General features: G+C 35.7%; 5 protein-coding genes, 3 long non-coding RNA genes and 1 other non-coding gene across 10 annotated transcripts; 4 read left to right on the forward strand and 5 right to left on the reverse strand.

Annotated features, from left to right (window-relative positions):
- The first annotated feature begins 6069 nt into the window (after window positions 1-6069).
- Window positions 6070-11189, forward strand: LOC110864652 (protein DETOXIFICATION 24). Its single transcript, XM_022113766.2, has 9 exons — window positions 6070-6223; window positions 7868-8118; window positions 8227-8768; window positions 8887-8973; window positions 9064-9120; window positions 9504-9742; window positions 10604-10722; window positions 10799-10885; window positions 10974-11189. Exons 2-9 carry the CDS (start codon window positions 7873-7875, stop codon window positions 11034-11036), a joined length of 1440 nt encoding a protein of 479 aa, XP_021969458.1. The 5' UTR covers window positions 6070-6223; window positions 7868-7872; the 3' UTR covers window positions 11037-11189.
- A 6922-nt stretch (window positions 11190-18111) lies between these two features.
- Window positions 18112-21682, forward strand: LOC110864651 (protein SSUH2 homolog). Its single transcript, XM_022113765.2, has 4 exons — window positions 18112-18338; window positions 20723-20819; window positions 21116-21170; window positions 21284-21682. The coding sequence occupies exons 1-4, from the start codon at window positions 18150-18152 to the stop codon at window positions 21474-21476; spliced, it is 534 nt and encodes a 177-aa protein (XP_021969457.1). The 5' UTR covers window positions 18112-18149; the 3' UTR covers window positions 21477-21682.
- A 1351-nt stretch (window positions 21683-23033) lies between these two features.
- On the forward strand, window positions 23034-25257 carry LOC110864650 (protein BOLA1, chloroplastic). Its single transcript, XM_022113763.2, has 2 exons — window positions 23034-23149; window positions 24659-25257. Exons 1-2 carry the CDS (start codon window positions 23084-23086, stop codon window positions 24980-24982), a joined length of 390 nt encoding a protein of 129 aa, XP_021969455.1. The 5' UTR covers window positions 23034-23083; the 3' UTR covers window positions 24983-25257.
- Window positions 25258-26484: 1227 nt separating this feature from the next.
- Window positions 26485-27924, reverse strand: LOC110863735 (E3 ubiquitin-protein ligase PUB23). The gene has a single exon (XM_022113064.2). It carries the CDS (start codon window positions 27919-27921, stop codon window positions 26617-26619), a length of 1305 nt encoding a protein of 434 aa, XP_021968756.2. The 5' UTR covers window positions 27922-27924; the 3' UTR covers window positions 26485-26616.
- Window positions 27925-37136: 9212 nt separating this feature from the next.
- On the forward strand, window positions 37137-39907 carry LOC110864649. Its single transcript, XR_002549987.2, has 3 exons — window positions 37137-37588; window positions 38993-39554; window positions 39674-39907. It is a non-coding gene; the product is annotated as an uncharacterized LOC110864649 (long non-coding RNA).
- A 3160-nt stretch (window positions 39908-43067) lies between these two features.
- On the reverse strand, window positions 43068-43141 carry TRNAR-ACG. Its single transcript has one exon. It is a non-coding gene; the product is annotated as a tRNA-Arg (tRNA).
- Window positions 43142-44932: 1791 nt separating this feature from the next.
- Window positions 44933-50119, reverse strand: LOC110864647 (3-hydroxyisobutyryl-CoA hydrolase 1). Of its 2 annotated transcripts, none has more exons than XM_022113761.2 (14): window positions 49853-50119; window positions 48229-48309; window positions 47996-48064; window positions 47823-47874; window positions 47659-47738; window positions 47429-47512; window positions 46988-47072; window positions 46718-46803; window positions 46463-46587; window positions 46202-46262; window positions 45912-46010; window positions 45684-45785; window positions 45479-45520; window positions 44933-45242 (listed from the first exon to the last, which is right to left on the reverse strand). In XM_022113761.2, exons 1-14 carry the CDS (start codon window positions 49868-49870, stop codon window positions 45105-45107), a joined length of 1122 nt encoding a protein of 373 aa, XP_021969453.1. In that variant the 5' UTR covers window positions 49871-50119; the 3' UTR covers window positions 44933-45104. The 2 variants fall into 2 exon arrangements, with proteins under 2 accessions (XP_021969453.1, XP_035830280.1); XM_035974387.1 differs by lacking the exon at window positions 49853-50119 and adding an exon at window positions 48399-49777.
- A 5801-nt stretch (window positions 50120-55920) lies between these two features.
- On the reverse strand, window positions 55921-57443 carry LOC110863734. The gene is made up of 3 exons (XR_002549327.1): window positions 57305-57443; window positions 56593-56680; window positions 55921-56121 (listed from the first exon to the last, which is right to left on the reverse strand). It is a non-coding gene; the product is annotated as an uncharacterized LOC110863734 (long non-coding RNA).
- Window positions 57444-62111: 4668 nt separating this feature from the next.
- Window positions 62112-63622, reverse strand: LOC110863733. Its single transcript, XR_002549326.2, has 3 exons — window positions 63495-63622; window positions 62783-62870; window positions 62112-62311 (listed from the first exon to the last, which is right to left on the reverse strand). It is a non-coding gene; the product is annotated as an uncharacterized LOC110863733 (long non-coding RNA).
- Between the last annotated feature and the right edge of the window lie 8467 nt (window positions 63623-72089).

The following is a 72089-nucleotide window of genomic DNA, read 5'->3' on the forward strand; positions in this document are numbered from 1 at the left end:
GTACATTAGCCTGATTTGGTCCGGACTTATCAGCATCAAACCTGCCCCAGACCCTTTACCACTAGACGATCCATCTGTGTGCAACTTCCAAGTCTGCCTCGCTGTGCTCGTTTCTGGTATGTCTTGGACAACCGGGTCCGTGACTACCTCTCCTTCTGGTATTTCGGCTAAGAAATCGGCGATAACTTGTCCCTTGACTGCTGTGCGTTTCTGATATTCGATATCCAGGGCTCCCAACTCGATAGCCCATTTAGCCAACCGACCCGAGACCTCAGGTTTGTGCAGGATCTGCTGTAGCGGGTAATTAGTTAAGATCTGTACGCGGTGTGCCTGGAAGTATCTTCTTAATCGCCTGGTGGCGTGTACTAATGCTAATACCAGCTTTTCCAGTGTAGGGTAACGCGTTTCAGGCCCCGCCAACACCCGGCTTATGTAGTATATGGGTGTTTGTTTCCCTTCTCGTTCAACCATGAGCACCGCGCTTACCGCTGTGTGGGCCGCCGCCAGATACATTTTTAGCACTTCGCCGTGTCTGGGCGCGGTCAACGTGGGTAGTTTTTCTATGAACCGCTTCATTTCCTGCAAAGCTCGTTCCGCTTCTGCCGTCCATTTAAAATTCTTTTTGTCGAGGCAATCTTTCAGCGTTTTTATAAACGGCAGTGATTTTTCAGCGTGCCTTGCAAGGAACCTGTTGATTGCTACCAGTCGTCCATTTAGGGCTTGAGCTTCCTTCAACGTTCGGGGGGATGGCATCCGCGATATGGCGGTTATTTTTTCTGGGTTGGCTTTAAAACCGTCGTGGGTAACTACTACCCCCAGAAATTTTCCCTCTTCAACCCCAAAAGAGCACTTCTTTGGGTTTAACTTTATGTTATGCTTTCTGAGCCGCTGGAAAGTTTCTTCTATGTCTGCCAACATTTGTTTCTCTTCGCTGCTTTTTATGACCAGGTCGTCTACGTAAACTTCCAAGTTCCGCCCGATCTGTGTTTCGAAAACCTTATCCATGAGGCGCTGGTAGGTGGCTCCCGCATTCCGTAGCCCAAAAGGCATTTTGGTGTAACAAAAGATGCCGACGTCGGTGTGAAAGGCTGTTTTTTCTTCGTCTTCTTTGGCCATCTTGATCTGGTGGTATCCCTTATATGCGTCTAGAAAACACTTGTATCGATACGGTACCAGGGAGTCAACTTTTAAATCAATTTCCGGCAACGGGTATGCGTCTTTCGGGCACGCCTTGTTCAGATCCTTGAAGTCAATGCACATCCGCCATGTGCCATCTGGCTTTTTAACCATGACCGGGTTAGACACCCAGGTATGATACTGTGTTTCTCTGAGGATTCCAGCTTCCACTAACTTGCGTACTTCCTTAACGACCGCTGCCCGGCGATCCGGGGCCATACTGCGTTTACCCTGGGCGACTGGCTTAATGCCTGGGAGCGTGGAGAGCTTATGTTCTGCTTTATCGCGAGGGACTCCGGTCATATCGGCGTGCTCGAAAGCGAATATGTCTACGTTTCTTTTTAGCAATTGTTTCAAATTGCTCTTTACCTCTGGGGACAGAGTATCGCCGATGGTGACCATTTGATCCGGGTGGCGTGTGCTCAGTACCCACCTCTCTGGCCCTGTAACCCCTGCGGGGCCTTGACGGCATCGTTTGGTGTCCAATACTTCTCCAACTCTATCTCGAAACACCGTGGCAATACCTTGCGGTGTTGGGAACTTCATAAAACCTCTTGCCGTGGAGACTATGGCGTCTAGCTTCCCCAAAGTGAACCTTCCGATGATTACATTGTGATATGACTCGGCGCGGACCACGAGGAAAGTTAGTAGTATTGTTCTTTCCTTGGGTGCTTGCCCGAAGGTTACCGGGAAGGTGATTTGACCAATGGGATCCACCTTTTCCCCTGTAAAACCCTTAATGGGAGCATGTACCGATTCGAGCAGCTTTTTATCCTCCGGTTGCATTCTATCGAAACAGTGCTCGTATATGATATCCTCTGAGCTTCCGGTGTCAACCAAAATTCGCCTCATTCGGTAATCTCCTACTGCCGCGGAAACGATCAGGGCGTCCGTGGTAAGATGCAAATCTTCCATTCGTGGTTCGATGGTCATTGTTGCCAACATCCAAGGCTCGAGGGTGGAGAAACTCCGTTTAGCCCCTCTTCCTATACCAGCATGGACCATGTTTAACTCTCGCGGCCTTTTTCCTGCCGCCTTGTCATTTTCCTCCTTGACCACCGGCGGACCCTGCTTGATATCTCGCACCAGATGTGCCAACTTTCCTGACTTTACGAAGTACTCGATTTGTTTTTTAAGCTGGAAACAATCGTTGGTGTCGTGTCCACTTCCCTTGTGGTATTCGCAGTACTTGCTCGTATCCTTGTTCGGGTTATCTTTCAGCGGCTTTGGTGGGTTGAGCCTGAGGTTTTCCGAGGCCAGAATTTCTGCCGGGGTCTTGCTTAGATTGGGATATTCAGAACGGGGTTTTGACGTTTCATTTCTTGAGTATGAGCTCCGATGCTTATCGTAACGCGAGTCTCTGTCGTTCCGCTGATATCGGTCTCCCCTGTGTTTACTTTTAGACCCCCGATTGTCTTTTTCTTCTTGGTTCTTCAAGGCTTCTTTCTTTCTGTTAGCCGCGTGGCTGGCCGCTACCGCTTTTTCTTGTATAACGTATACTTTGGCAATCCGCAGTATCTCGTCTATGGTCGGGGGTACCCCGTCCCTTCCATGCAACGTTCTTAGTAATTCGTCATCATTAACCCCCTGGAGGAAAGCTCCGCATGCCAAATCGTTAGTGACACCTGGTATCGCCAGGCTTTCTTTATTGAACCTGATGATAAAATTCTCTACCGTTTCGTTGTCTCGACGACGGATATGGAGTAGTTCATTCCTATCTTTCGTATGTCGGCGCTGTTGACTGAACTGTAGGATAAACTTTGATTCCAGATCCTCGAAACTGTCTATCTCGCCTGTGGGTAAGCTGTCCCACCATACTCGCGCTGCTCCTACTAAGGTTTGTACGAACATTTTGCACCAAAGGGGCATGGGCCAACAAGCCACCTCACCCGCACTCTTAAATAGATTAAGGTGATCATCCGGGTCGGTGAGGCCGTCGTACTTGCCGACTGTTTGGGGCATCTTTGGTTTTTCTTTAATAGGGGCTTCGGCGATACGGCGTGTAAATTTAGATCGGAATGTTGCATCTACTGGCTTGTATGGCTTGGTTAACTCGTCCTCTTCTAAGTTCACTGTTTGTGCCGGTGGGTTGTTTGCACCCGGGGCGGGACCTGTTCCTGGACCGGAGTTTTCAAAAGGAGTAAACCGGGGTCGGACCGCGTTTTCCCTGTCGTGTACGGGTTCAGTTGACGCCTGAGTATACATTGGTTGTGGACTCGGAAAGTTCCACCACGGCGGCATGTAAGCCGCGTAGGGCGACTGTGACATCCCTTGTGTCATTCCCTGAGGGGGATAGGCTGTTCCCCCGTATGAGGGTAAGTACCCGAAAGGGGGCGCGTAGCAATATCCCGGGAAATACATCTGATTGCCTGGCGTGACAGGGGCATTCATTACTCCCGTTGGCATGATGACCGGCTGATGAGGCGGGGTGGACAATGCTGCCGTGAGTGCGGCTGAATACAACGGTGGCATTGGGCTGGAGATCAACGGTTGGTAGTATTGAGGAGTGTTGGTTCCAGGTGCTAAGATGCTAGGACTCGCCGAGGTGATGACTGGGGTGGAGAAAAGATGCGAAGTCTGTGAAGAAATAGCAGCCCCTGGGGCTGAGGTGCCGCTGCCTGCTCCCTCCACCCTTCCGGGTTGTGTTTGTGAGGGCATGTAAAAGTAAGGGTTTGTAACCACGGCCTGGGAAAAGACGGTGGTAACGTTACCAAACCCTGGTGGTGGCCCCTCCGCCTCGAACTCCAAATCTAACGATCTGGTAACGGCCGGTGATGATACTGGGGCGGTTACGCCTCCCGCCCCTAGCGTCAGATTATCATTCGTAGCTCTTTGACCAGCCATGTTCTGATCACTTGCCATGAAGCTCTTTGTTGTTCTTGCTTGGTCCCACGGATGGCGCCAATGAAGAAACACTGACCTTAACAACTCGGGAAACTTCAACGATCAATGACCCGAACGTGTGGCTGCAAAACAGAAACACCGTTAGGACTCGTTACAGGAATGGGGTTATTCCTGTAACCACCCTCCGGCGTGAGAATAAGTATTCGTTCTTTTGGAGAAGTATATGAAGGGAAAAGTGTAGGGGAATTAGATGATCGTACCTTACGTATTTGTCTTTATTTATAGGTTCTCAATTAGGGTTTCCCTTATTTTAGGATGTGCTCCGATAAGGTGGAGATTTACATGATCTTCCCGAAAAGTGGGAGATTTAGTTATGCACCTTCCTTATAGATATGGAAGGTTCTAGAATAATTCTGGGTATTTATGTAAATATAAAAGGTTGTAACCGGGTCGGGTGAGCGACGCGGGTCACACCTCGTCAATAGTAACTTGCACTACGTTTAGTTTCGTGGCCCTTACAAACAACCAAAACCAAACACATAATAACAACGTATCCCATTTCATTGAATGAGATGTGTATGTGTACGTAGTTATAGACGGATGGCGGATTTTCAATGATATGGAGGTGTGAGACCAACTCAAATATTCGTCTTTGTGACCAACCGACCTGCGTGTCAAACTCTAATTCACCAATTTCAATTCTCACAAAATGAGAAAAAAATATCTATTCCATTAACTTGTTGCCGATTCTTGTATTTTTTATAAGAATTTATATATCTCAAACTAACCGTTCCAATTGGCCCGAACTGGAAAATTTTAGATGGATCCGAACCCGAAAATCGTGTCTTACATATAATCCCGAAGACGACCCGAATATTCGTGGGTTGACCTTAATACGACCCATTTAACCCGAATTTTTTTATTTTTAATTTTTTCGGCAAATTAATAATATTAAATTATAATTAAATTTTATTATAAAAAATACAAATGTATATAATAAAATTACATTTAAATTATAAAATCTTTTAACAATTTCTCTATTAAAGTTATAATTAAAATATAGGGTTAAGTTCACGTACAAAGTGCATTATCGTACAAAATGTACGAAAGACATGAAAAAGCAAAAAAAAAAAAAAAAAACATGGTGATATTTTCGTAGTTACTTACTCGTAGAGTAATTATCAAAATTACTCTACAAATGATCTAGGGTAATTTTGATCTTGTATAGTAATTTTGTAAAATGTTCTTGTAGAGTAATTTTGATCTTGTATAGTAATTTTGTAAAATGTTCTTGTAGGGTAATTTTGATCTTGTACAGTATCGTAATTACTCTACAAATGATCTTATATGGTAATTTTGATCTTCTAAGGTAATTTGTAGAGTATCATAATTACTCTACAAAAGATTTTGTAGAGTAATTTTGAATTGTATGTTGTTTGATAAATTTGCAGAGTAATTTTGATACACTTATAGAATAATTTTGATACACTTGTAGGGTAATTTTGATAATTACTTTATAAGATCAAAATTACCCTACAAGATCATTTGTAGAGTAATTTTGATAATTACTCTACGAGTAAATAATTATGAAAATGCCACCACATTTTTTTACATTTTCACCCTATTTGTATGTTTTGTATAATAAAAGTATTTGTATTTGATTTTTTGTCTTAATATATAACATAAAATATACACCCAATCTATCTAATTTGTTACACAAAAGATATCTTAAAAATATAAATATAATATAAATGGTTCAACCGGCCAATCCGATCGAGTTGACCCGAATCCGATCTATTTAGCTAAACGGATTTGCGGATTCAACCTCAAACTGACCCGAACACATTTAAACTAAACTCAAACCCACGAATTTTTCATGTTATGATCATTTCGTGTTTTCGAGTCGTGTCAGAAATTGTCAACCAATTACGAAGAGACTAAAGTGACAGTTAAACAAATTCAAAGGACTAAAGTTGCAACTAATGAGCAAGGGCGGAGGGCCCATACTGGACTATAAAAGTTGCTTTGAAAGTTAGGTGTCACACACCCTAACCCCCACCTGTCAATATAAATACCGATTCAACCCACTACTCAACGCGTGACGCCAGCATCCTCATATTTCACAACATCTTTTCTGCACTCTGTTTTTGCTACCGGAGTGACGTAATCATCGCCTGCATTCTTTCATCGGAAAATCATTTTCGTAAGTCTCTATTCGTCGTATATTCAATTCTTCATCATAGACATGCTGATATTGATTCAATTGACGTTTTAATTTGATATAATTGGAACTTAGAACCGATTCGATGTTCTTCACCGTCTATATACACAATTGAATGATATGTTCATGTGTTGTAGAGAATCGCAATAGAATTTTAGGTTTTCGTGACGATAAACTGTTAGTGATTGCTAGTTTTCACTGTAACGGATCTACTAAAACGATATATGTTCGTGTATTAAGTTGAGTTTAATTAATTAATTAACAATTGAATAAGGAGTTAATTTATAGTGATAATGAATTAATGATCGACGTTGATCTTCAGTGTCTACACAGTTCAAATGATGTGTTAATTGAGAGTTGAAATTTTGCTGTTTGTTATGTTATATGAGATTTGATCGTTACATAGCTTATTGGTTTCCGTTTTTCCGGTGGGTGTTGTTAGGATAGGGAGAGTAAAGAGATGATGAGTAGGAGGTTGTTTAGAAATTATAACAGACGTACGTAGACACGTGACACGTTAATAGCAGTGAGCCAGTGACTGAGAAACGTCCACCTAACCTAACTAAAATTATTAAATTTTTGTTCCTAACTAAAATTATTAAATTTTTGTTTACCTTTAACACGTATTTTAATTAATATTTAGTAATAAATAAATTATTTAATTAGTCAAAAACAAATATGTGTTTTACTCCGTACTTTTAGTAGTGACTCCGGGGTGTTGAGAATTCGATTCGGATTCGAAAAATTCGAATTCCACTCAATTCGAAAAATTATCAAGGTTCGAATTCGAGTTGATTCGTATTCGAGTCCAGTAATCAATTTCGAATCGAATACGAATTTATGATTTTCAATTCGATTCGAAATATGAATTCAATTTATATATAACCTTTTAATATATTATACATACACATGTAATTTCTAAATTTGGGCCAAAGTATGAATTACTTATTTATAAATTTTTACCTAGCTTAAATCGCTACTAGTAAACCAACTTATTTCCTAAATTTTGGTGTTTTGACATATTGATAGTTAAATAATTTTGCAAATTATTATATTTTATGTAAAATATAATTAGTTTGTAGTAGTTTTAAGAAATGAAAGTAAAATAATTTATTGTTTAAGGTGAATTTGAATTAAATCGAATTTATTCGAAACTCAAGTTTCAAATACAAATCGAATCGAATATGAATTCAGGTAAAAAGAATAAAAATGCGATTCGATTTCGTTATTCGATTCGATGAACAACCCTACTCTATGATGTGAATCTTTTAGATGGTAGTTGTAGATTTTTTTACAAAGAATACTTGAATTAATTAGTTAAAACATTAATTTCTACATTGCAAGGTGTGGCTGGACTAAAAACAAAATACGGTATATGTTTATAGACAAAATTGGAAACAAAAGTGAGTTTTTGTGTCCTAGGCATAGGAAGGAACGTGAGGCTCAGAAAATGACAAGATTCTAAATCTAATATAGTAAATTACAAATGTTTGAACTTACACATGGTTATTTTTGTTCTTTTTTTGGCCTACAATTTGTCATTTTATAAAAGTTTCAATCAGGAAAAGAATAGGCACATGTATCAGCTTGTACGGTTAAACAAATATAACAGATATTTTTAAACAGCAATTATGGAAGATGGAATTCAAGCAAAGTTACTTCGACGCGAAGAAGAGGAAGAAGGGGACTTGAAAGGGAGGATATGGGACGAATCAAGAAAGATATGGAGGGTCGCATTGCCAGGTGTCATATCAAGAGTATGTGCATTTGGAACCATTGTTGTTACACAATCATTTATCGGCCATATTAGTGACATGGATCTTGCTGCCTACGCCCTTGTTCAAACGCTCAGTGTCCGCTTTGTCAATGGAATCCTTGTAAGTTCATTACTTCAGTTATTTAATATTTAAGTTGAGATAGTTTCGACATTTGTGGGACCCACATGGGATCGCTAGAGCTTATAAAAAACACCCTTTGACCTGCAGTTGGGAATGTCGAGTGCAACTGAAACTCTTTGTGGTCAAGCGTTTGGAGCAGGGCAACACCACATGATGGGCATTTACTTGCAAAGATCATGGATAGTTGACTTAATTACTTTAACCGTCTTACTCCCAATTTTCATCTTTGCTACACAAATTTTCAAACTTCTAGGGGAAGACGAGGCGGTAGCAAATAGTGGCGGTCCCATCTCTCTATGGTTCATCCCTTTTGTCTACAATTTCGTCTTCAGCTTGACCATACAAATGTTCCTACAAGCACAGCTAAAGAACATGGTGATTGCATGGCTTTCAATCTTCCAATTCGGGATCCACATCCCTTTGTCTTTGCTTCTTGTGTATAAGCTAGACCTCGGGGTTGCTGGTGCAATGATTGCACTGTCCATGTCATCATGGTTTCTTGTGATTGGAGAATTCATTTACATATTTGGTGGTTGGTGTCCATATTCTTGGAAAGGATTTACGGTAGCTGCGTTTAAGGATCTGTTTCCTGTTGTGAAGCTTTCCATATCTTCTGGTGTGATGGTCTGGTAAGTAAGGCACAAACTTAGGGTTGTATCATTGTTCTGTCCCTAAAATGTGTTTTTTTCCGCTCACTAAAAGGTTTGCAACCCTACATATAATCAATCATATATATTGTATATGCAGCTTGGAGTTATGGTACAATGCGGTGTTGGTCTTGCTTGCGGGGTATATGGCAGATGCAGAGGTTGCTATATCTGCTTTCTCGATATGGTATCAAAATCGTTTTACGAGTTTTTGTATCCATTTAAGTTAAATTTTAAATCTCTCCTGAGAAATTTGCTATGTTGTTAATATTTTCAGCTTGAATATCAATGCATGGGAATTCATGATCAGCCTCGGGTTCTTAGGTGCTGCATGGTAAATGGATATGTTAAATTCTTCGTATAAAATTCATACTTTTTCATCAACATTACATGTGCTTTTAATTAACTTTGTTGGATGTAGCAGATTTGACCAGTTTACTTGAAAATTGAAATGGGGTCAAATTTCGGTTGGTTATTTTGAAACAAAATGTACAGGTCACTCAGGGTCAAAAGTATTTCGAAGTGTTTTCAAATGCTTACCTCCTAATCGCTTTATAATAAAAGGATCATTTTTTTTTAAATCCTATATAATGTGTTGCTTATTTGTAAAGTTTAAAGAAAAATGAATGTAAAGTGTTTTTTTGTGTTTTGTGCATTGGTCCAAGCCGATTCGAGCGGGGCTCCGTTTGGCACCCTAAAGTATATCGTATTGTGCAGTGTCCGGGTTGCAAATGAATTAGGGAGAGGAAATGCCAAAGCAGCAAAGTTCTCAATTAAAGTCTTGTTGGGGACTTCTATTGCAATTGGATTGTTTTTCTTTGTTCTCTGTCTGATTTTTGGAAGAAAACTTGCCTACGTGTTCACCACTGATGAAAGAGTTGCAGATACAGTATCAGACCTTTCTTTGCTCCTTTCTTTTTCGGTTTTACTCAACAGCATTTACCCTGTTCTCTCAGGTAACTATTGCGACCCATTTTTGGGTTTAGTTTTGTTCCAAACGGGTCAAATAAGAAAGTTTAGACAAAATGAAATGGGTAAAAGGGTTCAGGTGTGTTAACGGGCGCTTTTCAGAGTTTAGGACACGCAAGCATTTTTAGATAGGGATAATTGCATATTTCCCCTTAAAAAACTGCTTAATTGCGTATTTACCTGACTTAAAATTAAAATTGCATATATCCCCTTCCTTAACTATTAAAATTGCATATATCCCCTTCCTTAACTATTAAAATTGCATATATATCCCCTTTCCTTACCTAATATAATTGCAGATTTACCCATTTTGATTTATTTTATTAAAAACAAGTTATATAATGACTTTTTTACCCTTATTTTTACTAAAACTAAAAAAAAAAAAAAAAATTATTCATTTTTACTAGTCTTTGTGGATTTTTCACAATTCTTTAAAAAAAATACATACTTATTCATTTTTACTATTTTTACTAAAACTTAAACACTGAAATAAACCGCTAAACTAGTAAAAATCTACAAAAACTAGTAAAAATGAATAAATATTTATTTTTTTAAGTTTTAGTAAAAATAAGGGTAAAAAAGTCATTATATAACTTGTTTTTAATGAAATAAATCAAAATGGGTAAATTTGCAATTTTATTAGTTAAGGAAGGAGATATATGCAATTTTAATTTTAAGTTGGGTAAATACGCAATTAAGCAGTTTTTTAAGGGGAAATATGCAATTTTAATTTTAAGTTTTGACCTGTTACCCAACCCGCCTGATTTGACTTGTCTATTTTGACGTCTAGTCAACGCTGATATAAAGAATGCTTTGTGTCTTGAATATACAAATTTTGTTGTCATCAGGGGTGGCGGTTGGAGCCGGGATGCAGGGTACTGTAGCAATCGTGAACCTCGTTTGCTTCTATCTAATTGGTATTCCAATTGGGGCATTGCTTGGTTACTTGACTAACCTTCAAGTAAAGGTATACAATGTTTGGATGAAATATCTTTTCAAGTGTTCTTAGTAGTTTCAGTTATGAAAAGCGGGTTATTTGACAGGGCATATGGATCGGAATGATCGGTGGTGTTGTGACACAGACGATTGCGCTTATATATATGGCATGGGCAACTGACTGGGACGATCAGGTAAATGTGTCGCGTATCTATTTGTGTTCATGTGTTTTAGAGTTGGAGTTTATTGCGGTTAACGAGTGATGTGCTTCGGGTATTGTAGGTTAAGAAGGCTTCAGAACGGTTAAATCGGTTTTATGTTAAGTCGTCGGAAAATCCAGAGTAAATACATTACTTCTATTGTTCTATGAGATGGTTAGCTACTTTGGTATTTGATGTCACGAGATTTTGTAGTTATTCACTTATTTGGGTATTAGCATTGTTTTCTAATAAAATGGGATTTTTTAAATATCTTTATTAGACGAAATCCAGTTAGTAATTGTTGTTAGCTTTCTAATTGTAGTGTCTTGTTGTTTAATATCCCTACATATAAGGTTTTCATTGTATTCATTCGAATCATTAATTTAGAATGTGGTTTTCTCTAAATATACTGGGTTTGCTATGGTCTTGTGACATTATCTTAATGTGACAATTACTAAACAAATAAAATAAGTCAAAACTAATGTGAACGAAGCCATTCATTATGTTATATAAAATGACTAGCTTATGACCCGTATATGACACGGGTTTGTTTTAGACCAGAAGAACAATCTTTTCATCAAATCAATCATAAGTACATAATTCTTTAACCATAATTCATTAATCGATACAAATACGAAAGGTCATATGCTAAACATTATAAATTTGCTAAAAAATTACAACGATAAACATTAATCGATAAAAAATACAAAATAATTACGAAGCATTTGCTCACAAGTTATTCATATGCTCTACATTAAAAAGTTATTATCTATACAAAATGTGAAACAGAATCATTATTTTTTATAATAGATTCAAACCAAAAACTATGACACATTAATATCTAAATAGAATACTTTGTTGGCAAACACTGTCGAGTCTTTTTTGTCGTTTAACAAATTATCAAACAGTATGTGGCAGTAATGCCCAAATGGTCCACGATGTCACTTTTCAAATGATTTGTTAGTTTGTTAATCTCATGATAATGCTTTTTTTATGTTTTCTTTGCTTTGTAGGGGGAAAATGAGTGTTTCTTTCCATAGGGCATACAAAACACAGGCTATTGGCACCATGTTTAAAATAAAAAGTTTATTTATATGTTAAATATGGCGAGTTGTCGCCAATAACTCGTGTTTTGTATCACCTATGGAGAGAAGCACCCATCTTACCCCTACAAAACAAAGAAAACATATCAAAAAGCATAATCGTGAGAGTAAGAAACAAAGAAACTGCTTTTTACCATCTTTGTCTTGGATGGATAAAACTATTTTTGGTTTTTCTAAAGCGAGTTTTGAAGGCTTCTCAATAGGACTTCAACAATCAGAATTCGTTGAGGTTTTAAATCATAACGAATTCAGATTGTTAAAGTCCTACTGAGAAGCCTTCAAAACCCGCTGTAGAAAGACCAAAAATAGTTATATCAATCAAAGACAAAAATGGTAAAATCAACATTTTGGTATGATAAAATAAGAATGCATCTTTAGCCAGGAAATCTATGGTGAGAAGTCCTTGTAGTAGACTATTTTCTTTACCGTTCACACGCCACACCTGCACAATGAATATCAAACAATAAGATCGAAATATGGAACAATAATAAAACTATTATTTTAACTCACGTTAGTTGGTTAATTGGTTGGATAGCTGGTTTTTGGCGACAGGCCTCTACTCTTAACACCTTTAAGCGTTTTTTTCACCTGAAATTTAATTACCATACAATAAACTATGAATCTTTTCTAGTTGTTTAAAATTTAATAAAAAAACAATGCATAAAAATGTAATATAATAACAAAGAAAATGTTTGTATGCATAAGGTTAGTAAACCAACACAATATAAGTGAATATCTTGATACGTTCTTGGTCTGTTAGTTGTCTGACTAAGGGTGTAAGGAGTGGTTAAACACTTTGGAGTGGTAAACCAAAAAACCGACTAATTAGAGCGTGCCATGTCAATCAGTCAAAAATGTTTAAACTTTGCTGAAAAGTGTTGGCAATGGTTTAAACATTTGGTGAAGGGGTAAACTTTTTAAATAAAAAAAAGAAAAAAAATGTGATTGGTTGAGATTGGAATGGACACCCCCCACACCCCCCCTCTCTTTCCTTTCTCCTTTCCCGCATCGGTAAAGCATCACCGAATCCGGTGAAAATTTGATCGGTAAACACTTTGGCATTGGTTTGCCACTTGTAAACAATTCGGGGAAGTGGGTTTGCCGCTCCCCACTCCCTATCCCCTAAATCTTTGTTAAGCAATTCCCCAATAAAATCAAAGACCAACATTGGTTCATAATAAGCCCTAGCCGACACATATGCAAAAGAGAAATTTCTGAATAGATCAGTTAAAACTTCTATTATGTTCCCAACAACACAAGCAATCGTTAAACTACGCCATGGCTAAAGAGTATAATTTACTACAAAAAGAAATAAAAGCACATTGAACAACAATTGTTATACTAACCATTTGTAACATCTGTTAGAGATGTTCTAAGCCGACTGGAACCAGGTTCGTTAGGAGCCCCAGATCGACATAGACCAGTTGCAACAAAAGAACTTGGTGTCTCAAATGCTGGATTTCTTAGACATCTGATGTTTCATATAGATTGACAGTAATTATATTGAAAAAAATAAAATGTTATTGACTATTACAAAAATGTAAACATACCATTTGTAGAGCACGTTGACTGTTTAACAGATATTACAAATTAGAATAACTTCCGTTCACACGCCAGACCTGCACAACCATATTTGTTGTACGTTAGTAAATTACAAAACTACCCCTCTAATAAGTCAAAGATAAATTAAAAAAAAAAAACTTGTGCAAAACCTGCAAAGTTGCAATGCAATCAATATACGGTTGAGGCTCTTCCTCAACTTCCTTTTTCAGAGCAGCTTTAAGAATACCATTAACATCAACCCCTTGTCTTTTTAAAAGTGCTACAAATGCAAAACAATCATTATCAAAATGTGAAATAATAACAAAACTTAGTTATAAAAATAGTATGACATAACTAACCATCCACCTTGCATCTAGCCTCTTTAGATGTTACCACATGAGTGGGTTGAGGCCACCGGTCAAACTTTGACTGAAGAGATACCCTTTCAAAATTTTTGATCATGCGAGTTATTGTAGATGTTTCATCTTTAAAATTTAAACTATTAAAACAGTAATTTGAAACAATAAGTAAAACTAAACTGTTAAAAGAAAGATGTCTCGTCTTTAAAATTTAAACTGTTAAAACACTAACAATTACATAGGAAATTGAAAACTAATAAAACATTCAAAATCTAATAAAAGGAATTAAGAAATTAAAACTTTAACTCCATCGAGTACTGAACTTCTCGGTGTATATTCTTGAACTTTGTCATGAACTACAAGTCTTTATCACCAAATTCAATGTTACTCGCAACACATAAGTCACGAACTGAAGTGGTTGGCATTGCCATCAAATTTCTCAAAATCTGGTCTCTTGTCAGCAATCCAAGTTGTAATCCATCAAAACACCTCTTCAACTCTTGAAGAGTAGCCTTGTCTGCATAAACTTACTCCTCGATTTGTTTAATAAATCCCTGCTTCAAATCATCAGATTGTACAGAGGTTGATGCCATACTTATCTTTTGAATGATACAGTAAATGAATCAATGTATGATGTACAATTATATATAAGAATGGTATTATATAGAGAAATAAAAAGTAAATATCTAACAACCCAAAGGTCCAAACTAAATGCAAATATTAAATTAAAATTTAAAATGTAAAACACATAAATAAATTTTGAAATCAGTGTATTGGTAATGATTTAGAATTACACTTTTCGTCCTTTATGTTTGTAGCACCCCCCCCCCTAACAATCACCTCTGGGACTAAACACCATCAAAAAAATAATTAAAAAGAATCAAAACCCTAAAACAATTACAAACCCTTTATCTTCGGTTTTATCCACAGATCTGTCTCGTAAACAACGCTTGGAGACGACGGAGCCGGTGAAACGAGAGTTTCGGCAACAGTTTTTGCTCCGAACACCGTTACTCCGATCGACATGACTGCAGTTACGACTACAAATCCGCCGGACGTGAAGCTATCGCTCGGGAATATCCAGTTGTTCGAGCTGCGAAGATTTTCTCTAAAACCTCTCTCTCTCTCTCCCATCCAAACAGCCATCGTTAAAGGATATGTGACAGCTAACAGGGTAGATGACGGGATGAAATTTCTTGAAGATATGTGAAGGAAAACTTTTGGGAGGAAAGTGGATGTTAATTTGTGTCTCGGTCTATTGAAAGAGGATTGTGATGTTGAGAAAATGTCTGAAACGCAGAGAAATGTATTACAGGAGGTGGAAGATTATGTAGAGAGGGTGGATCTTTATGCTGTTTTAGGGTTTCAGAATTGGGGAAGATGATTGAATTGGGGAAGCTGATGTTATATATATGTCGATTTTTTGGTTTTATTTATTAATGAACATTTTAAATAAAAACATGAAATGACCAGAATACCCTTAAGTGGATTGATATAATTGAAAATTTTAACTTGGTTAGTGCTAAAGGACGAAAGGTGTAATGCGTTTTCCAAATAAAGGATTATGACTGTAATTATTGAAGTTAAAGGGTATCCATTGCAACCCGCTACAAACATAAAGGACGAAAAATGTAATTTAATACGCGTAAATTTACTTTGAAAAATGATTTTCATTGGAAAGCAACTAGAATTAAACATATACTGAGTAGAATGATTATTTACAAACCCAATGGGCGAAATTTAAAGTTTAGAAAACACGTTATCATAATTAGGGCTGGCAAATCGTGTCTTAGCGGGTTTAACGGGTATCTAATAACGCGAACAGCAAAAATTTTAAACATGAATACGACTTGTTTAACTACTTTATATCTAATGTCTATATGACATATGTATATTTTATGCACCAAGAAGGAGAAATGATGGATCCTAACTTTCAAATTTTGATTATTTTTATAAAAGTAAAAAATCACATGGTGTACTTTTCAGTAAACAGTTCTAATCGTGTTTTATACAGGTTACCTATTACCAGCCCTAATCATAATTATGGATTGTCTCTTCGTTTACCGTATTATACATTGTAAAAACTATAAAAGGGGATCATTAATTTAATACAAATCCTCAACAAATTAAAAACCAAGGAAATAGAACAAGAAATGAAAATCCACCCAAATACAAAGGTTTTGTAAAAATCCACCCTAACACAAATTTTTTCTAATGTAAAGGAAGGAATTATTCAATCTAGGATTCACGTTGTTATGAAATTTAATTTTATGTTCTGAGTGACTGTAAGTTTTATAAATTTGAATTTTAAGATCAACTCATTTAATTTTTATGTTCTGAGTGATTGTAAGTTTTATAAAGAGTAAATTACGTTTTTGACCCCTGTGGTTATATCACTTTTACCATATTAGCCTAAAATAAGAAATTTTAACGTATCTGCCCCTAGGGTTTCTATAACTAACTAATTTGGCCCCTAAGTCTAGAGATCGGGGGGGGGGGGCAAAATGGTTAGTTATAGAGACCATGGGGGCTAAAATGGTTAGACTTAGGGGCCAAAATGGTTAGTTATAGAGACCATGGGGGCAGATATGTTAAAAATTCTTATTTTGGGCTAATATAGTAAAAGTGATATAACCACATGGGCCAAAAACGTAATTTACTCTTTTATAAATTTAAATTTTAAGATTAACACATACTTTGTAAATAATTTAAAAAAAATAATAATAAAAACATGATCTGTTCTTTTAAATAGTTATATTTTATTTTTACTTGAGTAAATTGCCATTTTGGTCCCTATGGTTTGGGCACTTTTATCATTTTACTCCAAATCTCACACTTTTTAAATATGGGTCCCTGTGGTTTCACTTTTATTGTCATTTTAGTCCAAAATTCAAAATTCAAAAATCCTCATTTTTTACTGTTCCAACATGCCTATTTTGTCTTTTTGTGCAGGGGCATTTTGGTCATTCTGATTTTAATATAACATATTAATAATTAATAAACTAAATTAATTATTAATAAGATTTTTATAAAAGCTCTCCCCTCTCTCTCTACAATCACTCTTTCTCTCTCTCTCTGCAATCATTTCTCTCTCTTACAAGACCCCCACCACCGTCACCATCAAGTTCACCACCACCTCATCAGTCATCCCTTCTCACCACAACCTCCTCCCCTTCTCACCACCTATTTACAGCTGTACAAACCCTAAAACCTTCACAAAAATCTATTCATTTCTTCATCGCCAATCCAAAAATTACGCGGATGTACAAACCGTACCTTACAGACACTTTACTCACTTCAAACTCCCTTCTCACCACCTATTTACAGCTGTACAAACCGTACCTTAGATCAATCGGCGGTAAACCATCATTCATCTCTTCTTGACTCACTGTTTCATCATGATACGCAGATCTGAAAGACGCTTTACTCACTTCAAACTGAAACTTACTCATTGTGAACGATGATGATGATTCAGTGTTGATGTTGATGTTGATGTAGTGGCGGTGGTGTGGCATTGACGGCAAAGGGAAGGTGAGTGGATGACATCTTTTGTCCACGACAAAATTACAATCAAAGAATGAATCCAATTACAAATTGAATTCATTTCTACAAGAATCTTATATGACATCTTTTGTCATTCATAACGACATATATATGACATTTTTATCCACGACAAAATTACAATAAAAATGAATCCAATTACAAATTGAATTCAATTCTACAAGAAACTTACTCACTGTGAACGATGATGATGATCATTCATGATTCAGTGTTGATGTTGATGTAGTGTCGGTGGTGTGGCATTGACGACAAGGGGAAGGTGAGTGTTGATGGTGGCGGTGAGGTGGGTGTTGCTGGTGGCGGTGGTGAGAAGGGGGAGGAGGTGGCGGTGGTGGTCTCTGCATTTATGGAATTAGGGTTTGACATTTGGGGAAGATGGCAACTGATTTATTTAGAAGGGTATTTATTTGGGGGTTTTTAATTAAGAAAATGTTTTAATGAAATGTACTTGGACAAAACTACCACTGCACAAAGACAAAAAAGGTATGTTGGAACAGTAAAAAATGAGAGTTTTTGAGATTTGAACTAAAATGACAACAAAATGCAAACCACAGGGACCCAGCTTTAAAAAGTTTTGAGATTTAAACTAAAATGACAAAACTGCGCAAACCACAATGACCAAAATAACAGTTTACTCTTTTTACTTTTTATAAGTTTCATCATACCAAATATATTATTAAACAGGTGAGTGAAATGATAACCTCCACCGGAGCACTCTTCAAGCTAACAGCCGTCAGATTTCCGGTCACAAATTCAAGCAACGGTGCACCACCGCCGGACTCTCACAACAATCCACCACCACCACCACCATCACCGTCTCCACCGCCGCCTCGAACGCCGTTGCTATCAGTCCCGAAGCCATCGTGGATTGTTAGAACAGAGGTAACACTTAAACTGTTTTTTTTTTTTAATTTATTTATTCTGATACTTTGCTTCTTTAGTTGCCACTGATTACTTTCAATTATATCTACTTTGATAATTAGAAACAGATATAATAATAGTTGGACCAAATCGAGTTGGGGAAGTTGAAATATTTATCAGTAATGTTAGGGTAATCTGGATGTTTGATTAATTCTTTAAGTACATAAATTGCAACTTTAATAGTCGAGAATTCATATTCGTCTAAACTATCATTATTAACATTGGTAACAATTAGTCAATGACTAAGTGTGAATTTTTCCAAAGAGTGAACTATTATAAATTTTACCGGACGTGTGAGGGTAAGAAATGCAGTAGTTTCTGAAAGTGTGTATATCTTGTGTTCATTATTTCATATACAATGCATATGTTGGAACTGGAGGGGGTCACGCGTTAAAACTGGAAGTATAATAGTGATGAGGAGGGTAACATGAAGAATATGCAATTGGACCATAGTGGAAATCGATTTCAGTATGCTTGGCAGTGGCGGCTTTGATGGTGTGCGGGGAGGACCTCCGCACAAGGCCCGTGATTTCGAGGGGCACACGATTTAAAAAAAAAATCCGATATATATATATGTTATTATTTTTAGATAGTAAACCAATACCAATTCCAATATAGGCCCATTTACAAATAATTTTTTATGGTTTAGAATTTAGCCCACTTGGCATTAGGTTCGTTGAGCCCAATAATAATTTGATCGTTTTTAATAATAATAAAATATTACGGAAGGGCACACTTTTTCAAGCTCGAACAGGGTACGTGAATTCTCAGAGACGCCTCTGATGCTTGGTATGCTGGTGTTGAAATGGATTGGTAGAAAGATATACAACACTGACATTGCCACAATAGACAATAGTGCTGTAGAGTAGGGGACAACGAAACTCAAGCAACAAATACCGAAGCCAAAATATTTGTGCCACTTTATTAGCATCTCCCATGATACTTTGGCGTTTCAAAAACCAAGACCATAAGTTATCCTCAATGACCACACAATAGCTAGACGCCAATTTTCATGTGAACACCCCATGTTAGAATATATGGTTTGTGAGGAGGTAGTTGAGACATACAACAACCAACAACAACTATACCCAGTAAATCCTACAAATAGCAAAGCTACTTATAGGGTATGGGAAGGGTGAGATGTAGACAAACCTTGCCTCTATCCATAGGGATAGAAAGGCTGCTTCCAGAGAGACCCTCGGCTCGAAAACGAACGGCATACCAACACACCAAGTCAAAGAATGTAGAAATAAGAAGTCACCCATACTAAGAAAGTGATCAGAGTGACACAATATAATGTAAATCATGTATAATAGCATACAACATCATTTGGGCATAAACACAAGAAGGCAATCACCGGAAAAGTCCCTTAAAGAATAAGAAAAACCTACGTCCCTAAAATATACCTAAGACCTTATTGCAATATCCTCTAGAAGTCCTTAACCCTAATCCTACGCCTCCACGAAGTCCTATCTTGGACCATGTTCTCAGAAAGATGCAACTCTAGTAAATCATGCCTAATCTGCTCATCCCATGTCAGTTTGGGTCCACCTCTTCCTCTCCTCCCCTCCACAGTAAGAGTTTCCACTACTCTAACTGGTGCCGTCGTTTGTCTCCGCTTCACATGCCCAAACCATCTCAATCTCCCCTCCTTAATCTTCTCCGATATACTAGCCACTCCTAATCTTTCCCTAAAAAACTCATTTCTTATCCGATCTAACCTCGTGTGTTCACACATCCACCTCAGCATCCTCATCTCTGCTACCTCCATCTTGCGCGCTTGTGTCTTCTTGATAGCCCAACAGTCTGTTCCATATAACATAGCGGGCCTAACTGCTACCCTGTAAAATTTCCTCTTTAGTTTAGTTGGGAACCTCCTACATATAGATGTAAATCATGATCTAGCGTGCCACAAAGGTAGCGGAGACTGCGCTTGAGAGCATTAAGTTGTGGCTCTTGAGTATTGTACATGTATAATAAACAAATTTTTTGAACTGCATAAGCTCTGTGGGACATCTTAGAATGATTTTTAAGTCACTCGTGGAAAACTCAAAGCTGCGGGAGGCGATTTTGCGACGGAGCATATGGATTAGTGAATTTCCACGTTCTAAAGCACACTTTTTTTTCACATAGCATACGTATTTCTTGTAGAATTGAAGTGATTCTTGCTGAGAATTTATGCAGTAACTGTTATCCTTCCAGTTCCACTCTCTTGTAGGATTTCAGTAAGTTAGCTCAAACAGTGCTTGTGTTTTGTTGGTGTGTGTTATGTTATGATCTGATTATGCTGTTTGGGTAATTTTCAAGAGTAATCAGTATTTGATTTACCTTTTTTCGTTTGGCAGTCAAATGTTAGAATAGAGAAAAGACGAACACCAGATCCTCCTTGCGTTGTTTGCAGAGGCAGTGGCAGAGTCGATTGTTTTGATTGTTCTGGAAAAGGTCACCCTTCCACTCAAATCAAGTTTTATAAACTAGTTAAATATACCAAAAGAAAAGCTAAAAGTCAAACGGGTCAAAAGTCGCCTAACATGTTTTAAATGTTTACAACGTCATAAAGTGAGCTCTTTTTGAGTCGTGGATTCTGACCCATGGAAACAAATATAAGCTTTGAAGTGGTCAAAACTTGCAAATCGTTTATAAATTTTACTGTGGGTGGACAGGGAAGCTTTATTATATGATTATTATAGTAAAAAGTTTAAACATTATCATTTGGTCAAAATCGACATCTCTTGCAGGTAGGACGAATGGTGTTGACTTAGCTATGCTACCGAATGGCGAGTGGCCAAAATGGTGAGGTATCTCCTAACCTCAAGTTTTTTTTTTTTTTTTTTTTTTTTTTTTTTTTTTTTTTTTTTTTGAAGAATGTACAACCGAGGAATATGAAGAGTTGCATTTTGGTACAGGTGCAAGACTTGTGGTGGTAGCGGGCTTGCCTACTGTTCTCGTTGTCTAGGTACGGGAGAATATCGGTATCTTATGGGATTTCATTTCATGAAGAAAGACGAAGATGAAGCTCAAAAAAATATGAAGGTTCGTGATGTGTTACGAGCTCGCAAAAGGGCAGAAGATTTGCTCCCAAATGATGAGATATCTTGAACAGAATATGTTGGAAATGTAGATCACTAAAGGCTATAAAACTGTCTATTGTATTTTAAGCAGATTTCTAGTTTAGGTTCTTGTTGTCCTATTTACATGGGTATATTCAATTGTGATATAGAAGAGGGACCAAAAACACCTGTATTTATTGCTTTAAACGTGATACATAAATACGGTTATATAACGACATGACCGTCTTTCTTTCTCTTTTCCACTAAATCTGATCATTACTATGTTCGTCAGTTATCCAAATTTGTCGTTCAAAAAAAAAAAAAAAAAAAAAACACTATGTACAAGCGCTCATAATATTAACGATTCTCTATTTATAAATGATTCTAAATTAAACGTATCTAGATATTCTAATTTCAAATGTAAGAGTTATAACTTATAATTAGTTAGGTACAAAACCCGGTTTGGACCCAAACCGGTTCCTTTTTTACCTTGGGCTCAAACCGGTTCGAGTTGTAAACCGATTTAGGGTTGAAAAACCTAACCCACTCAAAGTGATTTGGATTAGGTTCAAACCCGGTTTGGGGTGCTAAAACCAGTTTTTTGGAGCGGCCCCAAATTGGTTTGGGTTGAAACCAGTTCTCAACACAAAAATCACTAACCTACTAAACCGCCTGGTTTAGAGGTGCACAAAAAAACCCGGACCTGAACCCAAAAAAACCTGGACCCGGGTATTTTAAAAACCGGGTTTTTTATACGCTGAACCCGACCCTACTCGTAGGGTAGGGATGGGGTATAGCATATCCTCCTTAGAACCTGTACCCGTAACCGGGTTTTTTTGTACCCGTCCATACCCGGGTTTAATTTATACCCATAACTGGGTTTTCGCAATACCTGAACCGGCTATTCAAAAAACCCGGATCGGGTTTTTTCAGGTATGACTGTTAGATCATGCTGGTGTCCAGAGCGGGTTGTTAGAGGGTGTTGGGGGTTTATTTTGGCCAGATTTCAAGGCCTAAAACGGGGTATAAATAATGGTGTAATGTTTGAGTAAGTCACACCACTTGAAAGTACACCGAAAATCATCAAAAAACGATCCTAAAAACCCGATCTATACTTGAACCCGTACCGTACCCAAGCCATGCCCAAATCGTACCCGAACCCGAAATTAAGGTATTCTAATACCCGGGTATAGAAAACCCGAGTACACAGGGTATGGATTTTCTGGCAATACTCTGACCTGAACCCTACTTGGGTATTGGCAATACCCGAAAATTCAAAACCCCGTCATACTCGTACCCCAGGTATGTACCTGAACCCTGATATTAAGAAAACCCGGTTTTGTGCACCTCTAGCAGGATTGGCTCGGGGCCCAAACCGGTTTTGATGGGATCAAGCTGGGTTGAAAATTAGTTTGGCGGGCCCAAACCGTTTTTTACACCTCTAGTTACAACTTACAAGTAATAACCAAAAAATTACAAATGACCAATACAAGTAATAACCAAAAGAATTTACAAGTGACCAATAAAAGTCTTGTCATAATCCAAAAGCCCAACACAAATTGTCTGGATTTGAACCAACCCAAATCCATTAAAGATTTTATTCATTAACTTTTGGGCTTTACAAAGCCCACTCCAGAGTCCAGTTTCAAAGGTTTCATGGTTATCAAGCAACGGAAAGAAAGCAATCGCACAAAGAGACGCCGTTTTTCCATTCTTGATCTGGTAAGTTTCTATATTTCTGAATCATATAGTTAGTTCATATGAATGCGATTGTGTTTTTAGGATCGATTTTGTTGTTTAATTTTATAAATCGTTTTCGTATAAATCGAATTTGAGGTTTGAATTTGAAGATGTCTTAATTATTCATGGTGTTTTGCCTGTGATTTGTGTTTGATTAAAGGTATCATTATTCTAAATTTGATTATGATTTAAGTAAATCCGTATGAAATATATTGTAACAAGTATTAAACTGATTATCTAAGGGGGCAACTTCTGAATGAGTAACTGCTGAATCAATCAGTGAGGTCTGAACCACTAAGAGTTGAACTAGTAAGAGGTTTGAACTATTAAGAGCCAGTATAATGTTTAACCATTCAGACTTTAGTGTAATGCTTAACCATTCAGAGGCAAATGTCTGAACCATTCATACATCTGCTGGCAAAACAAATAGTCTGAACCATTAAGTGCTGAACCAGTAAGAGGTTTGAACCATTAAGAGCTGAAACAAACAGCCTCTAAGTCCTAAACTTGGTTTAAAAGCCTCATGCGGTTGAGGCGGAGCCTCATTTACTTCTGGGTCAAAATTAGTGTATATAGGAAGCTCATATGTAAAAACAAAGGAATGAAGAAACCTATACTTGATAGATAGGTTGATATCTAAAACAGATATGCGAGAGACACAACTTCTGGTTGTATATAGAGCAACGCCTCACGCCTCACACTTTTATAAACCAAGGTCCTAAATAATGACAACACACAATTATCCATTTGATTATTGTGACTGGAAGTTGCAACTATTAATTAATCACTAATAAATCTCACAATTTAAGCACTCACTTATCGTGTAATGAATGATCAGTTGTGTTGGTTATATTTCTGATTAAAGAGTTAACGAGATCTATTATGCTATGTAGTTAATATCCCGATCCATCGGTTATCGGTCCCCTGCCGAGATATCGGTACAAAATATCGGTCAGAATATCGGTTCCGATAATATCAGCGATATTGACCGATATTTGACTGACATATCACCGATTTTCCCTATATCAATACCTTTCTTCTTAGTTCTACCACCTGTCTTTCTCCTTATTGCTGCTATTAGTGTTTTAAGTCTTAATTGTTAGTTGTTACTGTTAAATGTTAGTGTTTTAAGTCTTAGTAAGTTCCTACTTACTACAAGTACAATTGTTAGCGTTTTGCAAGTTTGAAAAGGTTAATTTGTTAACGGTAGGAGAGTATAATGAATTGTTAGTGTTAAATTGCTATATATTTAAATTTAGCATGATATTAAAATTACTGATATCCCACCGATATCCCACCTCGATAACCGATATCTCAAATATCAGCCCTTGACCGATATCTCAAATATCAGCCCTTGACCGATATCTCAAATATCGGCCCTTGACCGATATCCGATATTTTACCGCATTAACTACTTAGCTTTTATGTGAATATCTATAGTATCCATTGAAGATTAAGTAGTGCTAAGTTCCATTTTTTTTTTTGCTACAGTTAATTTGGCAAACGATGGGTTCACGAGGAGCAAATGTATTGCTAACGAGGGCAAGTAGGATCAAGTCGAAGCTTCAAACGGTTCTAGAAGCGAAGATTTTGGAAGTGGAAGATGTATCATATCAGCATGCAGGACATGCTGCGGTTAAAGACAATGCAAGTGAAACTCATTTCAATGTGAAAGTTGTTTCAGGTAAGTTTGATGGTCAAAATCTGGTGAAGCGGCACCGTATGGTCTATGATGCACTTGCAGATGAACTCGAGTCTGGTTTGCATGCGCTTTCAATTGTTGCAAAGACTCCTAAAGAAGCTGGCCTCAGTTGAAGAAGGTTAAGTAAGTAGCTGGAGTCCTTGGATACTATTTGCCCAACTTTTAACAAAAACAAACAACTGTAGCTTGTTAATTTCTATTCTATAATAGGTGTCAGTAAAAGCTTCAGATTGGGTAAGCCTAAGGCCATGTGTAGTCATAAAGCCCTTGTGGGGTGTTATGCGACAAGTGGCGGATTGTGTAAGAGAGAGGCTTTATATAACTTGAGTGTGTAGTGGGGTTATATATGTATGGGGCTTTATATATATGTATGTATGTATATGTGTTATATGACTTATGTCCAAGGCTTGAGGCAAAACTACCATCGAGCCGGGGGTCTCACTGGAAGCAACCTCTCTATTCCTACGGGATAGAGGTAAGGCTGTCTACATCTTACCCTCCTCAGACCCTACCTTAGCTTTGCTATTGGTGGGATTTACTGAGTATGATGATATGTATGTATATGTGTGTGTGTGGGGAAAGAATGGTCACGATGTGATATACATCGCGGGAGGGAAAAAAATTACCCCATAGCGCCGGCCGTAGTGGCGTGCGGCGGCGCTATGGGGCGCTATGCTCTCTTTTGCCGTGTGGTGGCGCCCCACTACGGAGGGTCTAAGATTTTTATATCAAACATTGCCAAATCATTTACAACTTCTGTGAACAAAGTGGTTCAATCGATTCGGCATCCTTGTGTTTTAAGAAATTCAAATACGGTGACAAATTTCAGATGAAAATATGTCGATAAATAAAATATGAATCATTGATATGATCTCTATGATTCCTTGCTACTCGTATCGGTGTATGATAGTAATTGTCCTTTAGCCTTGTCATGTGTTATTGAATTGCTTTAAGTTACACAAAGTCACATTAGGTGATCATTAGTCATATTAGTGTTATTGACATGTATATGATGATTACTACATTAATGCGTCTTAATCAATATTGCAAAGAGTTAGTAAGTTGTTCTAGGTTACACAAAGTCATATTATGTCATAAAAAGTCATTTTAGTGTAAATGACGCGTGCATGATTATTATTATACCAATGCGTATGAACGGGCTAGTAATATGTTTATAGAGTTGCTTTAGTTACACAAAGTCGCATTAGGTAATAACAAGTTATTTTAGTGGTAAGGACATATCTGTGATAATTAGTACACTAATGAGTCTTTATCATTTGTTAGTGAGTTGTTTTAGGTTACACAAAGTGACATTAGATAATAACAAATACAAATATATTACTATACTACATCACATTACAAAGAAACTTTTTTTGTTTGGTAACTTTGGTAGCTATATATTACATAAGATTATAATCTCTCTTTAATCACCACAAGAATGCTCTTAGTGGATTTCAAGGGACAGATGATAATAGGTGTCAAGCAATAAACTTTAGATTTGTGGATTCCTCATACAAAACAATTAAGAATCAATAAAAGCATTTTTTATATCATACACTACAACATCATATATAACTTCTATGAACTAAATCATACATGGTTACAAGATTCAAGATGTTTTCAACACATATATCAATTGTAAATGTTTCAATATGCTAAACTATTATACAATATATATATTGTTGTGTCAATAAATGACAATAGTTATACTTACCAAAGGTGATTATATTCCCTTTTAAATTATTTATTAATGATGTAAACATAGGTATCCCTTCAACTCGTCAGGAAAACAAGGGTAACGACTCCACAAATTACTATGCTTTTTAAACATATCCACGACTTTGTTCTTCGTAGATGACTGTCCACTCGTATGTAACAACACCACAAGTTTCTTGACCACCCCATAGACCATCATCTCCTCCAAAACCTTCTCCGTGGGATGAAAACTACATATCAACGAGAAAATCTTCACGCAAATCTTTGAAGCCATATCCGATACATCAAACATCTTTTGAGATACTGCACCAGTCGCTAACCGGTGCTCAGTAAATGCCACCCTTCCATCCACGCATTCGCACAATAGTTTAATTATTTGCAATATCTTTTCACACTTGGACTTGTTGGCGTCAGGTAGCAACTCAATTAGGGTACACATCGCACCGGCCTCTATCGCCTTTGATCGGCTTTTCTTCGATGAATCTAAGATCTTTATAAATAGGTCGAAAGCAGACGAACTCGCCTTCGTTGAAATCTCATCGGATGCAAGCTCCAACATGGATTTGAACATACCGATACCTTGATCATCTACAATGACTTTCCAATTGAAACTAGAGTTTGCTAGCTTTTTAAGTATCGATATCACGTAAACCCTAGCTTCCTTACTTCCCCTTTGAAGAATAATCACCATTGACTTCATGCATTCAGGTTGTGACAATAGTTCAATTACTTTACCATCATCTTCTCCTGATACTACAAAATGTTGAAGAACTCCTAAAGCCTCCTCACAAGCTTGGAATACCGCGAAATCCGAGCAGTCTAGTAATACTTGAACAACTAATTTGAAAAGCACATCCAACCCTCCTAATATTATGAAATCAAGCTTCCTCTCATCTCCTATTTTAATAATTTCTTTAAGTTTCTTTAGAGACTTCACCTTGAATGGGCTTGAGGCTAGGGTATTGAGCAATGACACTATTTCATCGCGCTTAAACGATTCTGAAGGCGACGATGAAGAAGATGAAGATGGTGAATGACTATTTTGCCATACAAGAATGAGTCTCTTGAGGGTGTAATTAGGGGTGACACCAAAATTCACTATGTTTTGCATGGTGGCTGGACAAGTCTTCTTGTTGTAGCTAAAGAACCATTTTTCGATGTTTTTTCGCTCATAAGTGACCCCCGTAGAGATGATGACCGGTTCTTTCATGAGCTCCATGGATATAGGGCATCTAAAATCTTGTGGAAACTCCATTTCCGAATCATGATTTGAACTCTTCGGAGTTGATCCAATAGTTGACAGACTCTTAACGGATATTGACATCATTTGTAACATACAATTCCCTCTCTCTCGTATATCTATATTATCTATAATATATATACAATTATACATACATAAATATATAGATATGAGAAGGATGTGAAAAGTCTAAGGAGGGAAAAATCAAAGTCAAATACCTTTGCAAAATGTGTAACAGCATGTAAGCAACATGGTAGAGTTGATTTTTTTGGAAACTATAATTTATGAAAATGTGTAATTAGTTGACTAGTTCTGTTGCCGTTAATATATATTTTTTTTTTACTATTTCGGTTAGTCTCCGATCCAATTACAATAACACAACATACCCTTCGGAGTATTTGACTTGCACTTTTTTATGCCCGGAATTCCTCATCATCGTGTGACTAAATAAATGAGTAGGTAGATATGTTATTATTTTTGTCGGTTATCTGTTGATGTGTTTTTGGTTATTTATTGTTAAATAAAGAGTCATAAAATCATAAATAAACATCTCATGATATTTTCATCATTTTATGTTATTTGTATGTTAATTAGAACATATTTATTGGTTAATGTCCTTTAGGGGACATTGTTGTCACATCAGCCTTATAACACCGCCCCTTTACAAATGTGTAACGGTTAATGACCATTTCATTCATTATTTTCTATTTTTTTTCTCTCATCTTTGGACATTGTTATAGAAATGTCCCTTCCTATTCGTGCCTTATAACGCCCTCTAAGTCGATTTTTTCGTCACATCATCCTCATAACGCCCTTTCAAAAAATTTGTAATGGTTAATGCCCCTTTAATGCTCATTTCATTCGCTACCCTCAATTTTTTCTTCTCTTTAGGCATTATTCTAGAAATGTCCATCTCTATTCATGCCATATAATGCTCAAGAGACGGTGTTGGGGGCATTATCAAACTCTTTCCCTACCTTATAATGCCCATTACGCATAACCTTACGATTATTTGTCCAACTTTTCAAACGATGTTTGAGTTATGATGCGCATGTAAATAACCACGTGTCTAACCCTATGCACCCAACTTTATATGTTTGACATGTTGTAATGAGTTTGATGCATATGCAAAAAAACACCATGTCCAACTAGTTACTATGTTGTATTGATTAACTTTTGTAATGAGTTTTCATACATAATGTATATCAATGGTATTTGTATAGATTAACTTTTGTAATGAGTTTTCATATATAATGTATATAAATGGTATTTCAAATTCATTACGAAAATGCATTATGGCAACCGCTAACGACTTGGGTAGTTGGGTATATTCAAACAAACATAAAAAACATCAATAGCTAATTCTAAGAAGAATAAAAATGTTTCTTTATACGGTTTTTAAGTATATCACAATATAAATAGAAAACGCTCACTCCAAATTGATCCTACGTGTTACTTGTCTTCTCTTTTGAAAATCTAACCCATAACAAAATTCAAAACAAAAAGACATGTATATGGTGTTTGACGTAAATATCTTGTAGATAAAAAATAGCTAAAAATCCTATATGCTCATCCATGATCCTTCTTAAGATCTTTATGAAAAATCTGTTTTTACAATAATCTCCCTTATAAATATGTAAATATGTCGCACCTTAAAAAAGATGTTGTGCCCAAACATTGTGCAACCATTTAAAAGAATTTATGATTGACGAATACATCTTCTTCTTTTTCTTCTTTTTTTATTTTTTTTATTTTGTAAATACGTAAGTAGACTATTCAAACAAAACTCATTTAATTAGTCATGTTTTGGCAAGTTACTCATGTGAAGTATGAAGTTAGCTTGCTACCCATCAAGCATGATAAATGTCAAACTAAATGAGATGGCTATCAAGATGATGTATTTCTAAGTATATTGTATTATTGCACAAAGTAAACCTTTTGATGATGGTATTACACAAATATAATTTACATGTAATAACCCCTTTTAATATTATATCATTGATTATGAGTAATATACTAACAGTGGAGGGTTCAAATGAGAATAAATTTTTTGTAAGAAGAAAAAAGAAGAAAGAGTAAATTACAAGTTTTGTCCTTTATGTATGTCCTAAATTGCAGGCGCTGTCCTTTGTCTTTAAAATTGATAAGTTTTGTCCTTAATGTTTGCAAATCTTACACGTTATGTCCTTTAGGCCAAAACCAGTTAATTTTTTTGGTTAAATCTAGTCATGTGCAAGGCACATGAGGGTAGCATTGTCTTTTCACATCCTAATTTATCTAATTTATAAATGATCTTCAAATTCATTAACATTCTTCATATAATGAACAATCTCCATCAAATTCCATCTTAATCAAACTAGAACAAAGAACCCAGATCTTCAAATTCATGAACAATCTTCATCTAGTTCAAGTTCATGAATAATCTTCATCAAACAAGAACAAGGAATCCAGATCTATCCATCTTCATCAAACGTTAACTCCATTAAAATCCTCCATTAACACCAACCACAATCAAACCTATATGCCCAATCATCAAATCCCCCATCCTTAATCAAACCACTAGCATCAAACCCAGATTGTCGGTGATGCAAATGACAGACCGAAATCAAAATAAAAACACCAAGAATCAAAATAAAAACACACTTGAAACTGAAAAATCGAGCAAATCTTGAATAACCCTAATCTGCAACAACACCAGATTCAATTTTAACATTCATCTCTCTCGAAATTAAACCTACACGACCTCTCTAAATCGACAAATCTTGAATAACCCCCAACAAAGAAGGACGGCGAATCGCCGATAGAGAGAAGAGAGAGAGTGGGGGCGGTGGCAGTTGATGGTGTTGACAGTGGTGGTGGTAGGTGGGGTGGGGGCGGTGGTTGCAGGGGTGGGGATGATGGTTGCAGGGGTGGGGGCGGTGGTTGCAGGGGTGGGGGCGATGGTTGCTGGGGTGAGGATGGTGGTTGCAGGGGTGGGTGAGGATGGTGGTTGCGGTGGTAGAGAGAGAGGGAGGTGTAGAGAGAGAGAGAGAGTTGTAGATAGAAGGAGAGAGAGCGAAGATCTCATCCATTTCCCACCGCTGCAACATCCGAAAAACCCTAACCCTTACCCACTGTTCAGCGCCCCCTCTACCCACCACCTACCGATTGACGCAGAAATTACAAATCAAAACCCCTTTACCGATTGATGCAGGGATTAAAGACGCAAAAGAGGACGCCGGCCGGTACCCTTTCCTGTAATCCCTCTTCATGCCAAAATATCACCTTGATACCAATTTAGAAGTGCAGATTGTATACAATTTGACCGGCGAGTCAAACAAACGGAGTTACGGTGGCCAGCGATTGATTTTCAGTTGTTTTTTAGCTGGAGATAGAAAACCATATAGAGGGTTTAAGGTTTTTTTTTATTGTTTTGAAATGAAGAAATCAAAAAATGTAGGCCTTAGGAAAATGAAGGTGACGGCAGAAAGTGTTTTAGGGTTTTGTTTAGGATTTTGTGTTGTTGAAGATGATAGTCTGTGAAGAAAGTTCAAAATGAGTATATTATAAATTACAAATATGGTCCTTTACAAGTAAAAAGACTAAACAGTCCTTGTGTGACTAAAATCTAACATTAAAATTTAACTGAGTTAGCACTAAAGGACATACAGTGCAAGATTTTGAAACAATAAGTACAAAAGTCGTCAATTTTAAAGACAAAGGACAGCGCCTGAAATTTGATATATAGATAAAGGACAAAACTTGTAATTTACTCAAAAAGAAATTTCAACCAATAGAAATCTTTCATTAGACTTCATTTAATATTTGTATTTAATGTAACTATAAGGGTATATTAGTAAACTTACATACATCATTAATTGGTAGTTTCATCTTTAATAACAAACTATATTAAATTTGTAACTTATTTTTAAAATATATATTTTTCACAAAAAATAAGAATAAAAATTCATCTATAGTGTAGGATAACTACGAGGCGTGTAGGATAAATTACGAGTTGTGTAGGATAAATTTCAATTTGTGTAGGATAAATTTCGAAATGTGTAGGATAACTTTTGATGTGTGTAGGCAAAAATATTTAGTGTGGAGGATTATAGTCTTAATGACTAATTAATTAGTTAAACATAATAATAAATGAGATGAGAAAAAAACTATTTAATGTTTTACAATTATACCCTTTTATTCTTTTTCTTCTCAATAAAATTTTCTTCTCAAATGAACCTTCCCCTATACTAAAATGAAGTAATTAAACTAAAATTTGGGTCAAGTTATATATATGCTAAAACCTAATTAGCTTCAATAAAATAAGCATTTAAAAGGAATATATATTTTTTTATTTTAGCTTTTTTATTTTTTTAATTAAAATAAGTATTAGAATGAAAACTACCCATCCAAAACGACTAAAATCACTAGGTAAGAAAATGAACTTAATTAATTTGATTGTCTCTTAGGCAATTTTGCATTTAGCAACACTTCAAAACTAAATGCTATATTTAAAACCATTTAATGAATTAAAAAAAAAAAACATGCAAACCATTAACAGCAGGATTTGTTATCCGTCAAACAAAAATTCTTAAACGTAACCGATATGCTTTTTTTCTTTTTCTTGATATTGTATAAGAAAACCTTTTCACGTAAGAATTACATGGATGATCACGTTTGTAACATATTACTATAACTAGTGGGATTCCAGCGCTTTATAGCGGGTTTTCAGTTAATCAATTTGGTTTTTTATAGTACTGGTACGATACATACACTTGGTATAGCAACTGAAACATTTTTTTACATCGACCGAATACCGTAAAAAAAGCATACCGACGACCGAATACCATAAAAAAGCATACCGATGCCGGTACTAATGTTGTTCGGACGGTATTGGTTCAGTTTGTGGCGGTACCGACAGTGGCGAAGCTTGAGATTTCCGACCAAAAAAATTCTATAAAAACAGGGGGGTCGAAAACGTATATACCCAAAAAATTCTATTAAACCGGGGGGGTCGAAAACGTATACACCCAAAAATTTATATACGAAAACTACATACTCTCGACTATTGAGCAAAAAGTTCAGGGGGTCAGCCGCCCCTACCGCCCAGTAGAATCGCCCATGGTACCGATACGATACTGGCCAACACTTGATATAGCTTTACAATAAAAAATTACTTTATTGTGAATGAATCTAAGTTTTCAATGAAATTTGTAATGAAGCGTCAAGAAAAATATAAAAAGAATACATGTATCAACACCAATGTTGTTCGTCTGATATTGGTTCGGGTAGTCGTGGTAGAAAAAAAACTATTATATTTTACATGTTCGATTTTGACAAAATCTTTAATCGAAACATAGATAAAAATAAACACGTTGCAACGGTAAACGACGTCACTTTATAAAAAAACCCAGAAGTTAGCTTTGATAACATGTACGTTTATCATTTGATAACATATACATTACTATTCGGATGGGTTTTTAGTTGTGACAAAAAAAACGAATTAACCGTTAACCGAACTATTGGACACCCCTAGATGTTGGTATGGTGGAGTCATATGACATTAGGGTGGTCGCGATGGTTCTGAAGTAATTTGGCTTTTTTTTTTTTGTCCATATTCAAGTCTTTGAGTTATTTATACAAATAACCTCTTAAAAGAATATTTTTGTTATTTTATATTAGAGAAAATTGCGAAAATGTCTTTTGAACAACGCACTTTACGAAAATGTCACGTTCACGCGTCTGTGGAAGGACTCCTTCACATGGGAGGACTCTGTGTGTCACCTTGAAGAGTCCATGAACGAGGAGCTGGCACGTGTCCTTTCAAATGTTGAAGAGTCCATCCCCGACGCAACCCATGCCTCCCCCGACGCATCCCATGCCTCCCCGACGCATCCCATGCCCTCCCAGACGCATCCCATGCCTCCCCGACGCATCCCATGTCCTCCCAGACGCATCCCATGCCTCCCCGACGCATCCCATGCCTCCTCGACGCATCCCTTGCATCCGGACGCATCCCATGTGAAGGAGTCCGTCCACGGACGCATGAACGTGACATTTTCGTAAAGTGCGTTGGTCAAAAGACATTCTCGTAAATTTCCCTTTATATTAACTTAACATAAGTTTTAACGAAAGTTAGTGTGAGAACTCAAAGTTGTTACAAAACAAAAATTAAATAACCTAAACCTGCAACTTTTAACTAGGGATGTGCAAAATGGACCCGGTATCCGTGCCGAACCGGTACCTGTACCGAATTTACCGAACCGGTTACCTTTTCGGTACCGATTCGGTACCGACTTTTAACATTTTCGGTACCGGTCTGGTACGGTACCGGTACGGTACCGAAGCGTATTGAACCGGGTATATTCGGTACCGGTACCCACTTTTGAGGATTTTCGGTACCGGTTCTTTCGGTACTGGTACCGGTACCGGTTCGGTACCAGACGGTACCGAGCTCATCCCTACTTTTAACACATAGACCACAAAAGTGTGGATGTGATCAAACCAAGTTAGGTCATAAACCGTTACACTAAACTGTATTTATACGATTTAATGTGCAATGCATTTATAATTTAGACGCTTAAGCTTCAACATCCTTGTCGTGCGCTTATCATTCTACACTTTAAGCTTCAACATACTTGATGTGCACTTATCATAAAACTTTTTAAGTTTAATTTTAAACACCATACTTTAGCTACCAATAAGTCAATAACATCTCATTAACATTAGTTTTTTTTTTTTTTTTTCTTTGGAACACTTATTAAATTATTTTATTATTTCCATAATATAAATTTGCAACAAATTGTTGCATTATGTGTTGTACCCCATGCATGGGGGGTTTTTCAAAAAAAATTGTGATTTTTCATTTTTAACCCAAAACTTTTAATCATTTGTATTTTAACACTTTTAATTTGTTTAGTTTTAACCCAAAACTTTTCATCTTTTGTAATTTAACCCAAAACTTTTTTATTTACAACTTTAGTCCCTATACTTTTTATCTTTCGCAAGTTTTTCATATTACGTTTCGTTCTAAATTTTGCGAGCTAATACGTCAACGTGCGTGTGTGGTTCAACGTTTTTCGTCTATTTTTTCACATTTGACAGGTATGTTGCAATGTGTCTATTTCCCCCCTTTGGCAAGTTCGCTGCAACGGACGGATCCTACATTGACTTAGTTATTCTTTTCTACGTTATTTTGCGAGTTAACACGGCACAACGTGCGTGTGTGGTTCAACGTTTTTACGTCTAATTTTTCCATGTAACAAGTTCGTTGCAACGCATGTGTCCTAAATCGACATAGTTATTTTTTTCATGTTATATGTTTCGGTCTTATATTTCCACATTACCACGCCACAACTTCAGTGTTGGTGGGCGCTACTAGCGGTGTGGCATTGATGTTATTTGGCATAGTTTTAGGGCCCCGCCGCAACGCGGGGGGTGCTTAATTCTAGTTACTCTAAATAAGCAACAAAAATATGCATTGGAACTTGTACATTATGTTTTGGGGTTTTTTCAAAAAAAAAAAAACTTAATTTTTTATTTTTAACCCAAAGATTTTTATCTTAAACAATTTTAACCTTACATAATTTGTTTTTTTAACTTTAACCCAAAACTTTTTATTATTTTTAACCCAAAGGTTTTTACCTTTTGCAATTTTAACCCTACATAATTTGTTTTTTTAACTATAACCCAAAACTCTTCATTATTTGCAATTTAACTTCACAACTTTTGTCACTTATACTTTTCATCTTTGGCAAATTTTCGGTTTACGTATAGTTCTAAATTTTTCGAGTTAAGACGACGCAACGTACGAGTGTGGTTCAACTTTTTTATGTTTTGTTTCAAATTTTGCAAGTTAACACAGCGCAACGTGCATGTGTGGTTCAACTTTTTTACCTATATTTTTTCATGTTTGATAGGTTCGTCGCAACACGCATATCCTAGGTCGAGTCAGTGTTGGTGGTCGATAACGGTTGTGTGACATTAGTATTATTTGACACCGTTTTACGCCCCGCCGCAACACGGGGTGTGCTTTGAGGGTTTTCCAAAGAAAAAATAGTTATGCATATAGTTGTCGTAACCTTGGCTTTGGGGGTTTTCCAAAAAAATTGATTTTTTTTACTTTTCACCTAAAAGTATTTCATAAATTACTTTTAACCCAAAACTATTTGTGTTTTACTTTTAACCCAAAACTTTTTATCTTTTGCAATCTATCCTCACAACTTTTTTTACTTTCAACTTTAGTCCTTTATAGTTTTCATTCTCCGGAAATTTTTTGCTTTATGCTTGACTCTAAATTTTGTGACTTAACACATCGCAACGTCCGTCTTTGGTTTAACGTTTTTACGTTTCGTTCTAAATTTTGCTACTTAACACGACGCAACGTGCGTGTGTGGGTGAACGTTTTTACATCGTCTACTTTTCCCCGTTTGACAGGTTTAATATAACGTGCGGGTCCTAGATCGACTGCGTCTTTGGTTTAACGTTTTTACGTTTCGTTCTAAATTTTGTGAGTTAACACGACGCAACGTGCGTCTTTGGGTGAACGTTCTTACATCGTCTATTTCTTCCCCGTTTGACAGGTTTAACATAACGCACGGGTCCTAGATCGACTTAGTTATAACTAAAGAATCCCCGCCGCATTGCGGCGGGTCTCAATCCTAGTTTGATTATCAATTAGCAAAAGTGAAGCATGAATATGGCATACAATCATGTATATATGCATGTATCATGTTTGTATGTATAATATAGTGGGCGAGGTAAATTACAGTGAAAAGAGGGTCGAGGGGCTTGAAATATGGGTTTACTTTTCCTTTTATAAGAGTCGTTAACCTTAACGGTTAAGCTAGCTTGGTCGTTACACTATGCATCAAGCTAGTTTGCGACTTAACACGACGCAACGTGCGTGTGTGGGTGAACGTTTTTACATCGTCTATTTTTCCCCGTTTGACAGGTTTAACATAACGTGCGGGTCCTAGATCGACTGCGTCTTTGGTTTAACGTTTTTACGTTTCGTTCTAAGTTTTGCGAGTTAACACGACGCAACGTGCGTCTTTGGGTGAACGTTTTTACATCGTCTATTTCTTCCCCCGTTTGACAGGTTTAACATAACGCAGGTCCTAGATCGACTTAGTTATAACTTATAACTAAAGAATCCCCGCCGTATTGCGGCGGGTCTCAATCCTAGTTATTATTAATCATAAGTATTGTATATTGTATATTGTATGTATTATCTATATATTAAAAACTAAACCTTATGAACAGTACAAGGTCATGTTAGTAATTTTATTGCCTTCTCTCATCTAAACGTGTCACCATCATACACACGTACACATCATCATTACTTTTTCATCTCAAAACCCTCACTCCAACCCACCATCACCCCTCCATCGTCACCCCTCCACCATCCATCTCAGGCACCACCAAATTCGGCCACCGGACACCACTACACACCCCTTTCTCCACACAACACGCGTCATCCACCGCGCGTATGCCGGCATCAACACCGCGCCTCCCTTACTACCATCGATCACCACCGGTCTGGCTCAACCGGCGTCAATCGACGTCGGCAACCGGCGTCAATCGACGTCGGCGACACAAGCACTTCCAAATAAGGGTACGCATGTCTTCTCCCCCTTCTCACTTCATGCCTAACAAGTCCAGAAACCCTAAATGGCGATGAGGTTTTCCACCGACGATTATCAGCAATGACGACGTCGATGATTACCACAGTCCATCAGAGGTACCCAAATGTGACGGTTTTGATTCGACTTCTTCTTCAGAGGTATTCGGGATTATTGTTGATTTGTAGTTGTGTTATTTATGTTTGTTTACCTAATTTGGAGTTTGCTAATTGCTGGTTTAGTTTCAATTTAAAGTGCTTTGAATTGATAGCTTTTTATTGCATATCAAGATTTATTTTGTGAACATTCGGTCTACGTTTCAAACTTTGTGAATCTGGAGATTTGTTAGTATTTCGAAAAGGTGTGTTGAGTTTGTTTAATTGTGTAATGTTTATTGCTTTTCATTTGTTTTTTTGAAGTATGTGTGGTTGGATGATTCATGAGGTTATTTGAAACAAAGTGTTTGATAATTGTGTTGAACCATGATCTGGTAGATTGTTTTCATTGATTTTGGATGATATGAAACTGTAAAAATTTGTTGGAAGTATGTGAGCTTGGCTGATTCATGAGTTTATTTGAAACAAAGTGTTTGAAAATTGTTATCATGGTGAGTTGAGTTGGAAGTTTCGGCCCATTGGGTTGTGTTTAATCTAAAAGAAGGAACGAAAAAAGTGTCCTTGTCCACCCAAACAACCCTTGTGTGTTACTGTACCAAAGTTGGTGTATTTTAATCCGAACCCGGTTTAATCTGTTATTCATTTCTAAAGCTTTTCCTATGTCCATGTTGCAGCATTAACATTAAAGGTGATAAGCCTTTGCTTCACGATGAATCTCAAATGACTCTTAATGTGAAATCACTTGGTCATGTTCTTTATTTGTTCATTTATGTTGGGTTAAACGGGTTCATTTACAAGTCACAGGTTTAATTCGGGTCAGCAAGTTGCGGGTCAAAAGTGTAAATGGTTCAGTAGTAAATGGGTCAAGTAAAATCAATGGGTTTAATTAATTAGTTTCTACACAATTTATTTAGAATGGATTGGTTGGGGTTTGACCATATCTCATGGAAAGTGCACATTGGTTGGGGTACACGAAGATGGATTTTAGTGGGGGTGCCCATCACTCACCACACCCTCCAACGGTCACCAAACCAATGTTCACATTCCATCTTCACGCGTCATGGCCACAACGCGTTTTGGTCACCGCGCGTGGTCACCCATGGTGACGGCGGTCTTCCACGCGTGGTCGGACAACCACCACGGAGCCCCCCCCCCCCCATATTGTGTTTTCATTTCCGCGTTAATATGCATGTAGGCTATACATGTAGGCTATATAAAGCCCTTTTGTTTAATGAATATTGTACCCCTTCTTTGATAATAATATAGCAAAGCTTTTATCCTTTCTTTCTGCAAATCAACTTTTCTCATTCACATATAGAACTTGATTAGTTAAGTGTGTTCATGTGTGTTTGCTAAGGGGCCTGAACCAACACATTAATGGTCAACCTGAAGGTAAAAGAAAGCAACTTATCGTAATCTGATGCTACTGTTTTATTTGTTTTTGGACAGCTTTTCATCTGTTTGTTGTAATCGTCATCGATGCCTTTTCGCTTGCAGGTAAATACATTTCCAGTAGTGTGTATTTATTGCTTAGCCATATTAGTATATTGCTATTAGTCAATTTTTATTATCACTGATACATGTTATTAGGTTCCCCAAAATTTGTTGTGTTTACATACCTACATTTACTTTTGTGTCGGTTAACCAAACCATTTTTTATATCAATAGAATTAACCAAAACTGTTTTTAACCCAAATTTATCGTTTTTAAAGAACAAACTCCATCTCTTAAGTTTGACTGTTGGACTTGAATTTGACTTTCGTATATATAAAAGATTTTAATATGAGTACAGAACTATGGTGCGTTTTTTTTTTTTTTTATAAAAACGGGTACTGGTATTTTGGGCCAAGTGAAGCTCCAGGGCTTAACAAATGGGTCGGTCGTTGACCTTTCATCTCAACAATGGACATATTGAGTTGGATTCAAAGGAGAAGCACAAGGCCAGGACACTGGTGGTTCGTCACTTTGGATCTCAGGGTCCCCTAAAAGTCAACCTCAGACTTGGTACAAGGTAATATCAAAGTCAGTTATCTAAAAAAGCAAACTTTGATAACAGTTTTATATATTAAACAAGTATGTCTTAACTGACCAACTTTGATGCTTTTGCTACTGATGGTCCAATTGCAATAGACTTCACGGGAATGGGGAAAGGTGAAACGTGGGTCAATGGTCAAATCATCGGACGTTATTGGTCTGCTAATATTGCTCCAAGTAACGGTTGCTCAGATTGTAGTTACAAAGAACCATGTTTGAACTGTTGATAACTTATTATGTTAACTGTACTTGCACATATTGTATCACAACAAAGGACATGATAAATGCTTGCAACCATACATGAATAAATAAATCACAATATTACTAACATGATGAATGCTTGCAACCATACCTGAATAAAGCTAACCGAACACGTCGCGCAACGCGCGACATCGAATACCCCTAGTACAATTCAAATTTCAAATTGGTTAACAGTTGAAAATTGCTATTGGATGGTTTTGACGGTGGTATCACATGCCATGTAGTGGTTGGTGTGTTGGTTTTTTTTTTTTTTGTCATGTTTTCATTACAGGTTTATTTTTGTGTTAATTAATTTTAGTGAACTATTAAAAAAAACAAGAAGCTCGTATGCAATTCAAATTTCAAATTGGTTAACAGTTGAAAATTGCTATTGTTTGACGGTGGTATCACATGCCATGTAGTGGTTGGTGTGTTGGTTTTTTTTTTTGTCATGTTTTCATTCCAGGTTTATTTTTGTGTTAATTAATTTTAGTGGACTATTAAAAAAAACAAGAAGCTCTATCTCATTGGTTATAGTTTGTCATGTTTCCATTCCATGTATACTTTTGTATTAATTATTTTTCTTCCTTTTCTTCTCAGGTTTGTTAGTTTAGTTTTCTTTACTTTTTCTGATTTACTTTATATTATTTTTTCTTTTCTTTTTCAAAGATTTTCGCTTTCTTTTATTTTATTTTCTATATTTATGTTATAACTTTCGTTTATTAACATTAAACGAGAAGTACGACAAACTAACTTCCAAAAGTTAGAATATGCAATTAAATTAGTGACAGCAACGTTTTTATGAGTAGGTCGATATACTGAAATAATCAAATAAAGTTTTTGGTCAACTACAGTAGTGGTAATCGCCCGCAATATCAGAACATATAAACACACCCGTTTACAAATAAATAAAAAAAATAATAAAAAGAATAAGCAATTGGTTTAGTCAATGAGCAGCCTCTTTATAGCGTAAATATATAGTAATTCTTAAATATTCGTTACTAACTATTTATTATTTTTTTATTCTATTATTTAGGGTATTTTGAGTGGTGATCGGTAAAGTGTGGTAAAGTGAGTTTACCACTCGGTAAACACCACCACCAACACTAGCTTACCGCTCAAACTTTACCAAATCGGTGGTGGGTTGACGATGCGGTGAAGAGTGTGTGTGTGGTGGGGTGGGATCCATGCAATCTTTCAACCAATCACACCATTTTCCTTTTATTTAAAGTTTACCACTTCGGCAAGTGTCTAAACCATTGCCAACATTTTTCAGCAAAGTTTAAACACTTTTCACTGATTGACGTCGCGCACTCTGATTGGTTAATTTTTTAGTGTGACACACTCAAGTGTTTAACCACTCCTTACACCCTTATGTAATATATGAGTTTCTAACTTAGTGTGTGGGATGTTATTTTAAATCGCCATGTGTCCTAAAACTAGGGCTGTTCAAAAAGCTCGCGGCTCGGAGCTCGCTCGAAGCTCGCTCGGATTTAGCTCGGAAAAAGCTCGCTCGATTTGGCTCGGTTTAAAAGTGAGCCGAGCCGGCTCGGCTCGGTTAGAAAGTGAGCCTAGCTCGGCTCGGCTCGTAACGAGCCGAGCTGACTCGGTTCGGCTCGCTTTGTAGCTCGGCTCGGTTTAGCTCGAATTATTTTACTTATAATAAGTTTTAATTTAATATACATTATAATATATTACAAAAAACTGATTATTATTTACATGTATATAGGTTTGTAATTTGATATTTATGTCATATTTGAAGATTGATTGCCATACTAATGAACTAATATTGTATTTTATTGAAAATAAAACTTATTTTGCGTTGTTAAACTTGATTTTGGTTTGAATTGTATTAGGTTGAACTTATTTTGAATATATTCTTTTAAATTATTGAATAATATTTTAGGCTATAATTTTAAGAGGTATATATTAGTTTTTTTTATAAAATCTAGCCAAACCAAGCCGAGCCGAGCTAGCTCGGTTTAAAACCAAGCCGAGCCCGAGCTTAGATTTTCAGCTCGGTTTCAAATCCGAGCCGAGCCGAGCCAGCTCGGTTTATAATCGAGCCGAGCCCGAGCTTGGCCTGGCTCGGCTCGGCTCGGCTCATGAACAGCCCTACCTAAAACTCCAAAAAGGGAAGGGGTAAATGCATAAAAAAATAAATTAACGGTAGCCATGTTGATGAATAAACGACCTTTTACACATTTAGATGAAGCGAGGGATTCGTCCATACCATCGGTAAAGTTTGGAAGACCACGACTGATTATTTGGGCCTACTCGTTATCAATGGGATCAGGGATACTTCCAACAAGAAATATATAGAAGAGTTAGTGCTGGGTTAGCCGAAAATCAAAGTTTATCAGAAGTTTGGTCTAAAATTCCTGAAAAATTAGCCTTTTATGATTACATCGGAAATAATCCGGCAAAAGGGGGATTATTCAGGGCGGGCTCAATGGATAACGGGGATGGAATAGCGGTTGGATGGTTAGGACATCCTATCTTTAGAGATAAAGAAGGCCGTGAACTTTTTGTACGTCGTATGCCTACCTTTTTTGAAACATTTCCGGTCGTTTTGGTAGACAAACTATAAAAACGAGTCAAAGTGGATTGTCCCACACTAGCCTCCTCCGTCCCTCGGGACCAACAAGGGGTAGTACAGAAAAAAGAAGGCGTTAAGAGACCCTCCTGGCCCAACCCTAGACACTCTAAGATCCTTTTTCAAACCTGTTCCCATTTCGAGTCAAGAGATAGATAAATAGACACATCCCATTTGATTTCAGCTTTCTCCAGACCTCGGGGAAAAGCATGAAAAAAAAAGGCTCGAATGGTATGATCCCTCCGTCACCCCAGAATGAAAGGGGTGATCTCGTAGTTCTTGGGCGGTTTTGTGCTACAGCCCTTCCTATCTGATAGAAAAGGATCCCATGATCCTGGACCGATCTTACCTGGGATCGCAAATCCCAAATTTGTCTATGAAGAGCGGATCTAATTGTATTAGTATCTATAATTGATTTCTTCTGTGTAATACTAATCGATAGGGCCTCATTGGTAAGTGCTACAAGATCTCGTGCATTGGAACCCATGGGCATACTATGTGTAATGCTTCACTCATTTACGATAAATAATAAAGAAAAAGGCCATTCCATTTCGACAAAAGACCCACACCCAAGTTCCATAGCTTTTGGTCCGCTATCCCGATCATGATTTTCCTACCCCCAGAGGGAAAGGCCCTTCCCTTTTGGGCCGGTTGTGGGCGAGGAGGGATTCGAACCCCCGACACCGTGGTTCGTAGCCACGTGCTCTAATCCTCTGAGCTACAGGCCCCACTGCGTCTCCACTGGATCTGTTCCCGGAAGTACCCTCAAAAAAAGGAACCTTTGCTCTCCTCAGCCATTTCGGGTTACATTCGTGGGTGCGGCTAACTCCCCATGAGGTAATTGTATGATTTTCCAAGGTAAAAGGGCGCCTGACCAATTAGAAACATAGTTCCAATAAAAGGAACCCAAGGACCATATTCTTCTCCAATTTAAGTTTTACTCACATCTCGAATAAATTCAAGAACATATTCGAAGAAATTCTGACCGCCGGTCGGAATGGTTTGTGGTGTTGAAACTATTAAAACAACATGTTGAAATAAATTTAAACACCATGCATGTTGAAGTAATTTAAATTTAAATACCATAAATTAGCATCTTATTTGTATATATAGGTGTTGTATCTAATGATTTGGGGGGTTTTCCCAAAATAATTTGATTTTTTATTTACCTTTTTACTTTCAACTTTGTTTCTTTATATTTTTTATCCTTCACACACTTTTCGTTTTACGTTTCGTTCTAAATTTTGCGAGTTAACACGGTGTAACGTGACTGTGTGGTTAACATTTTTATGTTTCATTTTATGCTTTGTTGTAAGTTTTGTGAGTTAACACGACACAACGTGCCCGTGTGATTCAACATTTTTATATCGTCAATTTTTTTCCCGTTTGCTAGTTTCGTCATAACGTGTGGGTCCTAGATCGACTTAGTTATTATTTTCTATGTTTTACGTTTCGGTCTAATTTCTTTGCATTAACACACCATAAATTTAGTGTTGGTAGTCGCTCGTTGTAGTGTAACAATGCAGTGGCGGAACTAGCCCAAAAAATTAGGGGTATCCTAATTTTTTTTAGGCTCAGGGGTATCCTTTATATAACAGAAACGGAGTTGAGAGGTATTTTTACACTACGAAAATGGAATTAAGGGGTATTTTTACACTACGGAGACGGGGTTGAGGGGTAGCCCGTGCTACCCCTATTTGTACTATAAGTCCGCCACTATGTAATATCAATGCTATTGATACGGTTTTACGTCTCCGTCGCAACGAGTAGATGCTTAATACTAGTTAGAATTGAATGGTTATCATACATTATAACCACAAAAAAAAAAGTTCACAATATCAAGCACGGCTTGGGCTCAGCTTGTATATTTCTATTAATTACTTGGTTATTATCTATTAATTATTCAAATATTTTATCTATTTCTTTAGTTATGTGTATATATGTTTATAATTATGTGTAAAACAAATACTATTATATATAATATCATTTACCAAGTAGTTCTATAATTAACAAAAAAAAAACATGCAACTTAGTGGATGCCACACGGCATCCACATATTGGGCCACCACCAACCTCCGCCAATCACGGCAAACCACCGCCAGCTGCCTCATCCAATTAAATGCAAGAACTATCCATGATCCTTCACAGATTACATGTATAGTATACATATATGTATCCTTAATGTGTGATGGTATGATATGAAACTAAATTACGTATGTTATAAAATATTATAATCTTCTTATTAAGACTAATAACTCATCATGTGTGACCGATTCATCATTTTCAGTTGAAGTGCATGTGATCTTTAGCACCATTTTCAGGTAGTCAAATGGAGCAGTTAGCCCTTGTAACAGCGTATGCATAAATTTTCTAATTAATAATAATCATAATTAATGGTATATGTTTTTCTTTATATATGTGTTTAAATATACTTTTTATCATCTGAGGATATTTTAGTCATTAAATAACCACAGTTATGATGATTTAAATTTAAACTTGTTACAATTTGCAAGTAATGCTATAGTAATAAGTACTTCATGCATTGGATTGAACAGATTACAATTGGGTGATCAAAAACTTATACATAGTTATTACACATAAGCAGTACATATATATACCTGATTATCCTTTTGACATTAATAATCATAATTATAGAGCTACTAACATCATAAGGTAGATCACAGGTTTCCCTCACAGCTTAGAAATGGCATATGAAGTTAAGTTTGGCCTAACAGGGAGTTTGAGGTCTTCCCAATCTTCATCATCAAGTGGTGCAAAGTAAGAGTCAACCATCTGCTTGCTTACAAGCTCCAGTTTTGAAGGTTCCCACTAAAACAAAGAAACCGAAAGAAAGAACATATCAATAGAGGTAGTGTTTGACCAGTTACAAAGAAACCATCTGGTTAATCAAATCTATAACATTAACATTTTTTTAAGAAAAATGAAATACGATAGTGTTTGGTTTGCAACTTGCAAGTAGGTCCAACGTACTTGAGCTACCTGAACCCATTTTGACCTGTTACCCAACCCGCTTGACACACCCAGTTTTCTTTACTATCTTTTACCTTTGGATTTTTATCTTTATCGACCAGCAACGCCCTACATCCCTGCATTAGAAAAAAAGTTACGGTCTCATGAAGGAAAAACTCAAGTATAGTTCCATCTATATTGCATACAGTACATGTGCCATGCAAAAGTGTTAAGACATATGGTTGATGGTCAAATTCTATGAAGCCTTTTTATAGAAAGGATAAAGTAATAAATTGGTACCTCAAAGAAATCCCTGCAGACTTTTCCTTGTATGACGGTACAACTCATTCTGTATTCGCGGATAAGACATTGACCGACGCCTTGAAGTCTCCCTGTTCTAATCTGCAAATCGTAACTTAAGAAGTTTAGACCATAAGAAGGGAACCTCGGTCATAGTATAAACATTGGCTTATAATGGAGATAAGTACATATTGAATATATAAAATCAAGAGCACGGTAAATACTTACAGAGCGAAGAGAAATTTTGAGACTTGTTGGTGATGCTTTCTTTAAGGTTTTGATGGTCCATGAGATCCAGTCGTCCTTGTTTTTATAAGCCTCTTCCTCCTGGAAAAAGTGAAACCATTTGATCTCAAATGAGTGGCGAGTAAATTATTCTCAAAAGTATATAATACTTCATCCATTTGCTCCTTGAGGATTGGAAAATAAGAAAATTTCAAAAGCTGTAGAAATTTACAAAAGTACAAAAATGTGTATTCATGCAGGAAATGAGTACATTTCATGCTTATGGAACTTACAAGTGCAGAGATAATATCCTCAACAGTTCTCCGAGAGAAACAACTATTAATGGTTTTTAACCTGCAACATACGGTAGCAAAACTAAAGTCAAAACCTTACAATGTACGTTGTGCTTAACAGTGTATTGGTGGGGGTCCCATGAGTTTTCCTGACGGGTTCTCACGGTTAAAAAAAAAAAAAAAAAACCCTCAAGAATGGCATTCACACACACAAAAAAAAAAAAAAAAAAAAAAAAAAAAAAAAAAAAAAAAAACACATACCGGAAAAATTGACTCTTTTCTTTTAACTTAGGATTTTTGTTCGAGAAGTCATGTATAATATTGTTGATGATTTTTGGATCGCCCGTATTTGCTTTGCATAATGCATCTTCTAATGCGGAAAATTTCTGTGCATAGATAGAATACATACACGTCAGTCAAGCATTGATAGCATATTTAACAAAACAATATTGGGATCATTAAAACAATTTTAGGACGAAGGGAGAAATAAATCTTGAAAATCAAAATAAAATGAACCTCTAACGGGACAAAGTGGGTTGCAAGACCACATGCAAGCATTTCAGCACCATCCAATCTCGCACCCGTAAGACCCACATATTCCCCTGCCACAATATGAACTAAAATATCAACATGGTGCTGCATTCAACTTAAATTGTCCATGAATATTATAAGAACCCAAAATGTTGCAGATATATGATATTTACCCACTTAATATTCTTACATATAATTCATTAATTTATATTGTATAATCTAAGACGCAATCAGATTAAGATCAAACTCAATTACCGAAGAATCCAGGCAGTCTTGATAAGTAATAAGAGGCACCTACATCTGGGAATAACCCTAATGCAGTCTCTGGCATTGCAAAAACCTGCAAAATTCAAAAACGATTGTTGTTTTTAGAAAATTCACCATTCTTATAGTCTTATGAAACAATATACATACATGCATATTATAAAAAAATTTGATGCTTGAGACTTTGGCTGTTTGGTAGCCTCTCAATGGTCATTAAGAGGCTACCTCTTAATGGAACCATTAAGAATTTTACCAATGAGAAGGTAGAAGAATGTGACATGTGATGATTTACCATTCAGAGGTTACCTCTTAACCATTCAGACTTGAGGTTACCTCTTATTCATTCAGAGGTTTTAAACCATTAAGAGGTAGCATCTGAATGGTCACTAAGAGGCTACCAAACAGCCCCGAAAAATATGACAAGAGGCATACCGTATCATCTGTAACAACTCGAAATCTACCATGTACTGCAAAGGCTGCACCACCTCCCATAACAATTCCTCTAATAAGTGATACCTTCAAGTATGGTCTCAGGTTAACATAATGATTATCATTATATTATACATAAATATGAATTTGTGGTCAACGTAAGATTTCGTACGTTATGAACAAACGAACTTGGTATAAAGATAGCATTGGTTTTGACTTTTGAGAGCTTTTACCTGGGTTTTGGCGTAAGTTGCAATCAGATAATCCAATGTATATGCCGTATAGAATACAGTTGCAGCTTCTTTCCAGCTAACTGGTACAACAACCAAGAAAAATAAAATTAATCAGATAAGCAATAAAGCACCATCAAACTCATTGCAACAACAGTTATATATACCATTAAGAAAAACTGAAACAGCACCACCAGCACAAAAGGCCTTTCCTTCACCCTGCATCCAAATTTTAGTATAAGCCATAAGTTAACAAAAACCGAATCCGCAACCAACAGAAAAAATATTATAATTATAATAACAACTTTACCGAGAAGATTTTATTTTAAATGAAAAGTACCTTTACAATTACCAGCTTGACACTGGGATCCTCTTCATAGGTATTTAAGAGTTCCAAGATCTGGGATGCCTATAAAAGGTAAGTAAGTTAATATTTCTTTTTCTTTCAAGTTACCTAATATAGTTTTCATAATTAAAAGAAAACTATGGCAGTAACTAAATAAAGCGTTGGAAACATGTTACATGTCATCACAATATAAACTGCGTATTAATATGATGGATCGAATAACTTACCATTTCAGGGGTAAGCGCGTTTAGTTGCTGAGGATTGTTTAATATGATGGTTCTCACATTTGATGTCTGTTTAACCAATACCTGAAATATCAAGAAAGTTACCAACTTATCTTTCAAATTCTATACTTCGCCGCCTCCTGTTACAAACATTTTCTAGCTCCAATACTGACCTGTGTTTTGTTTAGCAAGGGGGCCCGGCCTATTTGGAGTCCTAAAGCGAAACTAAAATTTAAGGCTTTTTTTCATTAATACGGTAATTTCTGATCGTCTGAACTCATAATCATACTCCGATTTCACTACTTTCGGTTTGCTAAATCATTTCCAGGTGTCATTTTTGAGAAATTCCAATTTTCAAGGTAAACTTTTTTTTTTTTTTTGATATATATCATACAATTGATCAAATCAAAATACAAGAAAAATATGCACCTAGAAATGGATTTACCCGAGACTGCCAAACGGTAGTTTCTTAATCTCTCTAGCCATTCACTTTGAATATAACACAGTTTGAAGAGCAGTGTGAATGTGGAACAAGTGGGTTTGCATTCTTTCTTTAGGCCCATAAATCTTTATATTCACAAACCAAAATTTAAAAGATGTGAAGTTTTTACTCACATCTTATACAACAAACAACAACAATCGTACCCAGTACAATCTCACCCATAGCCAAGCTACTGTTAGGGTCTAAGGAGGTGGGATGTAGAGAGATTGCTTCTAGTGAGACCAGTGGCGGAACTAGCCCAAAAATTTAGGTGTATCCCAATTTTTTTATTTTTTAGACTATGGGTATCCTTTGTATAACGGAGACGAAGTTGAAGGGTATTTCTACACTACGGAAACCGAGTTAAGGGGTATTTTTACACTACGGATACGGGGTTGAGGGGTAGCCCGTGCTACATCTACTAACATTGTAAGTCCGCCCCTGAGTGAGACCCCTAACTAGGGCCGTTCCAACCTTTTTGGAGCCTTAAGGCGAAATGAAATTTTGGGGCTCTTTTTCCTTCTTTGATTATTATAAACGATTCCCTTATCCGTGTGTTAAACCAAGCAAAAATCTAACACAAGTATAACACAAAGTGGTTTGCTCGTATAAAGAATCAAACATATCTAAAAACAATAAGTTTGCACTATCTTTATAGTTAGCATACTAATTTTCTTTTAAGTGGAGACCCTAGGCCGAAGCCTAGGTTACCTGTATTATAGGTCCGGCTTTGCCCCTAACTCCAAATTCATATCCAGACACAAGAGTCAAATAAAAACATGTATCATATAACCACATAAAAAGGGTACCAAAGATCTTCTTATTAAGCTACCAACACGAAAAATGATGAAAACATATAATAGGAACATATAACACATCAAATAGACACACTATGACACATGCAAGCTATCACACAATATCATCCGTAAAAAGCAAAAGCAGGGACCAAAGAACCGTCTCTTGCATCAACTATGACAACTCATCCATAACAACCGCAAAAAGAAACGGGCTCGAAGCATACCCTTGGTGAGGACACATTGACAGTTACGACACATGGTTAAACGTCCCATCAAATTAACAACAACAACAACAATATGCAATTTCTTTGTATAAACAACCAAACATATATGTAAATAAAAACAATACCTGACTTGTTGGCGCCATGATGATCCACAGAGAACCGTAACTGTTATGTATTAACGACGAGTGTTAGCACCAGATCATCATCATCGTTAGGTAAAAAGGGCTAGGACCACAACTACTTTCGTTTTGTTTTATAACTTTACTAGGTTGTCCGGCCGCCGGCGTCGCTTTGTATTAAATAAATAAATGAATCAATGATTACCGCTTTTCTTTTAATTTTAAATTGAAATATCGTCTTACGTTTGGTCTAATCTGTTGGCGGATGACCCACCCTATGGCTGCTATGGTGGGTGCATAGTGGAGCAAGAAACGACAAATCCTTAAAGAATAATTAAGACAAAAACATCCACAACACATGTAAAAAAATAAAGGTGGAGGAGGAATTTCTGAAGTCACGTTCATCATATAATTAATTAAATTCTTCATTCGGGAAAAAGCCTAGGCGTGTAAATGAGCAGCCACTCAAAGCTACTCAAATCGTTAAAATCTTTATTTGAATTTTTTTTAACGTCAACAAACTCAATCCCAAGCACTCTTAGGGTACCCACTGGACAAACAGAGTACTCCGAGAGTAACCTGAGTCCACCACCAATTCCAGGGAAAAACCCGGTAACTCACCCGCCCGTAGGCACGACAGTGAAATTACCGGTAAACTCGTTCGGCTCAAGGATCCAACCCAGGATTCCCTGGGTCTCCTATCATTGTCCACCAGTGCCTTACTTTGCACCAAGTGTGAGTCGAACCTGCATCTCTCAAGAGAAATACAAGCTATCCACCACTTGATCGAGAGATCATTGGCAATCTTGATTTGAATTAAGCTCTAAGTCTGAGCTTCTAGTTGATTACACTAAGGATTAACAAGCCTAAAAAATCTTCCTATACACTTCCTAGTGTTTTTTTATCTTATTTTTCTATTTATCTCTCGTATTAAATAATAATAATAATAATAATAATAATAATAATAATAAATAAAAATATTAGATAAGAATAAATATTTAGATAAGGATAAACATTTGTTTTTATTATGATCACATTAAATAATAATAATAATAATAATAATATTAAAATATTAGATAAGAATATAAATGTTTATTTTTATTATGAGCATATTAAATAATAATAGTAATAATTTTAAACAAAAAATTAGTTAAAAATACATATTTAATAAAGTAAAATGTTATAATAAGTAAATAGTCCATTAAAGTTCATTTTTTAAAAGATAAATCTTGACAACTGTATGTGTTAACATATGACATTATATTTTATTAAACACGTGCAGTATACGAGTTTTTTTAAAAATATATCTTTTTTATTATTTATTATATAAAATCACATTTATGCAAAATAAAAAAAAAACAAAGTAAAATGTTATAATAAGTAAATAGTACATCACATCAATGTTCATTTTTAAAAGATAAATCTTGATAATTGTTTGTATTAACATATAACATTATATTTTATTCAACACGTACAATATACGAGTTTTTTAATATATCTTTTTATTATTTATTATATATAATTATATTTATACAACCCGTGTAATACACGGGGTTTTTAGCTAGTATATAATATATAATTACATAGTAAGTATCATTATGATTAAAAAACTATATATCTATGTGTATATATTCTGTTATAATATCTTATTATAAATATATGTATAAAATCGGACCTCGACTACCAGCCAAAAATGGGCAATTTCAGTCAGATTCCGGCAAAAAAACTATATATTTCGGACAAAATCTCTAAATTTCGGCCATTTTTCAACCAAACCATGTGAATTCCAATAATTAATCGTGTATACTTAAAAAAATGAGTTGGGTAAGAGTTAAAACCTAGCTACCGAAAATATTTACTTATAAAAATGTGTATATGTATACATAAAACTGAAAATTACATATAAAAAACCCGATCCGATTATTCCCGAGTAATCCCGAGTAGTCGATAGTCCCCACCTCACCGGCCGACTAGCGACTAGCGAGTTCTCCAACCTTACTGGATAGTAATGAAGTTTTTTGTGTATTTTATTTATGTGACTTAACTTTTAGATAGCTAACATCTAGAAAAAAAGTTGTAGTAATGAAACAACCAATGAAACTAAGGGGCTATTTGTTTATCGAGGCTCTTGATGCTTCAGACTTCTTCTTACTGGTTCAGCACTTGATGGTGCGAATACATGTCTGAATGGTTCAGACAATTGTCTCTGAATGGTTAAGCATTATAAGAGTCTGAGTGGTTAAGACCTCTAATCTGAATTGGTCAAACATTTGTCTCTGAACGGTTAAACATTATATTGACTCTTAATGGTTCAGACCTCTTACTGATTCAACACTTAATGATTCAGACCTCTTACTAGTTCAACACTTAACCATTCAGAAGTTGTTAAATGGCCCCTAAGTGGTTTTTATAGTTAAAGTTTGTGAGTGATTATACTAGAATATTATTAACACTTGCTTATTATTTTTTTTTTGTGAGTTATTTTGCCCCGCTTGTGGTATGCACATATAATGTATATGTGTGAGCGTTCGTGGGGCAAAAGTGAAATGATACTAACTTTAACGTTATTTTACTAATTTCTTGGAAAAAACATTAAAAGCGACGGATGGTTAATCATGCATCATGTGGTGACGTTGATAGCTGGAAGACACGAGGGTACATGCACCAATCAGTCTCTGTACCGATTGTTTGAGTGTTATGTGTCTTAGGTCCAAGACTTGATACAAAACTACAATCAAGCCGGGGGTCTCACTGGAAGCAACCTCTCTATTCCTACGGGGTAGAGGTAAGGCTCAGGGGCGGAACCAATGTACACTAAGTCGTAGCACGGGCTACGGCTCAACCCCGTATTCGTATTCGCATTGTAATTTTTTTCGGTTTTATACATAAGATACCCCTAAACATATACGAGGATACCCCTAAGAGAAGATTGTGAAACTTTAAGATAATTAAGCCAAAATTGTAATAACTAATAAAGCCCAAATAATAAAATTATCCATTTGAACAATGCCATGGTGTGTGCGTTTGAAAATGATTTTTCATAAGGTAAAAGACGACGATGTGATGGAGCGATTTCAAGCTATGAAAAAAAAAGAAGAGGACAACGCTATTAGGTATTTGTTTTACTTTATTTATTTATTGTCGTTTTTCAAATATTTTATGATTGCACGGTAAAAAAATTTTTTGGGATACCCCTAATTTAATGGGCTAGTTATACCTATAAATTAAATAACAAATTAGTTTGATAATAACTCAATTCAACGCGAGCTTATACCATCCTTTAGGGTGCACAATGTAGGGATCGGGAAAGGCTCGATGAAGCCTGGCCTCATCCAGGAACACTCCCGAAGTTGGAGAAAAAAGTGCCCCAGTGAGTGAGTGGAGAGTCCTCACCTATTAGCGGGAAAAGTTGGGGAGTGTGGTTTTTGACCGTTGGCAATGGTCAAATGCCATTATTTAATACGCACACACCTATAAATATAACATATACTACTTAATTTTTCTCACAAAAAGCTCTCTTCATTCAACATCCTTCTCTCTCAAAGAAATTACTCTCTTCCACCCACATATCATATTCTACAATTTTTTTTCAAATATTTTACTCACTCAAAATGGATCTTTTCAAAATACCCGAACCGAACGTGCACCATATTTGTACGATTAATCAAGCTTTGATGAGGACGGCGAAGAGCAGTTACATAATGAAGGTTATAATTATATGTCTACCTTAATTGCGTTACAAATAAACGATACTCAAGACATCGGACTTCGTCGAGATGGTATATATTAATAAATTATTTATATTTGTTTAATATTTTTGCTTATTAATAATTTTCATCGTTGTTTTCATATTTTGTTATTGTGAATATTATTTTCAATAAAACGTTGTATATTCAATTAGGTACATTTATAGAGACGATCGTGAAGCATCTCAAGCACGACTAGTTAGAGGATATTTCAGCAAAGATCAAACATTCACACCCGAGATGTTTCGCAGGCGATTTCCAATGTATAAAGATTTGTTTTTGTAATCGTAGGTGATTTTCAGCGAAATTTTACATTCTTTCAAACGAAATATGATGCTAGAGGTCATCAAACTTTTATGTCGTAACAAAAGTGCACCTCAACTAACGACAACTACCATTATTTTTGAAATGCAAAAAAAAGGTATTTTGGAGGCAATTTAATTATTTTAAATGATACCTGCCAATAGGCAATTACCAGGCATTTCATCACAAATTTGAAATTGTCTTTGGTTACACGGTTTCTGGTTCAACACGAATTCTCACACACACGCACATATACTGGTTCTTGTTCTTGTTCTTGAAATTATGAGTTGTATCCGATTGAATTATTTGGGAGAACCATCGAAATAATTTGATCTGAAAGTGAAGTCACGCCTCTTGAATCATCTATTTTTTACTATTTTCCCCAAAACTCCTAAAACCACATCACAAGCTAGGAATACGCGAAATCCGAGCAGTCCAGTAATATTTGAATAGTTACTTTGGAAAGCACGTTTAACCCTCCTAAGACCATGCGTAGTCAAGCGTTTTTTGGGCGTGTTTTCAAAATCAACACCCATCACGCCACCACCTCCGCCCCATGGGCGTTTTTCAACCCAAAATTGCCCAGAGCATTTTAAATACAACGCCGAGAGAAAGTTGTTTGGCCAATTAGCTATTTCCATGCTCCTTTTGTCCAATTACATTTTTTATGGTTTTTTATTTAATTCTATTACACTATAGTGTCCACATCCCCATTACACCCATTTTAGAAAACGCCCCATAATGCCACATTGCTGACTGGGCTGCCACATGGCGCAAAACGCCCAAGGGTAGGGGCATTACCACCACACATGATCTAATATTATGAAATCAAGCTTCATCTCATCTCCTTTTTCAATAACTAGTGATATTAAAATCGGCGCGTTGCGCCGGTGGATTTCCCATGCTACGCGACAGGAATTTGATTGGTATCGCTTCATCTCATTATGTTACAGAGTACTGACGCTCGTTATAGCAACCAGAAAAGGAAAAACAAATAAATAAAATCGTGATATGACCAAAAGAATATCAACATGTAATCTACATCCACTGAAAACAATTGTTTGGTAGGAATTGGTTTGATTCGTCAGGTTACCACCACGATATTGGCATGCACTCATATAGCATATATAAAAAATAACAAAATGTATACTCTATTTTGAATGCAACTCTGCTCTCAACAAAATTTACAACGAAACGCCATAAAAATTAAGCAAAGTTACGAATTTAGTTTTTTTTTAAGTTAACAAACGCGAGTTATGTGAGAAAAATTATATAGCACAAATTAGAAAAAAAAAACAATAAAAAAAGTTGCCACGTGGCAACGTCTTACTAGTTCAACCACTATTCATTAAAAACCAATAAAAAAGGTTGCCACATGGCAATGTCTTGCTGGTTCAACCACTATTCATTAGCTTGCTCTTTTAATACAAAGTCTTACTAGTTCAACAATTATTCATTAAAAAACAATAAAAAAGTTGCCACATGGCAACGTCTTACTGGTTCAACCACTATTCATTAGCTTGCTCTTTTAATATAAAAAATAATGATAATGATAACTTGTTTAAGTTTCTTTAGAGACTTCACCTTAAATGGGCTTGAGGCTAGGGTATTGAGCAGTGACACTATTTCATCTCGCTTGAACGATTGATTCCGAAAGTGACGGTGAAGAAGATGAAGATGGTGAATTGTTATTTTTCCATACAAGAATGAGTCTTTTGAGGGTATCATTAGGAGTGACTATGTAAATTTACTATGTGTATATGTGTGGGCGCTTGGGGGGCAAAAGTGAAATTGTACAAACTTTAAAGTTATTTTACTAATTTCGTGAAAATAATGTTAAAAGCGATGAATGGTTAATCATGCATCATGTGATGGCGTTGATAGCTGAAAGACACGGGGGTACATCACTAATCGGTCTCGGTCCTGATGGTTTGAGTGTTATGTGTCTTAGATCCAATGCTTGATACAAAACTACAATCGAGCCGAAGGTCTTGTAACGCCCTAAAACGCATTAATCTAAGATTCGCAGCGGACACTACATAACTAGAAATTTTCCTTCATGATATTCTTTCTTTCATTTAAATACATTAATCTCTTTTATAATTTAATGCAAAACTAACATACATGACTCAATTATGTGACTACGTATACACCCACATACAATCCGTGTCTTGACTCGATCTTCAACCGCGTACGCTTCTAGATGAAACATCCAACATGTATAGCCTGCAGTCACCACATTCAAACACATTATTAGCAACCGGTGACATAATACAAAAATCTTAGCACAAGCATAATAGCGCGTCAACGTTTCATGCTTTTTCTTATACTAGCCCCTTCATCCATCCACTCGATTGCTCGCATCAGATTGTGGAGTCAACCTTCACATCCTTTGTTACCATGCCTATACTACACATTAATTCTCAAGAGAAAAGCGATTAGTACATTAGCTTCCACTTACATGATCATGTCCTCAAATATACATAACTCATCTTATTCATTCAAGCATAATTTCATTATGTAAGTTCCCTTTCTTACCCAACCAAATCGAATCTTTTTCTTAACCACTTCTAACCCATTCCATTAAAAACTTAACTTACTACTTGCATCAAACCATATCTTCTTACATTGCATTCAACAATAATCACATATCATAAATACATTAACAACTAAAGAGTAAGTTCGGAGTGCACTTACCTTGCGCGTCCGTATTCTCGTTCGCTTACTTGATTGAGTCCTCTTAGCCCGTTAGCCTTCAAAGCTCCCATCCATCTTGACATGATTCCTATACACTCATGTCATTACATTCACATTCTTATTAGCATATATGCTTATACATGTGAACAACCATATCAAATTCACATCTAATATACGACCTACATAAAGCATACTTAACATCATTAATCCACTCAAACAGGCATAAAACATACTCAACATCATCCCTACATAATACTCACATGAACTATATCCATTTACCCACTACTTGCATACAATTTCACTTATTATTGTCTTTTAGACATTTCATCAAACACCTGGTGCGCGTATCATTTTCTAAGCATAATGTACAAGTGCTTTAAGCATGTTCTTCCTTATTTCATCTTATGAACCCTTACATTCAAGCAAAATCTCATAATCACAAATTCCACATCAAGTTTATCTATCTAAGCCTATCATACTACACCCTATATATCACAAAATCACACTATAACATCTTCAAGTTCATCATGATCATCATCTTCACACTCATGCAATGGGTTTTATTCTAAATCACCCAATTACTTGAATTTACTCATAACATAAGTTCTACTTGATGTTTCTAACACCTCTACATGCTTAATTTCATACAAATTCATGGATTGATCATAACCCACTTCGAACAAGATCATCAAATCTAAATTTTAAGACATACCTTATGATCCCCTTGCGAAGGTGATCGTTAATTCATGTTCAGTTGTGAATTTGGACCTCATTCCACCCTTCAATTTGATGATTTATCAAGAACAAGGGTTTGAACCCTTGTTCTTCTTCTTCCTGCTCGTTCCACGCACACACCAAGTGTGTGTGTGTGTGTGTTTTCCTTTTATTTAATAGATTATGTTTCCCTTTTTAACGGTTTTGGTCCTTTAAACTTCGTTTCAATTAATAATGAGACTTACACTCGTTATCTTGTTACTTATATACATGTCACCACTTGGTTAAATATTTCTAGTCAACTTTTATTTACGGTTCCGTTTTTACCCTAAACGGTATTTTACCCGGTTCCTTTATATTAACCGATTTTAAATTATCAAACCCATTTTGGGGTGTTACAAGTCTACCCCCCTTAAAAGAGGTTTCGTCCCCGAAACCTTGCTTACTTCCACGGAAACATAACCCTTTACTTACCGGTCCTTCTATGTAACCCAATAATGAAATATACTCATACATCTTTAGATTCCAAATTCTTGCCTCATGTTAGTTCCTTAGTGGTATCCATCACTACATGTTTATTCTTCATTCAAGATACATACCATGACAAGAATGCACTCATACTTTATAAAAATGCCTCATTCATGAACAAATATAACTGCACGTCCTATCCTTACTTTCTCCATAACAACTCGATTATTACTACTTTTATTCATAAATCATGTTGGACATGCCACTCTTGCTTTCATCGCACAAATACTCATTACAATAGTCCATACTGTCACATATCCTTTTTACCCGTTAGTAACAAGTCAATATGCATACTTCTTCAAACTTGTAATAATACATACATTCGTATGATCCGTTTACAACGAATATAATACTTTTATCTCATCTTTTAAGATTACATTCCATACATACAATGTATAGCCTTTAGTTCTTGTTTCGTTATCACAACAAAACTACCATTTCATAGTCACCCATACTTGCTTAGCCTAAGGTTAACATCATTCTACATCTATTAACGTTACATACTACTGAGTATACTCATGTACGTACACTCACACGTATGTTCATACATACAAGCTTTATTCCTTTGTGCACATTCAATCCCATTTAATACATACTTACATACGTTTATATATATATACACGCATACATCTATTTACAAACACCGAAAACTTACTTGCAACAATAACACATCTATACATACATGTTTACATGCTTGCTTATCGTTATATAATACACACACTCATACGTACCTTCATACATTTATTACATACATTCATACCATCCCTATCTCTTTCTACATACATACGTACATTCATGCGTATCTTCATATCTTCATACAGTCCTATTTGTATACATACACACCTCCCTACATCTCTTCAAATATGCATACATTCATAGGTACCTTCATACCTAATTACATTCATACATATGGGCGTTACTGAATACTTTAAGACTGAACTAATATTTCATTCCTTTATTGACCTCTAACCAGATTGATTTCATTCTTCAGCAAAATGAGCTCTCATCGTAAGCATCCTTCCATAACATATTCAACACTTTAAATATGATAACATATTCATACTCATAAAACCCTTACAAGGTTCATAATTGGTTCAATTCGTAGCATAACGTAACTTTACCCTTTCCGAGATCAACTTCAATTCCTCATGCATTCAATGTTCTCGTACTTGCATTACACTACTTTCTCAACGGGAACACGATTAATAACGTTAATACTCAAACGTATCTAAATCATACATTCGTACATACTTTCACACGTGCACATATTCATACATATATACATATATACATACTTACATACATTCCTACACCTCTACGTACATGCATACATTCATACATACTCTTCATACCTTCATGGACGATAATTCTTTCTTCATGCATATGTTCACACATTCATACCTACTTCATACATATCCACATATGTTCATACATTACTTCATCTCTACATTTACACATACACTCATGCATACATTCGTTACCTACATATGCATCTTCATACGTACATACATTCCTGCATCTCTACATATATGTGTACAATCATACATAAACTCATACGCGCATACATTACTATGTAACTTCCTACGTGCATATCTTTCATACTTGCATACATTCATACATAACTCATACGTGCGTATGTATCTTTCTATAATAACGGGGGTTCGGGGGCAGCGCCCCTGAGAGAAGTGGGGTCCAAGGGGCAGAGCCCCTGGCTGGGGTCGAGCTGCCAGGTCAGCTTGGAAATTTTTTTTTTTATTTTGGACAAAAGTCCTTTATCAAAAAGTGCATCAAAACTTGATTTCGGTCAAAAAGTGCATCCCAAAATGATTACACAATGTCATATACATTTTTGCTCAAAATTGACATCCACCGTAAATTACGGTACCTACCGTAACTTACGGTGGCAACCTTTTTACGATGGAAACCTCCTGTCTTACGGTGCAATCATTTATCCCCAGTACCCACCGTAAATTACGGTACCCACCGTAATTTACGGTGGAACCTGCACATCAGCAGATTTTTCCCGTCGTTCTTGCATACTTAAACGCGCATAACTTTTGAACCATTTACCCGTTCAACCTCCCGTTTCTTCCTATATGACCAAAATTTAGTCCTCTTTCATATGGACTCAAAATCCCATGTCCGGATTAAGAAAATTCTTAACTTACAAGCTTTCGGCTTAATATTCATTTAAGAATTATTCGACCCGTTTATGCACTTATCAAACAAACACATTTGTTTGATCCCAATTTTCTCATGAACCCCCTAATTTTAACATTGTCTATCGTACTAGGCTCATATCACGGGTTTATATACATTCTTAAACCCGTTTTCGCTCATATGTCTATTTTGACCCGTTAAGGGTATTTAAGTCCATTTTAAGTATGGATCACCTTTATTCGCTTCTAGCTTTTCATGCCTCCTACTTTCACACTAAGACTTCTTTCATTTTCCACCATAACTATATCCGTGGTGGATCTACCTTACTAAAATCTAATATTCCACATTTTACCCCTCGGTTTGACAATTTACGAAAAATGCCTATTATAAGGCATTAAGCAAAAGGACATATACCTTTCACCTCCTCTTCGACCAAAAAGGTTTATTCGTTTATAAAACTTATTTCCAAACTACCTTTAAGGGTCGTTTACCCAATTTGCCTTTCGAGGGCTTCTTGGTAAATTTTAGTCCTTCTTTTACGACGAGGGACTTTCAACTACGTAATTGACCAAAATCACACATCTTTACTAAAATTTTACTTACACATACCTGACTCGAGTCAAGGCATTGACCCGCTTTGTCATTCGAGGGCGATTTGGTCAACAAATGCTCCGGTTCTTACGACAAAGACCTTAATACATAATTAACCAAAAGTCACACTTTATATCTACAATCTTATTTGTACATACCTGGCTTGGATCATGCGGTGACCCGTTTAATTACATTGCATTTTTACTTGCTAATTAATAGCAACGTAATTTCCATATGCTATTCATCCTGTGAGCATAAAACTCAACAAACGTTCATTAATCATCTTCATCATTTGATCATATCATCATTAATTGACCCATTTAGTCTAAACGTCCCAAACCTTTTACATTTTAAATAAAATGGTATCGATTTACCATTCGCTCATTTGGCTCATTTCGGATTTTTACCGTATGGTTATAATCTTTAAACCTTTCTTCCATACATTTAACCCATTATCGCTTACGCCATAAGGTATTCTTTAAACATTATTTTCATTCATCCATGTAACTAAATTACGGTTTTACCCTTATTACCTATCATGGCATACCCCATAACAAAATCTTTCAAAACTCATTATACCTTCATTATTCCATGACCAAATTACCATTTTACCCTTTTCACCATCAATTATGGTTGCCAGTTCTAACTTGTTCCGACCCGTATCGATTCGTGTTGGAACATCTTATTTCAAATTCACCTTATCGTACTTATCACCCATAAAACAAATAAGTATTCTACGAAATGAGCGTAAACTTTACTTACCTTGCATCGAATTATACTTTTTCCGCGAACTTGATCCGTATTCACCTACGCATTCAAACTTTCATTCATACCTTCCATTCTTTCCTTTCCATTCATGTTTGAATTCATTCACGAATTCAAACCTTTCACTCATACTTTCCATTCTTTTCTTTCTTTCTCATGTTCAACCCGATTCTTAAAGAATCGTTGGACCCCTTTTTCCCTCCCACACGACCCCCATCCCAGTTCGTCCGGACATACACGTGGTGTCTCTCATGGTCTCACGAGCGTCCTATGCTTTTTGCACACTGGCCAGGCGTGCAATCCACATACTAGTCTCGTGCCTTCATGAGAATTAGCACTTTATATCCAGGAACCGGTCTTAAGTTCGTGCCACACTCATATGAATCCTTCGAGGATTTCACCCTCATATATAAGGGTATGCTACATACTAATGCTTACGAATTTTTAAAATTTGTGTACCTGGGGTCCATTTTCCTGACATACCACACACCTTAGCTTTCGTACTAGCTTGCGACTGCGGAACATCCCCATTATCCATCAAGCTCACCTTTCAATATTCATCATTATTAGTAACTTCCCACATACTTACTTATGTTAAATCTTACCTTTCGGTCTTGATCGAGTCTTGGATTGTACGGGTCAATAGTCACAAGAGCACACAGGTTTGAGTTCAAGTACTCACTCATTTGTACTTGATTTCGCTCAAACCTAGGTTCTGATACCAACTTGTAACGCCCTAAAACGCATTAATCTAAGATTCGCAGCGGACACTACATAACTAGAAATTTTCCTTCATGATATTCTTTCTTTCATTTAAATACATTAATCTCTTTTATAATTTAATGCAAAACTAACATACATGACTCAATTATGTGACTACGTATACACCCACATACAATCCGTGTCTTGACTCGATCTTCAACCGCGTACGCTTCTAGATGAAACATCCAACATGTATAGCCTGCAGTCACCACATTCAAACACATTATTAGCAACCGGTGACATAATACAAAAATCTTAGCACAAGCATAATAGCGCGTCAACGTTTCATGCTTTTTCTTATACTAGCCCCTTCATCCATCCACTCGATTGCTCGCATCAGATTGTGGAGTCAACCTTCACATCCTTTGTTACCATGCCTATACTACACATTAATTCTCAAGAGAAAAGCGATTAGTACATTAGCTTCCACTTACATGATCATGTCCTCAAATATACATAACTCATCTTATTCATTCAAGCATAATTTCATTATGTAAGTTCCCTTTCTTACCCAACCAAATCGAATCTTTTTCTTAACCACTTCTAACCCATTCCATTAAAAACTTAACTTACTACTTGCATCAAACCATATCTTCTTACATTGCATTCAACAATAATCACATATCATAAATACATTAACAACTAAAGAGTAAGTTCGGAGTGCACTTACCTTGCGCGTCCGTATTCTCGTTCGCTTACTTGATTGAGTCCTCTTAGCCCGTTAGCCTTCAAAGCTCCCATCCATCTTGACATGATTCCTATACACTCATGTCATTACATTCACATTCTTATTAGCATATATGCTTATACATGTGAACAACCATATCAAATTCACATCTAATATACGACCTACATAAAGCATACTTAACATCATTAATCCACTCAAACAGGCATAAAACATACTCGACATCATCCCTACATAATACTCACATGAACTATATCCATTTACCCACTACTTGCATACAATTTCACTTATTATTGTCTTTTAGACATTTCATCAAACACCTGGTGCGCGTATCATTTTCTAAGCATAATGTACAAGTGCTTTAAGCATGTTCTTCCTTATTTCATCTTATGAACCCTTACATTCAAGCAAAATCTCATAATCACAAATTCCACATCAAGTTTATCTATCTAAGCCTATCATACTACACCCTATATATCACAAAATCACACTATAACATCTTCAAGTTCATCATGATCATCATCTTCACACTCATGCAATGGGTTTTATTCTAAATCACCCAATTACTTGAATTTACTCATAACATAAGTTCTACTTGATGTTTCTAACACCTCTACATGCTTAATTTCATACAAATTCATGGATTGATCATAACCCACTTCGAACAAGATCATCAAATCTAAATTTTAAGACATACCTTATGATCCCCTTGCGAAGGTGATCGTTAATTCATGTTCAGTTGTGAATTTGGACCTCATTCCACCCTTCAATTTGATGATTTATCAAGAACAAGGGTTTGAACCCTTGTTCTTCTTCTTCCTGCTCGTTCCACGCACACACCAAGTGTGTGTGTGTGTGTGTTTTCCTTTTATTTAATAGATTATGTTTCCCTTTTAACGGTTTTGGTCCCTTAAACTTCGTTTCAATTAATAATGAGACTTACACTCGTTATCTTGTTACTTATATACATGTCACCACTTGGTTAAATATTTCTAGTCAACTTTTATTTACGGTTCCGTTTTTACCCTAAACGGTATTTTACCCGGTTCCTTTATATTAACCGATTTTAAATTATCAAACCCATTTTGGGGTGTTAGAGGTCTCACTGGAAGAAGTCTCTCTATTCCTATTCCTACGGGGTAGAGGTAAGGCTGTATACATCTACCCTCCTTAGACCTTGCCTTAGCTTTGCTATTTGTGAGATTTACTAAGTATGAGATGATGATATTCATAAATTACATCACCTAGTTATAAAAACTGTCGTTGCGTTGCGGCGATCTTATTTTGTTATTTAGTCTTTGTTTATATGTGTTTGAAATCAATACAAGCGCGTTACACACGGAACCGCTGACAAGAATAAAAAGAAAATGCAGAAAAAACACAAAAAAATAACCGAAAGAAAATCAACTAAAAAGTTGTATGGTAATTATGTTGTTCGATAGAAACCCGTAGTCAGAGATGAGCAAATAGTAATGGGTACCGGTACCGAATTTCCTGAATCGAAAGATCCTAAGTACCAGTTCGGTACAGACGTTTGGCGTTCCTGGTACCGGTTTGCTACCGGTTTTTACATTCATATACCGATACTGTAACCGGGGTATCAGTTGGTACCGAGCTCATCCCTACCCCTGAAACTAAAAAAAAGGTGTACGATACCGTTGTTGTTCGTACGGTACCCGTGATCAGGGATGAGCAAATGGTACTTGGTAGCAGTACCAAATTTCTCGAACTAAAAGACTATCAAACTCAATCTGGTACCGACTTTTAGCGTTAAACCGGTATTTTCGATACAAGTACTGGTTGACACCAAACTTATCAAACTTAAAAAATAAAGATAATAACAATTATTATAATGTTTTATTATATTATAATATAATATATAGAAAATTACTATTCAAAACGTTCATTTTTTAATTTAAATAAATATATATAGGGTAATATATAGGGTAATTTGTGATATTTGTAGCTAATTTATATACTATCAATTTAGAAAATATTTGTGCAATGATAGTTGTAAACTATGCTTTGTTATTTGTTAATGCATTTGTGGGTTGTATTTTAAGCTAATATGGTTTATTTATATACTATTAATTTTAAATATTTGTGTGCATATTTGGTTATAAGTTGTGCTTAAATAGTTGTACCTTAATCAAATATAGGTTGTAAGTTGTGCTTAAGTGGTTGTATCTTAATCAAATAATAATGGTTTCATTACCTTACCAAATTCAATCTGTTTTGTATGCATGTATGGTTGTAAATTGTACTTAAGTGGTTGTACCCTAATCAAATAATGGTTTCAATATCTTACCATATTCATTCGGTTTGATTCATTCAAAGTTGTGTTGTTTTATTTGTAAATTATTATTATTTATAATAATCTAATTAATTTAGCCAAAATCTTGTATAAATATAATTTGCAACATATTGATGCAATGGTTTTTGTAATGTATGCATTATTGTTTGTATAGTGGTAATGATATATATTATATATAGATTACGATAGACCTGTCAAACGAGAAAAAATTGACGCGCGTTCATCGTAACGCGCGAGTCCTAGATCAACTTAGTTATTTTATTCTATATTTTACGTTTCGACATTTCGGTTTAATTTATTCGCATTAACACCGCAACTTCAGTGTCGGTGGTCACTGACAGTAGTGTGGCATTAGTGCTCGCCCCCGCCGCAACGTGGGGGGTGTTTAATACTAGTTACAATTATTTCTAATTTTTCAATCGACGTTGAGTTATGATGCATAATTAAATACTAGTGGGAAACCCGCGCGTTGCGGCGGAGTCAACACTTTGCAATAGAATTTATAAAAAGCTGTCAGTAGAAACCGCTAGATGCTTTCAAGTTTCAAATTATCATCCATTCAACACATACCGTAATAGCCAACACTCCTTTAACCAATTTTAAAGTACATAATGTTCGAACAAAGAATAGAAGCTATCAACGGTTGATTTCGTTACCTAGGAGCAACTATGAAATATGAACAATACTCGAATTCCTCTAATTATAAGTACATGCAAGGTAACAACACCTTCAAACATGACCCTTAGCGTATGTCCACCAGCAACATCAGTCCTAAAATTTTATAAAAATCGAACATAACAACATTATAAAATGGAGATATAAAAACAAAAATATTCAGTTGGAAACACAGACATATATCGATCTTACGTGTCCATAAGTATTCCAGCATTGGCCAAACATTAAACTCATCACAGTGTAAAATAGATGCCAGACTGCAAGGTGAGCACAGAGAAAGAAGTGCCTGCAACCCAAAAAATTTATTTATTACATCAAATCCTTATAAAAAATTTTTACTAAAGAAATGATTAACTGATGGAAGAACACTTTATCAGCATTTCGCATTCCCTTTAACATCAAGTCTTCCATTGCTGCCAATAATATTTTGTGGCTTCTACATTGAAGCGGATTGGGTCAAAGGACAAATGGATTCAGGTTGAAACGGGTCGGGTCGAATTTGTTGATCAGGATAAGATCTTGTCTCTTTTTATAAAACTTTGAATAAAATGATTAGGTGGTTGTATGTATACAAACAGACTTCAGGCCATTAATTATCAACACATTTACCCTTGCAATGAATAGTTGGTGTTGAAATGTGGCAGTGGTTCATACCCAATCTCTATGACTATCCTCAGATTACAACATGCGACACCAAAAGTCAAAATGAAAGAAACACTGTTGATGAACACCAGCATAAATGCAAGCCACCTAATGGCACATGTGAATCAAGATATCCATCTTTTATGAAATTGCAAACTAAACCAGCTAATGAGTTTTTTCATCAAAATAAGAAGTATAAAAATAACTAATTTTCAGATGGAATTTGGCATCAATTGTCTTGAGATTTCATTGACAGGATGTATGGATGAACCGATAATTGAATAGAGAAACTCATCAAGATTCAACCTTTTTATCTCTCAAGCTGTCAAGCAGAACTGAGTAAACTGCTTATTCAATCAGATAAAATAAATTATCAAGTAGGACATTAAACCACACTTACTGGGTAATCAGGTTGATGATTGAGGATGTGCGTGTAAACAAGTGCGAAAGTATATGGGCTCTCAGCTGATGCAAGCTCTCTCAAATCAATTTTCCTGAGTCTGTGTTCAACTTTACGGGACCAAAAGTGCCGGACAACACGTACCCACAAAAACTTTTACGTCCATCTATTTTATAGATATGAATGTGTTGAATATAAAAAACAATTACTTAAATCTTCGATAGCAAGATTTAGAAGGTAGTTTGCGATAGATTATCTTTGGCGGACTTTCAAATACCAATCCAATTAAGGGCAACCGGATTCGGATTTTACCGTAGATCGGGTTCGGGTTTATCGGTCCTAGTAGTTTATCGGGCCGGGTCTCTTCGGGTCGGGTTCGGTTATCGGATTCGGATAAAAAGGAACGGCCCTAATCTTTAGTCCCCAATTAAGAACACATGACCAACAAAATGACCATCATAATTATAATCATAACCTGTAAAGTTCCATTTCTTAATCCCCTTTAGAATCAGTTTTGAACTCGAAGCACAGACCGTGCTATACTACCAATTAAATAATCCAAGTAGCTTCACACAAATAAACACGCTAAACTGTTTAAATCATTCATATTTACAACAATTAGATAGAATCTTACCACGAACTGCATGGGAAGTCAAACACAACCCAAGAACTTTTAGGGCACCAATATGGACTTTCCAAGAACTGAAAGAAGTCAACATAGAATAAAATTAGCTTCATCAAAACTTAAATTAAAATTAACTTACAGATTGATGCATAGTATTTTACAGGGATGCATAGTATTTTAGGGTTTCCAATTCAACTTCCCTAAAACTGAAAGAAGGAAACAGAAGAATCAGATTATTGAAGCAATATAGAACTAAAGAAGTACTTTCAGACTATGATTTGATGAACCAAATCGAACCTGGACATAAAGTAGTAGACATCGTGTGTTGCAGGTGATGGAGAGGAATTGCAGGTGATGGAGAGGAATGGGACGCCGAATGAAGATTCCATTGGAGATAGGGTTTGTAAATGAGCAGATCTGAAGCGTCTAGAGTAAATGGCACGTCTTAATAACCGAGGACGGAGGGCAAAATTGAGAGAAAGGGATGAAAGATTAGGAAGAAGCGAGGACTCTTCATCTCCCGTCTTAAAATTTTAATGGAAATTACCTTTATGTCCATAGGAGATGTATTATATAGTATATTATAATAATACATCTATGATACATCTCCTATGGAAATTACCTTTATGTCCATAGAAGATGTATTATAGATTATAGATATAGATTAAATAACCATGTGTCTAACCCATTATAATTGTGAATTCAACTTAACATTTTGTTCCATTGTTGTAATGGGTTTGATGCACATGCATAAAACGGCATGTCAAATTCATTACAAAAATTTGTTACGGAAACCAATTGACGATGTGACTATATTACTACACAATAACCGTCTTTGATTTATTTATAATTGTAACTAGTCAGAAAAAAAAACATACAAAAATGCTCATCCATGATACTTCTTAAGATCATTAAGAAAAATCTGTTTTTACAATAATCTCCCTCATAAAAAATGTAAATACGTCATACCTTAAAAAAAAGAAATTGTGCCCAACTTTGTGCAACCATCTTAAAAGAATTTCTGATTGACGAATACATCTTCTTCTTCATTTTATTTTGTAAATACATAAGTAGACTATTCAAAGTTCAAACAAAACCAATTCAATTAGTAGACTATTCAAATAAAACTCATTTAATTAGACATGTGTTGACAAAATACTCATGTGAAGTATGAGTTATCTTGCTACCCATAAAGAATGATAAATGTCAAACTAAATGATGTATTTATAATTATGTTATTGCACAAAGTAAACATGTAGATGATGACATTACAAAAAATATAGTTTACAAGTAATAACCCCTTTTTAAAAATAGTATTATTGCATACTACCACTACCACTAACAATAACAATAATAATACTACTAGTGGTGGTGGTAGTAGTCGTGGTGATGGTGGTACTACCACCACTAATAATAATAATAATAAAATAAAAAATTTATAAAGTATAGGGTTTATCAAAATTAAAAGTAAACCATAAGGGTTATTTGGTATTTGTGCTAATACTCTAAGGAAAGATTTTTACATTTAAGAATAGTCTAAGGGAAGAAAACATATATATATATATATATATATATATATATATATATACTAGGTTAGCAACCCGTGTATTACACGGTTTTACCATATAAATTATATAATTCATAACTTTATAAATAATCGAAATATAAATGACTTTAATACACAAAAGGCCCTTTGTGACTTTAATACACAAAAGGCCCTTTGTGAATAATTTTTTGGAGCGAATCAAGATCGCAATTGATTAATTAGATCAAGAGGTAGGCGGTATCTGTCACAAAATTCATATTCAAGATTAGATGAAATTTCATAATGAGTTTTCAAATTTGACATAGATTGGTTACAACAATTGTCTGGTCTATTAAATAGTAAAAATGACAATAAAAATAGTATGAGACGATGTGCATGGCATAAACTAAGAGGTATGCGTGATCAATAGCTTAAAATGCTGCATATGTGAATTCAATATCATTAACTATTGCAAAGTAACTTCATAGTCAAAGATCCCAATAAACTCAAAATAAATTGGTTGATGAAAATTTTATCTGAAATAAGTGGTTTGGGAAGGTAAATTGCGTTTTTTTTTTTTTTCAGCTGAGGTAAATGTTACATATTACCTTGACTTCTCACCTGTTAAAGAAGCAGTCTCTTCAGATTGCTTATAAAGGAACTCTAAAAAATCGGTGTAAATTGAAATCACTTCTATAACAAAACCAACATTATAGTCTACATTATATATAAATAAAAAACTTGAAAGTTGGTAGTTGAAAATACAAGTCTACAAAAAAAAACATACAAACTTTGAAAGAAACATTAGTGTTGTTATTAAGATAAGGAAGTGATAGCTTCAATTAATAATTACAAAACAACTGAGCAAAATTCTTATTACTATTAATAAAAGTTGATCATATTTCAATCAATATCACACAGTTCCCTAAAAATGGGTTGTATGAGTGTAAAACAAATAATCAAAGCAAGTGTATAAGCTCGGGATCGTCGATTAGAATGATGATTGACCAAAGAAATTGTCAATGAAATTACACCACATTAACAACATAATAATTAAATGTTCCGAAGAAGAATATCATACCCGGAGATTCCACAATGCAAAAGCGTCCCATTAATTGACATACGGTGAGTTCTTAGTAAAAACGATAAAAAAGATAAACAAAAGCACATCAACAGATTCACATAATCACACAAATCAATAGTAAAACCTTTTCCCAGAAACATAAACCAAAATCCCTTCAATTTGAATTCAATTTCCAAACAAAAATGGATTTCAAACCCCCTAAATCACAAATTGACTTCAATTTCAAATAGCAAATCGACACAATCAGAGGTATAGACCATATTACATGGAAACGAATAAAAAAACAAAACAATTAAGTAATCCTAATTATCATTTAATCTAGCAAGTAAGAAGTACAGAGAGTGATAACACCGATAGTCTATAAATACATCCATGAAGGCGGGATGTTACATGTGCATAGAATCGAATTCAAATTCAAATCTAAATCGAGTACAAACAAAAAACGAAGGTTAATCGGATGAAATCTGGTATTTCCGAAAGGGATTTTGTTGTTTAGGTTAAAATTGAAGAACGGGAACGTAAAAAGCGCATTAAAGGAGTTATAATTGGATATTATTTATTATCAATTAATAAATTAATTTTAAATTAAATTCATATTACTGTAGAATTAATTCCCTCCAAAAAGCTAGAAAGTTAAAGATGCCACGTGGCAACCCAAAATCCTTATTTATTAGATAGGATAGATATATATATATATATATATATATATATATATATATATATATATATATATACTAGCCTAAGATCCCGCGAGCTTCGCGGGTGGCTTAACACAAACATATAATATATACTGGCAATGAGATAAACTTTGTAATGAAAGAACTCGTGTGTTGCATGGGTGGCTAATAAGAAAAATAACTACTTTAACATTGTTGACATAAATATTTTAATTACACATACGTTGAAATATTAACGGAAATAATAGAGAGTACACCAAATAATTGAAATACATGAACACAACAAAAAATAACAAATCATTGAAGATCTCTTTATAAACAACATTAGTTGTTTTATTCGTAAGTTTGTCGTTGTTGTCAAGTATTAGTATAAGTGTTGATACTTCCACATGCCATATACGGTTTATCCGATAATTATCCAATACATTACATATTTTTAGATGGTGTTATACAATTTTTGTAGTTTTAGAATGTTATCAATAATGTATTAATAATAAAGACGGATATTTTCTATAGATGACAAAAAATTAACAAATTAATATATTATATTGATACGTGGTTTAATTAATATTAGATCAATAGTTTATTGATAATACATTAATATTAATATTAACACATGTTTCTAAGCTAATAATAAATAAAAAACCTATTAAATATTACAATAAGTAAATAGTACATTAAAGATGATTTTTTTTTTCAAAATCATATCTTGACGACTGTATTTGTTAACCGATTACATTATATTCAACTGGTGTAATACACAGGATTTTAACCTATTATTAGTTAAATAAAAGTTGGTTTAAACTTATTATTAGTTACTAAAATTAATTTTAAATTAAACTCAAAGATGATTTCCTACTATATATAAAGTTTGATAAAAAAAATTATTTTATAAGTTGAGAAAGATATAAATATTATTTTTGTTTTTAATCTTAATGATAAATTACGTATTTTAGATTCAATCTAATTGATAATGAGAAAAAAATAGTTATTATATTTGCTTTTAAAGGTAGTTAGATTATTGAGTTTTTAACATCAAATTTGGTTATCAATCTTATTATTGACTTTAAGATTTAATGGACAAACTTTAAACCATGAATTCGTCGTAGGGTGTGAATTTCTGACACGCGAAAATTGTGGGTATGGGTTTTAGTCTAAATAGATTCGGGTTAGTTTCAGGTTAAACCCGCGGACTAACTTTTGATAATAAAACGAAAAAAAAGTACTAATTTCAATTTTATTAACCCTCTAAACAACGTATGATTCAGTTTATGGTCTTCTAGCAACTTGATAGTATGGTCTGTTTAAATAAAAATCTTCCACCTTTAAGAAAAAAAGGTTAAGCAAAAC

This window comes from Helianthus annuus, chromosome 6 (assembly GCF_002127325.2).
Source record: "Helianthus annuus cultivar XRQ/B chromosome 6, HanXRQr2.0-SUNRISE, whole genome shotgun sequence".
Classification (NCBI taxonomy): Eukaryota; Viridiplantae; Streptophyta; class Magnoliopsida; order Asterales; family Asteraceae; genus Helianthus; species Helianthus annuus.

Coding starts and splice junctions, on each gene's coding strand:
- LOC110864652 (XM_022113766.2), top strand. CDS start 7,873: ATGGAAGATGGAATTCAAGCAAAGTTACTTCGACGCGAAGAAGAGGAA. Junction 8,119..8,226: donor GCTTTGTCAATGGAATCCTT/GTAAGTTCATTA, acceptor TTTGACCTGCAG/TTGGGAATGTCGAGTGCAAC. Junction 8,974..9,063: donor ATATCTGCTTTCTCGATATG/GTATCAAAATCG, acceptor TAATATTTTCAG/CTTGAATATCAATGCATGGG.
- LOC110864650 (XM_022113763.2), top strand. CDS start 23,084: ATGGTTATCAAGCAACGGAAAGAAAGCAATCGCACAAAGAGACGCCGT. Junction 23,150..24,658: donor GTTTTTCCATTCTTGATCTG/GTAAGTTTCTAT, acceptor TTTTTGCTACAG/TTAATTTGGCAAACGATGGG.
- LOC110864647 (XM_022113761.2), bottom strand. Junction 46,588..46,717: donor CCCACTTTGTCCCGTTAGAG/GTTCATTTTATT, acceptor ATCTATGCACAG/AAATTTTCCGCATTAGAAGA. Junction 45,521..45,683: donor TCTGCAGGGATTTCTTTGAG/GTACCAATTTAT, acceptor TTTCTAATGCAG/GGATGTAGGGCGTTGCTGGT.
- LOC110863735 (XM_022113064.2), bottom strand. CDS start 27,921: ATGTTACAAATGATGTCAATATCCGTTAAGAGTCTGTCAACTATTGGA.
- LOC110864651 (XM_022113765.2), top strand. CDS start 18,150: ATGATAACCTCCACCGGAGCACTCTTCAAGCTAACAGCCGTCAGATTT. Junction 18,339..20,722: donor CGTGGATTGTTAGAACAGAG/GTAACACTTAAA, acceptor TTCGTTTGGCAG/TCAAATGTTAGAATAGAGAA. Junction 21,171..21,283: donor AATGGCGAGTGGCCAAAATG/GTGAGGTATCTC, acceptor ATTTTGGTACAG/GTGCAAGACTTGTGGTGGTA.